The sequence below is a fragment of the Phascolarctos cinereus genome, unplaced genomic scaffold (genome assembly GCF_003287225.1).
Source record: "Phascolarctos cinereus isolate Bilbo 61053 unplaced genomic scaffold, phaCin_HiC Scaffold_5;HRSCAF=322, whole genome shotgun sequence".
Classification (NCBI taxonomy): domain Eukaryota; kingdom Metazoa; phylum Chordata; class Mammalia; order Diprotodontia; family Phascolarctidae; genus Phascolarctos; species Phascolarctos cinereus.
Genome location: NW_027555958.1, coordinates 384,803,137 through 384,875,225, shown reverse-complemented (window position 1 = coordinate 384,875,225; position 72,089 = coordinate 384,803,137). Strand labels below are relative to the sequence as shown.

The 72,089-nt window shown below is 35.8% G+C and overlaps 1 long non-coding RNA gene across 1 annotated transcript; it reads left to right on the top strand.

Annotated features, from left to right (window-relative positions):
• The first annotated feature begins 57,049 nt into the window (after window positions 1-57,049).
• LOC144457993 (uncharacterized) lies at window positions 57,050-60,182 on the top strand. The gene is made up of 2 exons (XR_013487558.1): window positions 57,050-57,158; window positions 58,387-60,182. It is a non-coding gene; the product is annotated as an uncharacterized LOC144457993 (long non-coding RNA).
• The last annotated feature ends 11,907 nt before the right edge of the window (window positions 60,183-72,089 follow it).

Here is a 72,089-nt window from a genome sequence, read left to right as displayed (position 1 = left end):
TATGATTGCTCAAAACATATTCTTACCTAGTTGAGACATCAAGGCTAACACGTGGATGGGGTGGTTTGGGCCCCATCTTTATACACATATGGATTATGCTAGTTTTCTTCTTCTAGTGAAAGAATGAGGAGTCAAATTATATTCCCTTTTGTAGGAGTGAAGAGATAGGAAGCACTGAGTAAAGGGGGAGAAGTTGTTCTTTTTAGGAGAAAGCATACAATGGTAGTACACTTAGAGTCAAGAAAACCTGGATTTGAAACCTGGCACTGTCATTTATTAGCTCTATGGAGCTGTAATGGGTCATGGGAGGAGTAGGAATGAAGGAGCCAACAGATGGGAATAGGGAAGGGGGGGGGTTCTTCTACAGCTTGAGGTTCAGTATCACTGAGATGGGAAAAGTAAGAGAGTTTATGCTAACTATTGGGAAATGATCCCAGTTAGAATCCCAGTAGATGGGAGGGAAGAGGTCCATTGATGAAGTTAGGTGTTCATAAGGTTCATTTTCTCCTTCAAGTTTTAAGTATGGCCTTCAACTGTAGGGCCTTATGACAAGCAATGTTGCTGTATCTTTAGGGGAAGGAGAAATGTCCAAAAGTCTATGAGAAGAAGTAATGGAGTTTCTGGGCTGCGTAGGGCAAATATAAACAGGGAATGATCATGTTATGGCTCTCGGCCTTCAGAAACCTGGCAAGGAGGCAAGAGAATAAATAAGGTCTGGCTGCCTAGGATTGGTTACAAAGTTTGTAATCATCAATATTACAGCAAGAATCTCTAATTCCATAAGTATCTCGCATTTGTAGAGCACTCCAAAGTTTATAAAGCATCTTTTTCAAAGCCACCCAAGGAATTAGGCAATATATGGCTAACAAGCCTCATTCTTCAGATGAGAGGTTAAAAGATATTCAGGGTTTCTCCTGCATAAAATGTTGAATTACGAAAGGAGCTGATAAACTCATTTGAGCAAGAGAAAGAAATTTTGTTCTTTTTTCAATGGAGGTGACAAGAGGAATATGAAATGTAGCACCTGATTCCTTTTGTGAAAAAAAGACACCTGTAAAAAATGTAGAGACAAATGTGGAGGGGGGAGGGAAAGGGGGAAGAGACAAAATAGTAACAGGAAGCAAAGGGCTGAGAATAGAAACCTGAAAAGCCAACTTCTGGGTATCAATGCATGTATATTTACATATCTTATGCAACATCATCTTAGTACTTTGAACAAATGTTCCCTATCACTAGATTTAAAGATGAAGCAGTGAGGCAGGGGCACGATCAGTGACAGAACCATAATTAGCACCTTGGCTCCCATTTTGCTCCTGAGCAATTGATCCATGCTGGTTCCCTGAGGGCATTCAGATATTTCTAGCATGAGAGCAGCCAGCATTTGACTACATTATTGATCATTAATCATACATTTAAATGGCAAAAAAAAATTGAGAAAGTAGACACTAATCACCTATTTCCAGGAATGACTAAAAGCCTTCAAGGTACATACAGAAGACATGGAATATCAGAACATCAAAGGGATGTTTTGGGAAGGGGATGTTGGGGAAAATTCTGTTAGAGAAGCTGCAGAAGAAGCCTCCTACACTGCAGCTTCCTCTTGTTTCTTGGTCATTCCTGTCTCCCTTCCTAGCCACTAAGATAGGATTTACTATAATTTCTCTTCATGAGCTGAACTCCTGCTTGGACTGTTTTCCAAACAGGAACTTGCTACAATGCCAGACAATTGATTTGTCATATATTATATGCAAAATACTGAACTAGGCTGGGGGGAAGGGGACACACAAAGGACCAGAATAAGACCCTGCCCACAAGGAACTTTTAAATAGTATTTTATTTGTTCCCAATTCTGTGTCAAGACAATTTTTAGCATTCATTTTTGCAAGATTTTGAGTTCCAAATTTTTCTCCCTCCCTTCCTCCCCTCCCCTCTTCAGAACGTGGTAGGCAATGTGCTATCGTGTAAAACATATTTCCATATTAGCCACAGTCGTGAAAGAAGAAACAGATCAAAAGAAAACATGAAAAAGAATAAAGTAAGTGAAAAAAATATGCTTCAATCTGCAATCAGAGTCCATCAAGTCTTTATCTGGATGTGGATAGCATTTTCCCTTCTGTGTCCTTTATACTTGTCTTGGATCACTGTGTTGCTAAGAAGAGCTGGGTCATTCATAGTTGATCATCATACAATGTTACTGACACTTTATGCAATGTTTTCCTGATTCTGCTCATTTCACTTTGCATCAGTTCATCCAAGTCTTTCCAGGTTTCTCTGAAATCTGCCTGCTCATCATTTCTTATTGCACAGCAGCATTCCATTGCATTCATATACCACAGCTTGTTCAGCCATTCCCCAACTGATGGGCATCCCCTCAATTTCCAGTATTTTGCCACCACAAAACGGCTCCTATAAATATTTTTGCACATGTAGGTCCTTTTCCTTTTTTCCTTTTTGGGATACAGACCTAGTAGTGGTATTGCTGAAACAAAGAGTATGCACAATTTGGTTGCTTTTTGGGCACTGTGCCAAATTGCTCTCCAGAATGGTTGGATCAGTTCACAACTCCACCAATAGTGCATTAGTGTCCCAATTTTTCCTACATCCTCTCTAGCATTTATCATTTTCCTTTTTTGTCACATTAGCCAATCTCATAGATGTGAAATGGTATCTCATAGTTGTTTTAATTTGCATTTCTCTAATCAAAAGTGATTTAGAGCATTTCTTCATATGCCTATAGATAGCTTTGGTTTCTTCATCTGAAAACTGCTTGTTCATGTCCTTCGACCACTTATCAATTGATGAATGGCTTGCCTTCTTATAAATTTGACTTAGTTCTCTATATAACTGAGAAATGAGGCCTTTACCAGAGATACTTGCTGTAAAGATTGTTTCTCAGCTTTCTGCTTTTCTTCTAATTTTGGTGGCATTGGTTTTGTTTGTACAAAAGCTTTTTATTTTAATATAATCAGAATGATCTATTATACATTTTGTGTGCTCTCTATCTCTTATTTAGTTATGAATTCTTCTCTTCCCTATATATGTGACAGGTAGACTATTCCTTGATCTTCTAATTTGCTTATGGTGTCACCCTTTATGTCTAAATCAAGCACCCATTTTGACCCTATCTTGGTATACAGTGTGAGATGTTGGTTTATACTTAGTTTGTGTCCTATTGTTTTCCAGTTTTCCCAGCAGTTTTTATCAAATAGTGAATTCTTACCCCAAAGGCTGGGGTCATTAATTCCTGCGTTTTGTGTACCTAATCTATTCCACTGATCTGCCACTCTATGTCGTAGCCAGTACAATACAATTTTGATGATTACTGCTTTATTTTTAGTTTGAGATCTGGTATTGCTAGGCCACCTTCTTTTGATTTTTTTTCATTAATTCCCTTGATGTTCTTGACCTTTTGTTCTTCCAGATGAATTTTGTTGTTATTTTTTTTCTAGTTCTATCAAATGATTTTTTGGTAATTTGATTGGCATGGCACTGAATAAGTAAATTAGTTTAGGCAGAATTGCCATTTTTATTATATTGGCTTGTCCTACCCATGAGCAATTAATGTTTTTGCAATTTTTTTAGATCTCACTTTATTTGTGTGAAAAATGTTTTGTAATTGTGTTCATAGAGTTCCTGGATTTGTCTTGGTAGGTAGAGTCCCAAATCTTTTATATTGCTTACAGTTATTTTAAATGGAATTTCTGGTTCTATCTCATGCTGCTGGGCTTTGTTGGTCATATAAAGAAATGCTGATAATTTATGTGGGTTAATTTAAATCCTGCAACTTTGCTAAAATTGTTAATTATTTCATGTAATTTTTTAGTTGATTCTCTAGGGTTCTCTAACTATATCAGCATATCATCTGCAAAAAGTGATAGTTTTGTTTCCTTATTGCATATTCTAATTCCTTTGATTCTTTTTCTTCTCTTAATGCCACAGCTAACATTTCTGATACTATATTGAATAATAGTGGTGATAATGGCATCTTTGCTTATCTATTTGGGCAGGTTTCTAGCTTATTCCCATTATAGATAATATTTGCTGATGGTTTTATATATACTGTTTATCATTTTAAGGAATGCTCTCTTTATTATTATATTTGTTATTTTGTTTTATTTATTTATTTTTTTTAGTAAGGCAATTGGGGTTAAGTGATTGCCCAGAATCACACAGCTAGAGCATTATGTGTCTGAGGCCAGATTTGAACTCAGGTCCTCTTGACTCCAGGGCCAGTGCTCTATCCACCTAGCTGCCCCCTATTGTTTTTAATAGGAATGGGTGCTATGTTTTTTCAAAAGCTTTTTCAGCATCTATTGAGATAATCATATAATTCCTGTTGGTTTTGTTATTGACATGGTCAATTTTGTTCATATTTTTCCTGATATTGAATCAACTCTGTATTCCTGGTATAAATCCCACTGGTCATAGTGTATAATCCTTGTGTTATATTGCTATAATCACCTTGCTAGTACTTCCTTCAAAATTTTTGCATTGATATTCATCAGGGAAATTGGTCTATAATTTTCTGTCTCTGTTTTAGCTCTTCCTGGCTTCAGTATCAGCACCACATTTGTATTACAAAAGGAGTTTGGTAGGACTATTTATTAGCCTCTTTTCCCAAATAGTTTTTATAGTATTGAGATTAATTGTTCTTTAAGTGCTTGGTAGAATTCACTTGTTCATTTTTTTTCCAAGATGGGGTTATTTAAGCATTTTATTTTCTGATCTGTTAATCTGGGTAGTTTATATTTTCATAAATATTCTTTGATTTTGCTCAGATCGTCAGATTTATTGGCATACAATTGGGCAAAGTTTTCCTAATGATTGCTTTAATTTCCTCTTCATTGGTGGTAATTTCACTCTTTTCATTTTTGATACTGGATATTTGGTTTTCTTTTTTTGTAAATCAAATTAAAACCAAAGACTCATCTATCTCATTTCTTTTTCCATAAAACCAGCTCCTAGATTTATTAACTCAATAGTTTTCTTTTTTTAACTTTCAGTCTTGTTAATCTCACCTTTGCTTTTCATGATTTCCAATTTTGTATTCAATTGGGGATTTTTAAGATAATTAATTAATAAATTTTTAGTTTTCAACATTCATTTCCATAAGATTTTGAGTTTTTAATTTTCTCCCCTTCTTACTTATCCCCCTCTGCAAGATGGTGTACAATGTAATATAGGCTCTACATGTACATTCATGTTAAGCATATTTTCCCATTAGTCTCATGACTACTGTAAAGAACAATTAGAACTAATGGGAGAAACTATGAGAATGAAGCAATAAAACAAAACAGCAAAGGAAAAGGATAGCAAATAGCATGCTTCCATCTGCATTCAGAGTCCATATTTCTTTCTCTGGATATGGATAAGCAATTTCCATCATGAGTCTTTTGGAGTTACCTTAGATTCTTGCATTGCTGTGAAGAGTCAAGTCTGTGAAAGTCAGTCATTCCATAATGTGGCTGTTACTATCTACAATGTTCTCCTGGTACTGCTCATTTCACTCTGCATCAGTTCATGTAAGTCTTTCCAGGTTTTTTTGTAATCTGCCTGCTTGTCATTTCTTATAGCACAATAGTATTCCATTACTTTCATATATCACATTCCTCAATTGATGGGCATCCCCTCAATTTTCAATTCTTTGCCACCACTAAAAAAAAATAACAACAACCCAGCTACCATAAATATTTTTGCGCAGGTGGGTCCTTTTTCTGTTTTTATGATCTCTTTGGGATATATGCCTAGAAGTGGCATTGCTGGGTCAAAGGGTATGCACAATTTTATAGCCCTTTGGGCATAGCTCCAAATGGCTCTCCAAAAGGGTTGGATCATTTCACAATTCCACCAACAATGTATGGGCATTCCTATTTTCCCACATCTTCTCCAATATTTATCATTGTCCTGTTTTGTCATGTTAGCCAGTCTGATAGGTGTGATGTGGTCCCTCAGAGTCATCTTGATTTGCATTTCTCTAATCAATAGAATATTTTTTCATATGACTATAGATAGCTTTACTTTCTTCCTCTAAAAACTGCCTGTTCATATCCTTTGACCATTTATCAATTGGGGAATGACTTGTATTCTTAAAAATTGACTCAGTCCTCTATGTATTTTAGAAATGAGGTCTTTATTGGAGATCAATTGGGGTTTTTTAATTTGTTCTTTTTCTAGTTTTTTTAGCTGCATGCTCAATTCATTGATCTCTTCTTTTTCTATTTTGTTGATGTAAGAATTTAGAGACAAAATTTCCCTTAAGCACTGCTTTGAGTGCATCCCATAAATTTTGGTGTGTTGTCTCATTGTCATTCTGTTTAATGAAATTATTGATTGTTTCTATGATTTGTTCTTTGACTCACTTACTTTTTAGGATTAGATTAGTTTCCAATTAATTTTTAATCTATCTTTCCATTGTCCTTCCTTGAATCTGAGGAGGGAGAGAATTCCATTCAAATTCGAATTTGGCAGTCCTGCACTACCTACATCTTCCCTCTCTTGAACTTTGCCCTCCCTTTCTGTCACATGACCTTACTGAATGAGTGTTCTCTAACTCTTGTATATGAAGTATTGGAATGGGGTGGGAGGCTGTGGGACACTGCTCTGAGAACATAGTGTTGAGGCTACCTCAACTAAAGCTTGAATAACAATCTATCAGATTATTCATGTTGGCTATGTCTGGCACACAGGGTGGCATGGGGGTGGTTAAAGTAAGTGGGATCTGTAGGCAGTTTGGTCTTTTGCTGTTCTTTCAGAAGGTTTTACATTAGGTGGGGAGGTTTCTATGTTTTTGTTTCAGCTTTACTTTAGATTTGTGCTTTTCTTTTGTGATTGTTGGGTTGGGGATATAATGGCCACAAGGAATGCAGCAGCAGATCACTTTGAGATCTCATTATGACATATAAAATGCCTAGAGAACAGCAAGTGGGCTATTGTTCAGAACTATTTCTTCTTGGTATCAAGACAGAAACAAAATAGCTCTACATAAGAAAGCCCAAATAGGCTGACGTCAAAATATTTAACATCCAAAGAGATTGCTTAGATTCCATAGAACATGACTTAGAGTGAAGTCTTGGAAATAGCAGTGCATTGCTCATGGTTTTTGAGCTCAAATAATATCTTATTTTTACCACCAGAAAAACGTTTTCAATCAGATAAAATTAAAGAGGGAACAATGAACATATCTTTGCATGAAAATTGTTTTTTTGCTACAAAACTTCTCTGGATTAAGCCCATCTAGGTAGAGTAGTGGGTAGAGTGGCCAAATTGGAGTTCAGAAGATTTGAGTTCAAATCCTTCTTCAGATGCTTGCTAGCTCTGTGATCCTGGGCAAGTCAGCCTCAATTTCTTCATCTAGAAAATGGGGATAATAGTACTACTTCCTATTTCACAGAGTTGTTGTAAGGATCAAATGAGAAGCCATATGTAAAACTCTTTGCAAATCTTAAAGATCTCTATAAATGCTAGTTATTCTTCTTATTATTATTTATTGTGTAAGCCTTGCTCAGGGTATGGTTATAGTTCCTGATCTGGCTTTCAAAATTAATACATTGCTAACTAAACCTCTTTGGTATTTTAATGGATCTGTGATCTCAGTAGTATGGATATTCTTTCCACTGGTGCAGCTTGCAACCTACCTTATCTGTATAATTCTTGTCCCTGTCCTTTCATAAATCGTGAATAAAGGATTTATCAATGAACTTCACACCTTGCTCTGGGTCTTTTAATACTTTGTGGATGCAACTGTAATGCTCTGACTATCGATCACTCATTTTAGCCACATAACTGGCCCACCTTGTTTTGTACTCCTATATGTTCTTGATGAAGTCTTTCGAAAAAAATCAGTTATTGTGGCAAGTCCTTCTTGATTTTGTACGTATATCTACCCAATGGCTTCTCCTTATAAGCAGCTTTTATTCTTTTGAGATTGTGGTGTTCCATGATTTACAGCTGTATAGTATCACATAGTAGGTGTTTAATAAATATTTCCCTCCTTCCTTCCTTCCCTCCTTCCTTCCTTCCTTCCTTCCTTCCTTCCTTCCTTCCTTCCTTCCTTCCTTCCTTCCTTCCTTCCTTCCTTCCTTCCTTTCTTCCTTCTTTCATTCCCTAACTTTTCCCTTGACCTCCAGCCTTTAATCTACAAGTGCCTATTTGGATATCTTGAACTGGATGTTACGTGGGTATATTAAACTGAACATGTCCAAAACTAAATTCCTTATTCTTGCCTTACTAAATCTTCCTCTCTTTCTAACTTTCCGGGTTACCACCATCATCTCAGTCACTCAGGCTCACAATCTACATTTTATCCTAAACTCCTCACTCTTTCTCATTCCCATATTCAATCAGTTGCCAAGTCCTAAAGTCCTCTCAAAAACATCTCATATAAAAAAATGAATGAGTGAATGAATATATATATATATATATATATATATATATATATATGTAATGTACATACGTATATGTGTATGTGTGTATGTACATCTCTATCTATCTATATCTCCCCCTTTTCTTCCCTGACCTGTCACCACAGGGTCTAGGTTATTGCAAGAATATTCTGGTTGGTCTCCCTGCTTTAGATCTCTCCTCACTGCAGTCCATCCTTCATCTAGCTGTCAAAGTGATCCTAAAGCACAGGTCTGACCATGACAGATTCCAAAACTCCAGTGGCTCCCTATTACCTCTAGTATCAAATGTAAATCCTGTACTTACCTTGTAAAGCCTTTTGTAACCTCTACCCTTCATACCTTTCTAGTCTCTTTATACTTTGCTCCTTTTCCTGTATTCTGCAATCCAGTAACACTGGCATCCTTGTGGTCTCTAACACAAGGTATTCCATCTCCCTACTCCGGGCATTTTCATTGGCTGTTCCTCATGAATGGAATTCTCTCCCTCCTCATCTCCACCCCCTAAGTTCCTTGGCTTCCTTCCAGTCTTGACTTAAACCCCACCTTCTGCAACAAGCTTTTCCTGATCCCCCTTAATGCTGGTGCCCTCCATCTGTTGATTATCTTTAATTATCTTGTCTATATTTTGTTTGTTCATAATGTCTGTGTTGTCTCCTCCATTAGACTATGAGCTCCTTGACAGCAGAGATGGGTTTTTTAAGCCTTTCTTTGTATCCCCAGTGCTTAGCACAATGTCCGGTACCTACTAAGTGTCTAATAAATGCTTGTTGGCTTCATTAGCTTTACTCTCTCTGACCTTTTTCCTTCTTTTTGTAATTTTCCCTTTTTTTGTGATATCTTGAAAATCAGGTCTCAAATGCTTTTGAAACTGTCCGTGGAGGTTTCCTCTGGACACATTTGGTCACATCAAGCTGTGCTTTTCTATCTTATATTTTGAGTGCCATTTCTAATTTCCCATTACTCATTAAGTACCGAGTCTGGGTGTGGAAATTTTGTTGCCATTGATGGTGAGAACAGATTACTATAAAAATGCTGATATACCTGTTATATCTTTTGTCTATTTGCTGTTCTCTTTCCAGTTTCATCTGTTAGAGCTCTCAGGATGATTTGACTTAATTGGTTCTCATAGCAAGCCTTCTGCAGCCTCATTTTCCCCACACTGGTTTCACTGTTGTTTTTGAGAAAATGTTGTTTGTAGTATTCTAGGTTCTTCCTTTGTAATATTTTGCAAATGGGCTTTTGTTCCAAATAAGGATTCCCCTCAGATGTTATGCCTTTATTTGATAAGTACATATTCTATGTTGTTTGTTTTGGTCTCTTTGGGTCTGCATTTTAAGGCAATTTTTAAAATATGTATCAGTTAAATCTCTCTTAAAACATTGTGAAAATCAGAAATGATGTCTTTCTCTTATTCATTTTCTATTTCCCAGGTGTGACTTCTTGTAATTTAATGCTGTGTGTTATTTTCCTCTTTACTCTTTCTGCTAATTTGGCACTAATTTTGATGTTTACCAGATAAAGCGTTGACTGCACTCAGCTGATTCAGAAAGGGACACTATATCTGTAACCAACCATTTCCTGTCCATTAAAATGTAGTCAATTTCATTTTTGTGATATTTTCTGGTGATTACCACGTCCCATACATTTATACTTTTTTTTCAGTAAAGTTTTCATTATGTGCCAGTATAAAGCTTCTGAGTAATCTATAAATTTTTGATATCCTTAATTTTGAATCATGTTTTCCAATATAATTATTACCATCATTTCCAATGGACACCTTCACTTTGAAGTCACTAAGCATTATGTACATGCTGATTTTGTTAGAAGGATTGTGTCTTAATAGAATTTCCCTTCTTCATCCTACATAATAGATGATGTTACATAAGCCACAACTATATAAATGGTTATTTTCTTGCTTACATTCATCACACAAGTGGCAATGACCAAATATTACATAAAATTGTGATTTTCCCTTTTGTTTTCTTGGATGCCTAGTTCAAATGATTCTTACAACTCCTGTGAGTCATCATTCCATTCAACAGAAACTTCCTTATGACATACACGGTTGTTTACAGCAAGATTGTTGATATTCATCTAGTTCATTTCATCTGATAGTTCATAAACAAATTGGTATTCGAGCAAAACCTACTCTGCAGAGTATAAATAATTGAATTAATAGTGGCAGTTTGCATAAAACCTGCATAATTATTACTACCCTCTGCCTCCTTTTAGGCAGTAACAAAAGCCTGAAGGACAATTTTAATTTGTATTTGTTTCAATCAATCAACAAGGATTTATTAAGCACCTACTATGTGGAAGTTACTTGTCAGAAAAGGGGATACAAATGTAAAGAATGGGTTGTAATAAAGATGTGAGGATTCTCTGATTCTGTCAGAATGAAATATACCTTATATATTAACTCCCTTCATGATAGCAGGTGAATGTAAATAAAGTTTCCCACTAGGTTTAAAAAAAAATAAGTAATCAGAATCACCAGCACTTATAAAGCTCTTTAAGGTTTTAAATCACTTTATATGTATCTCAGTTGAGCTTTACAACAGCCTTGTGAGGTAGGTGACGTTATCTTCATTTTTCAGATGAGAACTACTGAGGCTAAAAGAGATTAAGCGATTTGTTGTTAGTGTCTGAGGAAGGATCAAAAATCAGGTCTTCTTGACTCCAAGGCCAGCAATCTATGGACCACACCATCTAGCTTCCCCTTGAATAGGGAGGCATGGCTTGATAGTAGTTTGTGTGCAAAAAAAAAAAAAGATCTAGGGGTTTTAGTGGGTTGAAGCTCTGCAGGAGTCAGTAGTGTGATGGAACAGCTCCTCCAAAAGAAGTAAACAAACAACTAATATACTCTTGGGTTACATTAAGAAAGATATAACTTCCTGGAATAGGAAGGTGGTGGTACCACTGTACTCTGCCCTAGTCAGAACTCATCTCCGATACTGAGTTAATTTCTGAGTACTAAAGTTTTAGAAAAATACTAATCAGATGAAGAAAGTCTAGATACAAGGGTGGGGAACCTGTGGCCTTGAGGCCACATGTGGCCCTCTAAGTTCTCAAGTGTGGCCCTTTGAATGAATCCAAACTTCATAGAACAAATCCCCTTAATAAAAGTATTTCTTTGGTAAAACTTGGACTCAGTCAAAAGGCCACATTCAAGGACCTAGAAGGTTTCCAGGCCACAGGTTCCCCACCCCTGGATCTGCAACCAACATAGTGAAATATCCTGCATTGGTGTCATAGGAGGACTGGATGAAAAAAAAAATGAGGATGAGGCAGGCAGGTGGACCAGTGGATAAAGTGCTGCACCTAGAGTCAGGAAGACCTGAGTTCAAATCTAGTCTCATACACTTACTAGCTGTGTGATCCTGTGCAAGTCACTTACTCTCTATTTGCTTCATTTCCCACATCTATGAAATGGGGATAATAATAGCACCAACTGTCCAGGGTTGTTTTGAGGATCAAATGAGACAATAATTGTAAAGCAACATTCCTATCATCTTTTTACCTTTTTCTTTAGCCTGAAGCAAGATAACTACAATTCTACTCTTGCTGAGAATGTGCTCTGCACCAGTAGTGTCAAACTGACGTAGAAGTTGGGACCCTTAAACTGTACACAAGGCTCTCTATGTGCCTTATATTAACCTAGTTTTTAAATGTAAGGTTATCTATGTTTTATTGTATTTTTGTTTATTTTGCTAAATATTTCCCAGTTACATTTTCATCTTATTCAGACCACACTTTGGAGTGTAGCAGGTTTTATGAAAACCCTGGGTAGCATGTTTGATTCTTCTGTTCTCTATGCCAGGCATTGAGGGAAAGGAAAAGATGAATAAACATGCCTTCATAAAGTTTACAATCTAGGAGGGGACATATTAAGGGGACATATACAGATAATACAATGCAATAACATAATATAAAACAGAAGACATTAAATACATAAGGGAACAGCAAAGTGGCATTTGAGTTCTCAGGAAAGAAACATGATTTTTGACTAGGGAGGAAAATTAGTTTAAAAAATCACATTTCCCTTCTATTTTTATCTCCAACCACTAACTTCATTAAATATTGAGTTAAAAAAATAATTTTGCTATTCACAAATATGTCACAAATATAGATAATCTGTCCTGAATGACACTCAGGGGTTTCACTGATTCCAGTGCTTCCTTTCTTTTTTATTCTTTTACTGCTCTTAATTCTTCTGAGAAAAAAAAATAATAATCCTTTATTTGAGGACAAGTGGAATTGTGCTTGTAAAGAATGACATCAGAAAAATGGAATCTAATATTTTCATCATATATGATTATCATTTTTACTGTATGTCATTTGCTTTGTATTTTTACTTAGTACTGATTTTATCATACATGGATGAGGAATACAACTCAATCTAGTTTTTCATAAACCATGAATCCTACTTTTGAAATTAATTGAAAATATCATATGTAAGTTTCACTCTAACTGTATCCTCTCCAATTCATGCTAAGACATTTGTCCTCTTCCATACTTTATGTCCATAGGAAAGGTTCACAATGTGCTCATTACCACAATAACTGTACATTTTATTCACGTTTTCCTTCTAGACACCATTTCCAGATACTATATTGTAGAATAAGAAAGGTTAATGGTACAAGCCTTGTGATTCAAAAATAAATTTTCTAACACTAGGGTAGACATTTTTAATAGCAGGAAATTTTATAGGGTGACTAACACTGAACTGCAATATGTGCGTATGTATTTGTGTACACACATATATTGTATGTGTATATATATATATGTATATATATATATATATATATACATATGTGTGCAATAAATACATCTGTACATATCCACATATATTACATACAGGTAGCTATTGGAGTATATATAATATATACACTAATATTATATACACACGAATTTCTACATATGGAAGCAGTGGTTCCCTGCTCCTATCGAATGTGCTGGCACAATGCAGTGGGAAAGTTCTGGACCCTCACTTGTAGATTTCTGGGTGGCCTACACATTGCATTAGTTGCTTGATATTCCATCCTCCTGCTTCCCTGTCCCTCCCTGAATGTACCCTGCTCCCACTGCGCCTCCAGATTCAGTGCCAGTAGGAGCCCAGGGTCAGATTTCATGCTTGGAATAAAGGGGTGTGGGAGAGTGCATTTTTTAGATGGCTTTATGGGTCAGGAACAAATGTATGGGACATAACACAAAGTGAATGATGGTTGAAAAGTCCCTTAAGACTCTGCTTCTTTTCTTCCCAATTGGGATCAATAGTATGTGTCCATTTTCTAAGGGGTTTACAATGAAAGCAAGAGCTCAACTTTACTGAGCAATTCCTAATTTCAAGATTTATGAGCAGATCATTTTGGGGGAAAATAAATAACTCACAGCCATGATTAACAGTTTAAGCTATTATGCTTAAATGCCCTCATCCATTATACACAAATTTAAAGAATTCATTTCTAAAGGCACTTCATTAGGAGAAGAGAAGAAAAATGCTTAACTAAAGTCATAATAAAAGTGTCAGGGCTATTATGTTAGAGGAAACAAGCTACCTTCTTAAAGGCACAAAGACATCTCTTTTTTATGGCTTGAAATATTTGATATAATACTGATTTATGACATAGCAATTGAACAACAATGAAAAGTAAGTATATTCTTTTCAACCATCGTGATAAATAAGGAGAGTCTTCTCAGCTCACATCCTTTATGTGTTACTCCTAGTCTTCTAAAAGCTCTTAGGGAACAGGAACTTGTGGCTTTCACACATTTCAGTTTTGTCCTTCCTTCTCAAAGAATCAAATGAGGAACATAGTTTCAAACCTAAGAAGGGGTCTTTAAAGAACTGTGTTGGAGGCAGAGCCAAGAGAAATAAGGAATGAGCCCACTGAGGTTCCTTAAACAGTTTCTCTCATTGATTCGTGGGCATTGTGTCAAACAGAAAAAGCGGAAACCAGTAAATATTTAAACATTCTCATCTGTACTTCTATGGAACTTGGACAAGGCAACTTTTTGGGGGATTGGGTGACTTCTCAACATAACGCTATTGGGTTTTATCTATAGTTCTTCCAGCAGTTCTTTGGGGAAAACAAAAGTACTCTAACAATGTCTTGACATTAAAATCCATCTTATTGGAACCTCTTCTCATGTTTTTGAGTCCATATCATTTAATTAGATTGACCTCTTTTTTTTATTTTTTGGAGTATTTCCCACACCTGACAAGCACTGTAGCTTCAGACAGACCCTGGGTTCTCACATTTAATGGGTGAAAATGTCAATGGATGGCAACTGAGAAGAAAGCTTAGTGTAAAGATGAAAATTAGGGTGAGAGAGAATAGTTTAGTTAAATTGCAATGTAGTTTTGAAATCTCTCTCTGCAGGAAAAAAAAATCGTCCTGAAATGCAATGAAAACTTTTTTAAATCAATGTATAAACCTCATGCTTGTAAGGAAGGGCTGTTCTGTACTCATTGGCTCCACAAGTTCACCATAAGATTAAATCTGGCTCTCAAACGAAGGCAGGAAAGGTTCAACTTGATTTCACATTAGACAGAGAGAACACATAAGGTCAATCCAAGAGACAAACTTCTATGGATGTTCAGAATCAGAGTCAAAGGATTTCATTATTGTCAAACTTCAGGGCATAGGAAATTCAGTTGGAGGAGAAACCAATTTGCTCATGTTTGTTTTCTAACTGTTTTGCTTAAAAATTAGTAGCATAAAGAATTCGTTTCTGCTAAGCCCTATCCATTATTGCACCTGAAGTGCAACAGAATGTTTCTGCCTCTTTCCTTGCATAACATGTGCACTAATTTCTTCCCTTTTTTTTCTCTTTAAAAGTTTGCTTATGTTGTAACCACGTGTCACGCGGGAAATACAGAAAGCAGAAATGAAAAGACTTTGGGGCCCATGGGGCTAAGTGGGTTTTGAAATGAACTAATAAAAGGCAATGAGGAAATACTTGATATGCATATTCTTGATGCATAAGAAATCCTCAAGAAGGGGAAATGTTATTTGCTTCTTCAATCCAAGGTGTTTTTCCCTTATTCAATAATTTAATTGGCAAATATCTTGTACTGTTATACAGGCATAATCTGCCTGTAATGGTCCTGTGTAAAGACTATATTTTAAGTGTAGTTAGATATTTTGTCCACATGGCCATGGAATTTAATAAAATCCAGAGGGTGCAGGCCTGAGCTCCCCACTTTGACAGAGAAACCAAGCAAGCAGAAGTCATCAGGAGCAGAAGTACGACCAGGAGGGCCAAGTCACTGCATGCAAAAATGCAGTGTTCTGGAAAATTGAAATCTATCTCTTACAAGTGTCAAAACAAACAGATGAGGAAAAAGTGATAGAAGTGGGACTCCTGGGGATAGAAAGACACAGGGATAGACACAGGAAGACAGATAGAGAAGGAGGAAGAGAGGAAGAGAAGAGGCAGAGAAAGACAGATAGAGACAGAGGCAACAGGCAGTGAGAAACATAGCCTAAGGGAGAAAATAATAACAGCTGAAGTGATGGGAACAAGAAGTCCCCAAAGAAGCAACTTCTCCAAACTCCAACCCTCAGGACAAACCCTCTGACCTCTGGTGACCTCAAGGAGATGTTAATTACTAGGGGATTAACACTCTTTTCAAGTGACACTGAGCACAACCAATCAATAGAAAATAATGTGCGTGCAATTAGGGAACTTTATGGCCCAACAAAAGACGACCAGGAATATTCAGAGCATTATGAGAAAGGGACTTTTGGGGATGTGGAATTTAGATATACACTCTTACCTTTAATTTTCAGCCTTACACGAGACTTACACATCTGCAGCTCAGGACAGGATGTTTCATTGATACGCTAATATTTTCTTATTTATAAATAAAGGGCTTACGCTGTCATTAATTTTAAAATCAGTTTCTTCCTCCTGTGTGTGTAAAATACTTCATGGGGGAAAGTCAGCCTGGGAAGGACAGGTGGGCGAAATTATGACTAAGAGCATCTAAAGAACAAATTAAAAAATCAATAGAAAGTTTTAAAACAGAGTAACTGTTTAGTTTACATTTTACATGGATTCCTATTCCAAAAGTATCTGTCTCTCGACTTACAATCAGGCATATTTATGACAAAACTAAGAATGAAAGATTTCTTTTAAGTTAGTTACAAACCAGAATTTGTGTTCATCTATATGTGCATGCCAATATATTACTAAATATTTGTAATTATAATCACAACTGCCATATGTATTAAGTCTAGAAATTTTAAGGTTCCATGTACACACACACACACACACACACACACACACACACACACACACACGGGCAGCCATTTCCATAATTACTAAAGCCTTGAAAAATGTATTTTAATTTGTTTTTAAGGAAGAAAAACTTGATTGGGGAATCTAATTTCAAACATTTCATTCTCACTTTAAATAATCTTTTTTAGGACTTAAATCTGAAATGTTTAAAGAGTGGAATTTCTGTGTTAATAATTATAATGTGAGTACCGAAAAATAATCAAAAGATTATGAGAAAAAAAATATTGAGCCTTTTGTGCTGAGGGGGAGACCCGACATCATTTCACACAGGTGCAGAATTGGTACACATGTGTTGCAGCTGTAGCATTAACTGCAGCAAAAACTAGGGTCCTTGAAAATCCTGACTTTTAGTCCTTTTTTTTGCCTTCAGAAAAGAATCAATTGTGTGAGGAAGAGATCATCTGGAAATAAATAGATGATGTGCATATTAACCATTCTCTTCCTTTCTGGTAGCTTGTATCTCATAGTTCTCTATTATCTACATAGTTCTTCTGCTATCTACCAGATATTCCTTCCAAAATAGTTAGAAAATAAAATAGAATACTTTTGAGTTCTACTTCATTTTGAAGTAGAATTCAATTAGAATTTTGAATTCTAATTTTACAAGAAGAGCTACTGCCCTTCTTGTGAGAGCCCTGACATCAGTAATGTCAAACTTAATAGAACCATAGGTAAGGATCCCTCTGGGCTGCATGTTAACTTAGTTTTAAAATATAATATTACCTATGTTTTATTCTTTTTAAATTTATTTTGCTAAATTACATTTTAATCTGGTTCTGGATGCCCTCTGGAGTGTTTTATGGGCCTCATATGGCAGCTGGCTACACCTTAGACACCTCTGCCTTAATATAGTTTTTGCTGTTGTTGTTGTGTTTTGCAATAGGCACTGTGATATAGTAGAAAGATTCTTGGATTCTGCCTGGGTTCAAAGTCCTGGATTTGACCCAATGTATGTAGTCTTGGGCAAATCATCTTCCTGGGCCTTTGTTTCTCCAACTAAAATGTGGAGATGAGAATGAACAGGGCAGCTAGGTGGCACAGTAGATAGAATGCTAGGCCTGGAGTCAGGAAGACTCATCTTCCTGAGCTCAGATTTGGCCACAGATGCTTAGTAGCTGTGTAACCCTGGGCAAATCATTTACCCCTGTTTGCCTCAGTTTCCTAATCTGCAAATGAGCTCCAGTATCTGCCAACAAAACTCCAAATAGGGCTATAAGGAGTCAGACACAACTGAAAAAATGCCCAAACAACAAGAAAGCACCTTTTGGTATGAAAATACTATGATCCCATGACTTAACTATAAACTTCATTCTAAGTTTTGGGACCTGACAATGATAAAAGTACGTACAGACACATAGGCTAGGGCAGGGGTGGGGAAACTGCAGTCTTGAGACCACATGTCTCTTCTAGGTCCTCAAGTGTGGCCCCTTGACTGAATCCAAACTTCATAGAACAAAGGTGTTCTGTGGACCCAGAGGGCCACATGTGGCCTCCAGGCCACAGGTCCCCACCCCTGGTCTAGGGTGTACTGAAGCTACTTTGAAATAATTCTCAAGAACTGGCTGTTAAACTTTCAATGTGAGGCCTCAAAAAATCTGTGTAATCCTGAGCAAGTCGCTCAGCTCCCAAAGGCCTCAGCTTCTTCATCTATATAAATGCTATGTGGTCTTAAAGATCCTTTTCTGGGTTTTAAATAGCCAGCTCTGATTTTTATGCTCTTTTCAAATGAATGTATCTATGTGTAACAAAACTGGACACAACCACTTTTGAGAGAAAGGCTTAGTAATCAATCAGTTGATAGGCATCTATTAAGTGCTCAATATCTGCTAGAAACCATGAAAGGTGTGGAAACATTCTTTTAGAATAGTAATAAAAAAAAAAGACTTCTTATTTTGGCTACTATTGAGCTATCCTTAGAAAGATTCAGCAGTAAACTATGGCTGCCCCATTCCCTGTCTCTGCGCTCCAAGAATACTATACTCTTGGAAAAGTTTGAGTGACTGGCTGACTGACCCACTGACCTTCCTCCCAGCCCCTAACTATTCGTTTAACTGGAAAGAAAGTAATTGACTCATTCTGAAGTTGGTGTTTTGAAGACTACAGGGAAACACCTATATAAATGAACTTTTCTACTTCATTTCTCAAAGGGGAAGGACAATTAATACGGTATTTTATATGCTGCAAGTTGATTTTTTTTTAGAAAGCATTAGCTCTCTGGTTATTTGTTTGAAAGTGTACAATATACATCCCATAAGATTCAGATGCTCTGTCCCCACAGGGACACCAGTGAGTCCATGGGCTCACTCTAATTTCTATTTAAATAAGAAAATATAAACTAGGAGAAGTTTTTTATTTCCCTCCTGACCCTCAATCCTTCCAGCATTAGCATCAAGATTAACATTTAATCAAAGTCCACACAATATTCTCAAGTCACAATAAAAAGAGACTGTTATTTGTGGTCTTGTGTCTGAATAGCTGCTTAACATGAAAACATTTTTATCTGTGATGGAACTTTGGAATAAGTCCCGGGCATATTTGAAGCAATGTATGGAATTGGTCAAGTTGGAAACCATACAATAGCTAGCACTTGTTCAGCACCTTAAAGCTTCCAAAGCACTTTGTTCAGGTTATCTTGTTTGATCTTCACAGCCCAGTGATGGAGGTGCTATTGTTGTCTCCATTGTACAGAAGAGGAATTCGAGACTGAGAGGGGTTAAGGGAATTGCCCCTGGTCATGCATGCAGCTAGAAAAAGTCTAAACAGGATTCACACCCAAATCTTAATGGCAATATATTTTAAGTACTCATAAAAATAAGCTTTCTCCACTAATGCTAATAGTCCAGTAGAATTTGGATAGTGGGCAAATCATTTAATCTCTGGCTCAGTTTCCTCAACTGTAAAATGGGGATAAAAATACCACCTAACCTTGCAGGATTGTTATGGGGATCAAATGAGATATTTGTAAAAATGCTTAGTTCAGTGCCTGGCAACATAGTCAGGGCCATATAAATGCTTATCCTCTTTGGTTTCCTAGTTGCCAACGTGTGTTTTCTTCTTTACAGTGAACCTAATGCCCATCCATCTTCTCTGTTTTCACAACCAAATCTCTTTTCCTGGATCTTGCTATTAGCTAAATAAACTTTCACAATTATCTGCTTATTAGCCTCTCTAACAGCAGGCACGCAATCCTGTAAGGTGGCCTCTTAACTAGGTGCAATCATTTTTTTCTGGCTTATCACTTCACAAAAGTCTTCCATTCTCTTAAAATCTTTCTCTCAGACCTCATTGTCTGCTTCAGAATTACACTACTTAACCAAGATCTTTCAATCATTACCAGTCTACCTTATCTCATTCTTCTCTGCCATTCTTCCAAGTCCACTTGTTCTCAGGAATAATTGTTTATCCTCTTTCCCCATAGGTCCACCTAGGACTTTCTCTTTGTTTCTCCCACTTGAATGCCCTGAAATTTTGCCCCTGGCATGGTCTCCTAAAATGCATATACCTTCCAAAGTCTGAATCTGAATCTTCTCTTCCTCAGTTTCCCAGTTAAAATTAATGAAATATCACCCTTTTCCCTTCTTGGCCTTTACTTTGGACTTAGGGAATGAGGTGGCCCTTCTCTACTTCTTTTTCTTTTTCCATCTTTCTCCCTTGTTTTCTGATTCCTGCCTCAGGGCCATGTGCTCCTCATTGGTGAGAGTTCAGCTTATGTAACCAACTCTAGACCTGACTATACTGCATCCTTAACCATCTTTCTGGCATGCTAATGAAAGTAGACCATTCTCCTCCCTTAATTTTCACATCTTGCTATGCAGAGAGTAATCAAATCAAAATGATAATTTCTGGAAAGAGCAACACTACACTGCATGCATGAACATTTATTAAGCAATCACTGTGTGCCAAGCACTGTGCTAAGTGCTGGAAATACAATTAGAAAAGAAAGAAAGACCACCTCTGTTCTCAAGAAATTCACACACACACACACAGACACATATATACATACTTACATATATGTACCTATATGTATATGTGTACCTCCCCTTCACACCCTCCCATTCTTCTCTTTCTAAACACTCTTCACAATCTCCTCTATTCACACAGATTAAACTATCATGTTTATATCAATAATTCCCAAATCAATGTGTTGTTGTTGTTGTTCAGTCATTTCAGTCATGTCTGACTTTTTGTGACCCCTATTTGAGATTTTCTTGGCAAAGATACTGGAGTGGTTTGCCATTTCCTTCTCCAGCTCATTTTACAAATGAGGAAACTGAGGCAAAGAAGGTTAAGTGACTTGTTCAGGGTCACAAAGTAAATGTCTGAGGCCAGATTTGAACTCACAAAGATAACTCTTCCTGACTCCAGGCTCAACACTCTATCCACTGTGCCACCTAGCTGCTCTGCCAAATCAATGCACCCAATCCTTATCTCTCCCTTGAGCTCTAGTCCACATCTCCAACTGGCTGCTGGATATTTCTACCTGGATCTACTTGGATTGACATCAAAAACTCAAAATATTCAAAACTGAACTCATTACTATTTCCCCCCAACCCATGCCCCCTTCAGATTCCTTTATTTCTGTTGAGGGCACTAGCATTCTTCCATTTATCCAGATTCTGTAATTTAGCAGTCATCTTTAGCTCTTTACTCTCTCTCTATGCCCCCTTTATATACTCAGTTACCAAGTTTTTTTCAATTTTCCCTCCTCAAAATCTTTCACAGCTTCTTTTTCTCTGATTTCATGACCATCACCCTTGATCAGGTCCTAACTAGTATCCTTGTCTTCTGGTGTTTCTGGTCTGATCTGGTCCTTCTCCCATTCAATCTCCAAACAGCTGTCAAAGTGATATTCCTAGCTAAGTCACAGACCTGATCAAGTCACATCCCTGTTCTAGAAGACGCAGTGGCTTCCTGTTGCTTTTAGGACAAAATATAAACTCCTCTGCTTGGTGTTCACTGATTGTCACAATCTGACTCCAGACAATCTTGGCAGGCTGTTTTTACAATAATCCTGCCTTGTGTACTTTATCCTGGCTTACTTGCTGCTCCCTGAACATGACATTGTATCTGTCTACCTGTGTCTTTGCAGAGGAGTACACCACACTTACAACACGTTCTTGCCTAACCTCCATGTCTTGGAAATCGCGCCAGCGTTTAAGGTTCAGATCAAGTTCATCTCCTTCAAGAGGTCTTTCCTGATTTCCAGATATTAGACAGTCCACTTCAAGGAAAAAAATATCACTCATCCTATATCTATTTATCAGGGAAAATATTCTGTCCCCTAAATAGAAATGTCAGTTCTTTGAGGGCAGGGACCTTAAATGTATTCCTTGTACTTAGCAGTGTCCAGTACGTAATAATTGTTGTTCATCTTTTGTTTTTGAAGAAGACCAATGACATCACAAGGTGATTCTTGACTTGCACAAGAATTGGATTTAAACGGGACAGCTAGGTAGCGCAGTGGTTAGAGCAGCGGCCCTGAAGTCAGGAGCACCTGAGTTCAAATCCAACTTCAGACCAAACACTTGACACTTGCTAGCTGTGTGACCCTGGGCGAGTCACTTAACCCCAATTGCCTAAAAAAAAACCCAAAAGCCCCAAAACAAAAAAAAAACAAAAGAATTGGATTTAAAGGAGGCAGAGTTGCACAAAGTCATGAGCTTCACTCTATCTTCCTGAGTCAATGAAATAGATGACTTTGGCATCTTCAAATGTCTGACCAAGCTCTAAGTGCCACACAGAGCATGCTTCGGCTGCCTTCATCACCCACCCATTCCCCCAGGGAAAGTCTTCTCATGCTTAGGATATACATCCCCCTAACTCACCAGACCTGTCAGTTACTCAACCTGATTTAGCCCAAGATCTACCAAGGCAGTTTACTGAGTGGGGCCACTGTGCACGCTACAGCTTCTTAGGGCCACAAGGGAGAGTTGGGTGAATCAGGTGGATCAGGAGCAACCCAGAAAAGGGCTTGGCAAGCCTTCATACCAGAGGTGCTAGTCCTCTGTGATCACTAGAAAACAGGGGACACTTAATAAATCCTTGTTCATAAGATCACAAATTTAGGGCTGGAAGGGACTCGGTCATACAGATAGTATATGATAGAAAAAGGATTTGAAAATAGATAACACTGACTTCAGAGTCAGTACATTTTTTATTACACAATATTGGTTAGTTGTTTCTCTGGCCATCACCTTCTATTATTATTTTCTGAGCATCCCCATTAGAATCAATCTAAATTTACCAAAACTTTAGATGATGTCCTCCTGTTCCCATAAAAATGCCCACATCCCCCTCTTTTGTTTAGTCTTAGTTTCTTAAGAAGTTTCTAGAATCACAAACAACACTTGCGGTGAGCTAATTGAGGACATGTAGGAAAGTCCCAATCCCATCATAACTCCATGATAATGAGCCTCCTGAAAAGAGTGTCACAAAACCCTAAGGATTTTGATGTGTTGAGTTCCACATTTGAGATCACTAATACCACTTGCTGAATATAGCCACAAAATTTGAGTATTTCCAAATGCCTCATTTTGAAGAATATAATTAACAAATAGAGGGGGATTTAATTTCTTAAACAAATATTTCATAAACTGATCACACAAGTCTGTCTTGCCTGCTGAGGGCTGGTCAAACATGTCGAATATTCAGCAATAATGGAATCATTGATGCAAAACGGTGATTTTGCCTGAAGCCATGTTTTCTTATGGGGCCTTCACTATGTAAACAAGTGAACTTCTTTCCATCCTAGCCTTGCCTCATTTAAAAAAAAATAATAACAGTCATTTGACAAGAATCTTAGAAGCTAAATCATGAGGTTTGTACTATGTAGTGAGCCTTTTTGGTGGTACTGAGTATTGCTGAACAGGCACTATCTACTGAGTTTGTGAGGGATTTTCTTTCAGACTAGAAAAGAAAACATGAACCTAATTTGGGTCTTGGCTCAACATCTGACAGAAAATGTGGGAAAACCAGAAGTATGCAGTTCAAACTAGAACCTGAACTCTAGCTGGGAAAGGTTTAAGGTTTCTGAAAAGGAAATCTCAAACCTGCTAGCAACCAGATGTAATTGAAATAGAGCAATTCTGCTTAAACAGATGGACATTTGGGGATGGTGGTAGGGAGCCATTTGGGGAGGGTGAGAGGTAAAAGAGAGGGAGAGCTATAAATAGATAAAACAGATTTTTGAGTACATCATAAAGTAGGGAGACTATGTTTTGTACACTTAGTCGTGTTTACATATGTGTTTTGCATCACAGTGTTTATTCCATGATTCAATCCCTTTAGAAAAATATCGTTTGATGCCCATGACATTGAGTTGTCTGGGTGAACTGGAACATGAAATGCAGTCAACTGTATTAATTTATTCCACTAAAATATTAAAATCCTTAGTTCTCTACCACAAACCTCTGGTTATTTGTGAATAAGGACAAGCAAGAGCATAACTTCTTAGAGAAACTGAGAGTCTGTCCTGTTATGATTTGTTTCACTGGTGCCTGAAATAATTTTGGTAATATCAAACTTCTGGTGTATGAACGTAACTCAGAGAAGGTAAATGCCCATTTAGAACTGACCTTTCAAGAATATTTTGGAACTAGAAGACTTTATGTAAATGTGAATAGATAAGCTCCTTTGAGGTTCATCTTTTTAAAATGTAAATAGAATAATACACTGGATAGATTTTCCTTTGATTTTCAAGTGACAAGCAACATAGAACACCCCAAAACAGCTTTTAAACAGATTCAGCATTTCTTGAGCAAAAGGACTGTTTGAAAGAAGTGATGTTTAGGGTGTCTCAAAATAAAGGTTCCTCAAAGTCTTGAGTTCTTAGAGTCCTAGTGTAATAGGTGAGGGGTTTGGCTATACCCATTATAGCACATTATATTTCTCACATACATATGTGGAGATCTACTTTCTTCCTGGGCTTACTTATTCTATCCAATATGCCCTCTCCTTGACAGGTCTTGGTTTCCAGATAATGCAGTTACACTCAAATTCTCTCAGGTTTAAGTTTGTTGGTGGCAATGACTGTGCTGTGGAGCAATATATTGCCAGTAATCACCAGTGTAGCTCTTGAGTACCCACCAATGTTTCCATTTACATAAATCAGCCAGTTGCAATTAGAACACTTTTAGATCTTAGACATAAGCATTTACTTAGTAACAAAGGAAAAGAAATAATATTGACAACAACAATAATAATCTCACAGGTATTCGGATATTTAAGTATAAATGCATGAGTAATAAAATGCATCACAATGTATGCACCAACCTAAATCACATTATCCCACCAACTCACTCAGTAACTGTGGGGAAGAGTAGGCATACACTTAGAAAAACCTGACAGAGAAACACAAGAAGGAGGAAAAATCTTTGTGCTCAGGGTAACTTAGAACTCTCGATCACAAGCTTTGATGTCATTGGTGCATTCAGGAACATCTATACTGCATGAAGCTGCTTCTCTGATAACTGTCCATTGGTTCTCTGGCTCTCAAATTGGGATAATTCTTTTCTATTCTCAAATCAAGATAGCATTTACAAGCTCTTTCCACTTGCAAACACCCTAAAGGAACATTGGAAACTTGTCACACTACGAATTTGGATAACAGTTCCTTTAAAGTAGAGAAATGAAAAGTGCATTGGACTTGCTATCTCTGTGTGCTACAGACCAGCCCAGGCAATGATTTCCTTAGAAACAGTCTGTGTGTCCAACCAAATTGTAGCAAACAGACTTCACAACAAACAGTTCAGGTTGACTCTCTGAGCCCTATACTCAGCAGAATTCTGTCCTCCAGTTAAATCTCAGCATCTTTTCCCACAGAGCAAAGCAGATTAATGTCTTCCACCTTTCTGCTTTTCTCTCTCATATAAGAGGGGACATCTAAGGGCAAGTTGTATAAGAAGTAGGACTTTAACCTATCTTCTCCTGACTCCAAGGCTCATTCTCTATTTCATATGACATAATGGTCCTCACTGCTTTCTAGTTACACCTGCTACCCACATAAATTCTTCTTTTTATTACATTGTACATACTCTGTATTTATTTAATTGTAGACATGTCCTATGTCCCCAGTAAAATATAAACTCCTTAAGGAACATAATTTTTTTTAAATTTTCTTGCCTTTGTATCCCTAGAGCCTACTATAATGCCTCACACTTCACAGGTAAATCAAAGACATTTGTTGCATTGAATTAACTTTGAAAGATTTTTAATACCAATTATTCTTATTGACTTACCTTTATCTCATCAAAATAGAGCTTTTTTTGACATATGGTTATCTATTCAAGCAAAAAAAAAATTTACTAAGAAAAACTAGGAATTTTATTGCCAAAAAAAAAAGTGCTAAGTTTGGCTTGGTTTGAGATAGCGCCCCACCCAATGATAGAAAACGGTAATATCAAAATAGACTGAAGCCTTATAAGATTTGTATTTTTTTAAATCTTGCTGTTGGTGCTTGTTGAATAAGTGAAAGTTTGATTTAGCACAGTGGAAAACCAGGAAAAAGACGTCAGATGACTAGTCAACTGAAACTGCTTCAACATATTGGATCCACTAAAAAGCATGTCCAATGAGATTTTTTATCTTTGCTTTTTAAAAATTAGTGACAGGGCAAGTGGGCAATTAGTAATGATTCTATTCTACTGGGTAGAGGTTTCCAAGAATCAATAAATCCACAAACATTTATGAAGAACCCACTATTTGTCGAGCTTTGTGTTAGGTGCTAGGCATGCAAACAAAAGCAAAGCAGTATTGGTTTGCATCTTGGATTCAAGAAACTTATTTTAGTCTAAGATATACATCAGAAATCCACCTACATGTAACTGTCAGCTCAGCTTCTTCTCTTCTCCGTCAGATTGCTCTCACTATCACTATCCCACTAGTCTTCATGTTCCATACATACTGGTTTCTTCCCTTAAACAGACAAGCACTTGCAAGCTCCATCTTCTGTTTCTGTGCCCTTGTACTTCCTGTCACACATGCTTGGAATGCTTTCCTTCCTCACCTTTGCTTCTCAGAATCTCTAGTTTCTTTCAATATCTACCTCAAGTACAACCTTCTGTAATAGATCTTTCCTAGTCATCCACACAGCTACTAACTAGTACCTTCCCCTCTAAGGTTATTTTGAATCTACTTTGCAAATATAGGTTTATGTACCTGTTGTTTTCCTCATTAGAATGTAAGCTCTTTGAGGGCAGAGACAATTTTCACTTTTTTTTTTTAATTGGTATTCTGGGACTTAGCTCTGTGTCTGGTATATATTGTTGTTCACTCCTTTCAGTCATATCTAACTCTTTGCGACCCCTTTTTGGAGTTTTCTTGGCAAAGACAGTGTAGTGGTTTGCCATTTCCTTCTCCAGTTGATTTTATAGATGAGGAAACTAAGACAAACAAGGTTAAGTAACTGGACCAGGGTCACACAGCTACAGTGTCTGAATCCAGATTTGAACTCAGGTCTTCCTGACTTCAGGCCCAGAACTCTATCCACTGTGCAATCTAGGGATATCCAAAGGAGATACATTTGAAAAGTCTTTCTTTCACTTCATCGCAGCTTGTTTTGTGCCATTTGCCTTCAGCCCTGATTCACATTTTATGCCTATTTGCCTCTGATGCAAAACTTACTAGTTATGGTTCCTGAGTTAGGAAATCCAAAGGTTATGGGAAGAAGAAGAAGAAGAAGAAGAAGAAGAAGAAGAAGAAGAAGAAGAAGAAGAAGAAGAAGAAGAAGAAGAAGAAGAAGAAGAAGAAGAAGAAGAAGAAGAAGAAGAAGAAGAAAGAAGAAGAAGAAGAAGAAGAGAAGAAGAAGAAGAAGGAAAACAATGTTCCTGAGAAATGAAGAGGTGGTAATAAGGCAGAGGGGAGGGAGGATTTACTTGGCAGCCTCTGCTTTATGAGAAGCCCTCTAAGGGGATGTCAGTTAAACTCTCACCACTTTGCTGGAAGAAATGAGGATTTTTTTATGATTTTCATATTAGTTGGTTTTTAAATTTCCTCAGAATTACATTTAGCAAAAAATATTGAATTAATATTATGCTTTACACTATCAGGGCTCCTCTAATTATTTTGATGTGAAATTTCACTTTTTTTTTTTGTTTTGAATTCTTGATCTTATTCTTTTATTTCTGAGAGCTGGTATATTTGAAAGAACTCTACTCCTTCCCTTGTCAATATCAGAGATAGAACCTTAGCATTTATGCCATCATTCTTTTCTCTTGCCTGCATTTCTCTAATTTCGGAGTGTTATTATTGCCATCAGGAAAGAAGTAAAAGTCTTTGAAAGGCAGAAAAAAAAATTCTGTTCACTGAGTGGATAATCATTCAAGGTCATCCATTCATTGTCTTTGTCTTGATTGTTTGAATTAGTAGCTAATAATGGGGCTGAACTGTGAATGAATTATTAGCAATGGGGCATATTTTGGGGAGTGTCAGGAAATATTACAGGGCAATTAGGGTTATCCAATAGCAAAGCTGTGTTCGCAGCAGATGTCCTGTAATTACTGTGTTTAAAAAGTGTGGGGCTTAAACTAAGATTATAGCTTTTATATTGTCTGCCTTTAGAAGTCATATTTGGAATTTATTCAGTTTATTCTCCTGCCTTTTTTCCTTTTTTCTAATTGTGTCACTTAAATTCTGACTTAAACATACGTCTTTTCTGAAGAATTAAAATAAACACCAGCAGATGCTACGTAGTATATGTGTTTATAAAATAACAGTGTGATTGCTAGAGTCTCTATAGATGCCTATATTGATATATAACTCTGGTTATTCTTTATTTGCCAATCATTCTTGATTCTAGGGAATCAAATCCCTCTAATCCCCCAAATAGTTCCAAGATGGCTCTTGTCAATGTGCTTCATCAATTTGATCATATTTAACAGGGTAGATAGAAATCATTTGTGGGAAAACTTGAGCTAAAGTAGTTTGGTGCTGACCTAACCTCCCCGCTTAAAAACAATAACAGACTTTCTAAACTGAACTTTTACTTTTAACTCAGACTCATTAAAGATTGTTTTGTTATCTTAGATTACTGGGAAGAGGAGGTAGCAGTGGTTCAGTGAGTTTCATTATTCCATTAATCAGTGTATTTGCCTTTAGCAGATGGAGCTGTAAGGAAAAAATGTAACAGCCATGTGTTAGTGACATCTGGAACAAGTACATTTGACTGGCAGAGGTAGCTGCTGGGAAAAAAAAGTATTGTCAATGATTACTAGAAAGGTAAAAGATGACTGGACGCTTAGAGCAGTAATAGTAGTACTGGTAGTAATAATAATAATAACTAGCAGTTATGTGGTGTTTTATGGTTTGCAAAGCATTTTACATATGTAATCACATTCAATCTTCATAACAACCCTGGGAGGTACCCCCTAATATTGAGTCATTGAGTTAGGACCAATTGCCTCAAGAGTTAAACAGACTATCAAAATGTTGCTGGATAGACCTACTTTAAACCATTGTGAAAGTCAGCTTAACAGGGATGAGATTGGGAAGGAAGGAAGGAAATAAGCAGTTATTAAGCACCTACTATGTGTCTAATACTGTAATAAGTGCTTAACAAATATTGTCTCATTTTATCTTCACAACACCCCTGAGGGGGAGATGCTTCAATTTTCTCAGCAATTCCCTCCCTAGCAGATGTATCCTTCTCCTTGCCCTGATGCCAAATCCCCTGTTTACAATTCTAGAACCATAATGGAACCCTCTCTCATCTAGGACACTGCCACTAACCTGGTTCAGGACCTCATCATTTCACCCCTGGAATATTACAGAAATCTACTGGTTCGTCTCTCTACACCAGGCATCTCCCCATTCTAGTCAATCTTTCATTCAGCTATCAAATCGATCTTCCTGAAATACATGTCTGGCCATGTCACCTCCCTACTAAAAAAAGGAAACCCCAAAACCCCCAAAACTCCAGTAGGTCCCTGTTACTTCCAGAATCAAATATAAAATCATGTGTTTGGCTTTTAAAAGATGTCTTTATGCCTTTCCAGCCTTCTTACATTTTACCCCCTTCCACATAAGACATGGGCACTAACCTCTTTGCTGGTCCTCTCCCACAGGACACTCCATCTCAGGGCTTTTTTACTGATGGTCTGCCATTCCTGGAGTGTTCTCCCTCTTCATCTCTGTCTTGTGGGCTTTCTAGACTTCCTTCAAGCCTCAGCTAAAATCCCAGCTTCTACATAAAGCCTCCTCTTGTTGCCCTCAATGTTAGTGCCTTGCTTTTGCGACGATTTTTTCATTCATTCTGTATATATCTGGATTGTACATAGTTGTTTGCATGTTGTCTCTCTCATTTGATTGTGAACATTTTGAGGACAGTTTTTTTTAATTTCCTTTTTATCACCAGCATGGTGCCTGGCACATAGTAGGTATTTGATAAATACTTGTTGACTGAACCATAATCAAATCAATTCTATCCTGATTCTTAGAAAATATCATATCATATCAATCCCCTACCCCTTCACTCACCAACCGCTAACTTTCCAAACCAAAATACCCCTCCTTGGCCACCAGGCTTGTATATGTATATATAGATATATATCTATACACACACACACATATATATGCATACATACATGCATACATAGATGTGTATATACACATATATTATTATATATGGTGTCTCTATTATAATGTAAGTTACTTGAGGGCAAGGACTGTCTTTAATATTTGTTTTTGTAGCCCTGTGTTCAGGGCACTGCTAGACACCTAACAAGTATTCAATATAGACGTTTTCATTCATATAGATCAGGGGTTGGCAAATTACAGTATCATTTTAAATAATCATAGTTTTAGAATTATATAGCTAATTCACAGCTTGTGTCACCCAAAAAACTATAGATATAAAGAAGTAATATACTGAAGTGCAAAAAAAAAAGAGATATTCCAGAAGACCCAGGGGTGCAGAAAGCGATTAAGTATCAATTTGATAATCATCAAATAAGCTACCTCAAAGTACCATAACATCTATTCCCTCTTTATTAATTATTATATTAAGATGCCTTCGACACAGTTACATGGTCATGTCATTTTTTTGGTACTGCAAATGTATAAAATAGACACAAATACTCTGACAATGCTAGCATACTTGATGCTAACATGGAACACTGTTCTCTAAGAGGTGCCACCAACACAAAAGGGTCAAGAACAATTGTATAAAATGTTTTATTTTTAGGAAAACAGACATTTTAAGCCTCTTAGGACTTTTCCTAACCTTAAACTCATTATTGCTCCTAATTAGAACTGAATATGCCTTCCAATCTTCAAAAGAAGAAATAATAACAGAACATCTTATTAATCATTCACTGTATGTAGATGATAGCAATTTATATGGCTTACCCCCCCCTAAAAAAAACATACATGTGCACACATACACATACAATTTCTCCACCTTCCCCTCCAATGATATCAAAATGCCATTTGGATTCAATAAATGTAAAATTCTTCAAATATGCCAAGGAAAGATACAAACAGAAGTCCTTGTTCTTGAATTTAGAAGTAAAAACAGAATCAGTAGATGAAGGTGATAACAAAATATTTTAGTATGCTCTGGAAAAGACACTATCAAGGAGAAAGTTGTGGTTGTATTTGTCAAGAGATTGATTGTACTAACCATTTTAACCAATGATGAGTACAAAAGATTGACTCAGGAGGGATTCTACTGCTCTAGATGTATCCATTCATGTCCATAACTGCTTCAGTCCTAGAGGAGGCTGGTCTCTAAAGGAGAAGAGTTTGGCTTCTTTTCTCACATTGTTTGACTCCAAAGCTGTAGGGACAATTATTTAAAACAGCTTTTTATTCATATCTAGGGTGTCATCAAAGCAAAGATTAATAGGCATTCAATATACAATATGAATCGGGTATAGTGTAGTAATTTATTTCTTCCACACAAAAGAGATGCTAAACATAAATGCTCTCTCACACACAGGAAGATAGACATCAACTAGGTTACTCTAACATTAACTTCTGCTCTATTTTCCCACAGCATTGAGACTTAGACATCATAAGATATAAAATTTTGCTGAACTGCTAAAGGCATTTCATCTTTCACCACAGTTTTTATACCATCTAAAAAGCTCCTTCCTTCTGGTCCTCCAGGCCAGGTACTGAGCCCTTCCTCTTGTCAGCTATCATCCTTTCCAATGCAGAAAATCCCCTTGCCATCATTCAGGGACTCAGTATCTCTTGCCTCTCAAATTTATGCTTGCATCGAGGACTGGATGCATCTATCTCCAAATCATTGTTTGGTCATCTGTATTCAGGAAAAATTTAAAACAAAAGAGCTGACCAGCATCAGCTTGACTAAGCCCACATGTGGTTTGGTGGACACGTATATTAGTTTGTCATTTCTCCCTGGGAGGAAAGAAGTACATCAGATCACTTCCCCGCTACTTCTCCAGGAACAGACTTGGATAGTTTTAGAATTATCTGTAGAAGAGGGTGGTTCACTCCCTTTTTTTGGTGTGTTTTTGCTTTTTTTCTGGTGCGACAATCAGGGTTAAGTGACTTGCCCAGGGTCACACAGCTAGTAAGTATCAGCTATCTGAGGCCAGATTTGAACTCAACTCCTCCTGACTCCAAGGCCAGAGCTCTATTGACTGCACCACCTAGATGCTCCTGGTTCACTCCCTTTTAAAACTCTGCTGTGTCTTTTCCCATGATTTGGCCAACAAGTACATTGCTTTATCTTTCTACAGCATCCAAGCCCTTCCATGCTAAGCTGTTTTCTTGGCAATGTGTTCCAATCCAGTCCTTGCTGTATTGCCTTCCCTAAATCAAAGTTCAATATGAAGAACACTTTTAAAACAATGAATACCCAAACAATACTGGTCTTAACATGTACTTAACACGTACAGAACTGTTAACTAGGCCATAGAATATCAAGAAAGAATTAGATAGGCATTGCAGCACCAACCCAATGCCACTTCCCCAACACCTGGTACTTAATATTAATAAATGCTCATTGACCTGACTTTTACATAACAGTGTTGTGAGGAAGACAAAATATTATTTCCATTTTAGAGATGAGAAGACTAAGGCTCAGTATTAGGCTTCTTGTCTATTGTCATAGAGAAAAATGCTGAGGCATGCAACTTGTGGTCAAAAAAATTCTGTTGTCAATCAGCAAACTCTGTGATCAGGTGAGATTTGGCATCTAATTAGGTTAGTGGGAGCTGCCAAAGGAGAGCAAAGAAGAATGAGTTGGCCTCAGCAGTCTTCCTTGACCTTGAAATTTTCCACATATGTATATTTCCAAATAAATATTTGTCAGTGTTTGGGGGGTGTTTGTTTATTGTATTTTTTAAGTTAAAAGAATATTGACAAGAAGATGCAGGAGATGGGAAACAGAAATTACCAACATATGACTCGATAGGCATTAAATAGAAAGACTTAGGCCTATTGAATAAATGTTTTATCAATGAAGTATTGTAAAGTTATGTAAAGTGTAAGTAAAGTTCTAAGTTTTCAGTCTTAATCCCATTAATAAAACAAAACAAAAACTAATTAAGAATTTTGTTACTGTTTTCAAATCAATTCACTCAAAGGTGTATTTTCTTAGGTATCATAATTTTTTTAATAGATATTTTCTTGAATCATTTAACAATAATGATAGCTAGTGGTGTTTTATGGCTTATAAAATACTTAATATATATTATCTCATCCTTACAACAACTTTGTGAGGTAGGTGCTATTATTATCCCCATTTTATAAATGAGGAAACTTGGGCTGAAAGAAGTAATTTGACCAGGATCACTTCTGAAGCAGGATTTGAACTCAGGTCTTCCTGACTCCAAGTCCAATACTAACTACTGTATCATCTAATCCTTCACCTTTGACTAGAAGGACTCCCATTTTTATTATGAATTTTGTGACAAATGAACTATTTCATTCTGCTGACATTATGATTTATTTATTTTTACTTTTTTTCTCTTTCCCACCTTAGTGAACCAGGATGGAGATGAGTGAGTATGTTATTTAATGAAAAATGCCACTAAAAATTTGCAAACATTTAGGACTAGGAAATAATGAAACATGTCAGTGATGGTTTCTTTATGAATATTAATATTGGAGAGCTAGTGGGGGTTTCTAAAACACTGAAAATCTCCATTGGAAAGTATAAACACTTTTAATAAATAATAAATAAATACATTTCCTGATCTTGTGCCCTTGGAGGCAATTTGATGTCCTGGGAAGGATGCTGAACTTAAAATCAAAAGGCTCAGGTCCAAGTCTGGACTTTGCCATTTCTAGTCATATGACTAAGTCTTGAACCCCTCTGAGCCTTGGTTTATCTGTAAGGTAAGAATCATGCTACTTACACTATCTAACTCAGAGCAAAGAAAATGGTTGCTGCAGTCTAAATCAGTAAGTAACTGTGACCTATTATGAAACTTATTATTGTTATCAGGCCTGGCCCCATCATTTAACATACATCTTTTAAGTACTGAAAACATGGATGATTGAATGAAAAAATAAGCATGTGCAGAATACTGAGTTAAGTATTGAAGACAAAATATAAAACTGAGACATTCCTTGCCCTCATATAGCTTACATTCTAAAAGAGGTAGACACTTCAGTGATGTGGTAGTCTGTTGTCATGCTGGAAAGTCTTTGGGATGGTGAGTGGAGCAACAAGAGAGTTAATTGACACACTCTTTCCTGGAGCAATGACAGTATTGATTTTATTTAGTTTCCTGGGAAGTAGCAGAGGAAGGGTTTGTCTAGTAGTGAGGATTGTAAGAAGGCTGAGGTAGGTAGGCATGACTGGAGAAGACACAGTGGGTCATTTAGGCAAGCTTACACGTTGACTAATCAGAACAGTCTAGGGCCCCCAGAATGGAAGTTCAAGTCTGTCAGAGCAAGAACTCTGGAGGCTAAGTAGTTTAGATGTGAGCTACTCTTCCTGGGTACAAAGCATTGTGCTAGAGGAAACACCAAATTCAGATAAATTATAGTTTGTACTCATAACGTTTAAGTAGTCACAATAGGTTACATTATTTGGAGGATACCAATTGTAAACCTGATTTTAAAAAGACAGACTTCTCCCCACTTATAGCCAAGAATTCACAGGAGCAATAATTTGGATTAAGGTAGAGTCTCTAGTAGAGCCAGTTAAAATGCAAATATGTTACTCGAGGGATAGTAAAACATTAAGCCACATTAACATAGCCTGAATTAGTTGATTAGTTGATCTGATTAAGCAGCTGCTACAGATCACAGATCAAGGCCCCGGGGGGATTGGGTTACAGGTTGGGTAAGTTTTGATGGAGGAAAGAGAAGGCCCCGGAGCATGGGACATGATTGCTTGAGAAGGGTAGGCTCTGGTCAAACACCATATTGTGGAGCCCTGGTCCAACATAAGGCTACCAGGCGCCTTTGTGGGGGGCCCAGAAGAAGGGAGACAGAACTAGAAATGGAAGTAGGCAGACTTTGTCTACTTGTCAATTTTGCCTTAGGCCAACCCTAATGAGTAGATATACTTAATTCTTTAGTTAGTCAATGGACATAGTAGATAATTTCATTAGGCTTGCTAGGAAAACAGATCATATGGCATTTAAAAAAAATGATACGCCAAACATATGTTGCATGAGTTTAAAGATTATCTGATTACAAAACATTTACTACCCACAGGCCATGAAGAATGAACGGTAAGGTAACTTATATTCGTCTTACCTAGTTGGCATTTGGTACCTATTTAGTTCAAATGCCATGTGAGAAAACATGTACTCAAACCAATTACCAGAAAAACACAGAGACTTCTATTTGGTAAATTCTCATTATTGAATTTCCTCTCTCAATTCATGCATTGATTGATTAACAGATACATTCTGAGATCACATTTTCTTCCCAGTGGAAAGGAGAAAGTATGACTCCTTTAGATTTTCCAAAGCTGCAACTTCCTTGATTTTTACTTCTAAAGTTTGGGCAGCTAAACAGTGTAGTGGAAGAAGTGTCAGGTCTTCAGTCAGGAAGACCTGAATTCAAATGTAGCCTCAGATACTTAGTAACTATATGACCTTGGGCAGGTCATTTAACCCTGTTTGCCTCAGTGTCCTCATTGGTAAAATGAGCTGGAGAAGGAAATGGCAAACCTTTGCCAAGAAAACCCCAAATGGAGTCATGGAGCATCAGACAGGACTGAAAAACAACTGAACGACTGAACTATTACTTCAAGATTCTGGTTATACTCAAATAGATGAGGGCACAAATATACTTGCACAAGTGAGCCTTATGTAAATAATTGAAACTCCTTTAACCCTTATAATGACATATAGTGTAACTAATTCCTGTTGTTCTAAATGTTAGTTCGTAATATAGATTGGATCTCTCATATAAGGAAATGGGCAACTTTCATTTCTCTTAGAAAAAAACATTATTTTCCCATTTGACTTCACTATAAATCAACTTGCTATTGCAGCTCTTTCATTACTGAATACTTGTATTTCTATAATTTTTATAGCCCAATCTTTTCAATGTTGGAAAAAAAACTTAATGGATGAACTACATATCACTCTAATGCCATCTCACATATTTCCTTTATAATAAACCCCCCAAATTGCATTTTTGCACTTATATTGCTTTAAGATTTAATAAGAATATGTTGTCTTGTAATCATTCCTGAGTGTGTCACTAGTACCTTTATAGTTAATCTGACTTTCTTTGTTTAATCTTGAATTACCACAGTGGAAAAGGAACTTAGTACTTTACCTTTAGTGAATTTGATACATATACATTTAGCAGATCCTCTGATAAAAAAGGTCTCTGTTTCAAACAAACAATCAAATGACACTGTGTGGTGAGAATGAAAGTTCTTTGGCAGCATCAAAAAGATATCTGAATAAGGCAAATAATTATATCAATTTTGGTAACATATTACTGTGCGTAATTTGTCTATGAAACTGGAGCCACTAATGGGGACCTGATACTGTGAGCCAGATGGACATTTCACTGTATATGCTGAGCCATGCCAAACAATATTGAAGTTGAGATTAGAAACATCTCCATAGAATCTAAACTTGGCCAGGAATAGTCTTTAATTCTCTCTGACAATAATCAGTCTTGACCCTGATTAGAATCTTTTCTGCCTGATAATTTCATAGATATGGGTATCATCTGGGCTGATTGGCTCTTCTGGAGACTCCAAATATTGGGTCACTTTTTTATCTTTCATTTCTAGCTATAAGAGTGATTCATTTCCCTGTGAGTAAGGTAAGCGTGTTTCATCCTCAGTCTTGTCATGGCAGCTAAGATCAATTTGGATACACTTTCTGTTAGCTTCTGGTTTGCTTCGTCAAATTTAGAACCCACTTGAGCATTGTGGTTTCCAAATTTAGTCCAACCCTTTGAGCTTTTGAGTTCTGTTTGGCTCTGGCTAAACATGAACTACTTTCTTTTTCTTTCCTTTTTCTTTTCTTTCTTTTTTTTTCAATTCTCTTGGCAATTTCAGAATTTTGACATGAAGTTGTTTTTTTTTCTCCAACCAAGGACCTTGCTTGTGTGCATAGAACAAACTTTTACTTATTTTGTGAAGAATGTATTAGATTTTCTTTAAAATCTTGATGCTGCTGAGACTAGGGATGGGGGTGGGTGTGGGTGGGAAAGAAGTAATAAAATTCTAAACTTAAAAAAATATCTCAGTTGTATTTTTAAGCTGTCCCCAAGCAAACTCAGGTCTCTGGGTTTAGGACACAATATTTGTGAAAGAAATACAAACACCAGTTGGTTTTACTTATTTTTAAATGTCACTCTTTGAAGCTATCTCATCAGCACATATACATTAGGTCACCACTTGCTTTATTGACATAGAGAGTGTTTAGAGGCCTGTTTTTTTCCAAGGACAAACTCTTTTCCATTGTATAAGACAGAGCTAAGGTAGCTATTCTTCAATGTCAGGGAAGTTTATTTTTTCTTCTCAATTTACATGCTTTCTAAATATAATGGTTTTTCTCCATAGCCCCTTCATCAAGTGAGAATTAATAATAATATTAATATAATAATAATAATAATAATAATGATGATGATGATGATGATGATGATGATGGTGATGATGTAGTATTGCCTGTAGCTGACCTGCGTTTATATGCAGAGATCTGTCTTATCCTCCCCCCTATCTCTCTCCTGCCATGCATATATGCACACGCAAACCAATCAATCAGTCAACAAGCATTTATTAAGAGCTTTCTATGTGCCAGGCACTGTGCTAAGTGGATCAGGTGTCACCTGTCTATGAAAACTCCAGCATTCAAAGCCCACCTTTTGGTGTAATTAGAGTGGAGACAGGAATGACTTGCGCTGCTCCCGAATTATTCTCCTAGACACATAAATGTAAACAAAGAAAGGGGCATTCTGGAGCCTGCTGCACAGATTTAGGTGTATAGCTAACTCCTACAAGGAGTTTTTTCATTCCTCCCTAAACATGGGCATAATCATGCAATGAAATACAAGTTCTGCACCCAAGAAAGGCATGTTCTCAAGAGTGCATTTAATGTCATTGGTCAAGCCAAATGTGATTGGAATCCTTTTTTCTAAAAATATCCTCATGTGGCATGGAGAATCTCCCTATGAGGCTTAAATTAAACAGAGAAGCTAGAAATGTTTGTCTAGTTTGAGTTGATGTTTTCCTTAAAGATAAAGTCTCTGAATGACATTTTCTTATGCTAATTTAGAAATTTTTTTAGTGCCCTCATTTCTCCTTTGTAAAACCAAATGGACCCCTGGGGGTATGAGGACTCACTTTGAATACTTATGGACCTACCTCTCTCTATTTTGGGTCATAAATCTCACAAGAACAGATCGGTAGGTTTTGGTGGTTCTTTTGTTTGTTTGTTTGTTTTTTAAGTTTTTATCCAGAGCTATTTCTGAGAAACAGAATTAGCCTGGAGAATATAAGACAAGACTTGGGGCAGGGTATGTAGCTGTCTTTCTGTATCAAAAATGTTGTCATGTAGAAGAAGGGCCAGTCTTATTATATTTGGCTCCAAAAGGCAGAACTGGGATTAGTGTGTGGCAGTTATAAGGAAGCCACTTTGGGCTCAGTTGAAGAAGGAACTTATTAATCAGGAGAGATGTTCAAAAAAGGATAGGTAGTGAAGTTCCTCACTGCAGGTGTTTAACTCATCAAGTATTATGCTACTACTATGTGCAAAATACGGCACTAGGTTCTGAAGATCCCAAAACAAAAGGATAAATTGTCCCAGTCCTTCAGGAGGTTACAATCCCCTGGGTGGATGTAGCATTTCCACAGATAAATAGATTCAATATAATTTGAGGAGGAAATGAGTACTGCTGCAACACAGAAAGATCAGGAAAGACCTTTTATAAGAGAAGCTTCTTGAAATGAGCCTTGATTTAACAACAACAACAAAAAACAAAAACAAAAAAGCTAAAGTTTTGATAGGTAGAACTCATTCTAGACATGATGGGTGGCCTGTGCAAAGGATGAGCTAAAGTTGGGAAACAACAAATAGGCCAGCCTGGCTGCAAAGTTCATCTAGGATGAACAAGAAAATGAGCTTTCCAAAGTGGAAGTGAAATGATTATTGGTATTGTTGTAGAGAGTACTCATGGTTCAAGTGTTAGCTTGGAGTATGACTTTTTTTTTTAAAGTATATTTTCCATCTCTAAGCATTCATGACTCAGAACTTGCTTGTCTATTTAATTACGATATATTTCAAAGTCTTGGTTCAACCCTTCATTCCTTTTTTCATCCGTGTATTTATCAAACATTTATTAGGAGCTTGCTATCTGGAATATGTAAGAAGAATGTAGCCAGGTAAGAGGATGAATGTGATTAGAATTCCAGAAGCTTCATTCAGCTTGTAAAAACTATTTAATCCTGAATGCATGGAATTAGTTGTTTTTGATTGTTTTTGATTACATACCAGTGAAGGAGTAGAAGGCCATTTTTCCCACCGTATAGGTATGCTTACCTCCTTCAAACAGATGTCTTTCCTACATTGGAAGGGAAGAATCAAGCAAACTAATTTTAACTGAAGTTAAAAAATCACACATTAATTAACATGTACCTGCTGCCAATGAGAAAGCACTTGGTCTATCCACCCCTGCAACTGGCAGTCTTCCCTCTCTGCCTGTTCTCAATATTTGTTCATATCCTTTTCTCTATTTTGAAGCATAAAGCTGTAATGCATATGATCTTCTGAGGTTTAAAAAATATATATTTTATCATTCAAATCTTTCTTCCATCTCTAACATGTTCCAATGACTCTCCCCTACTTCACCTAACAAAACCTTTCCTAGTAACAAAGAATGTCAGTAGACAAAACAAACCGACACACTGTCCTTGTCTGAAAAGGTAAGCCTCATTTCACAGCTATGGTACACCCTCCTCTTTGCAAGGAAATAGAGTAGAGAATGGCCATTGAACTGATGAGTTTTGATTTTGTCAGTGTCTTCTTTATATAACAGTGTTCATTCTACAGATCACCATTTTTTTGATCTATAGATCACCATTTTTGTTGCTTTGAATTTGTTCACAAAAACTTTCTTGAGTTCCTCTGGATTCCTCATTTTTCCCATTTTTTTTACAATATTTCATTACATGCATATACCCCACAATTTGATCAGCTATTTCCCAATGAATATGCACTTATTTTGCTTCTGGATTTTTTTTTCACAAAAAGTGCCACCATAAATTTATTTATTTGTATAAATGACCTTTCCCTTTATCTTCATTATCCTTGCAAAATTTATCCAGTAATGGTGTTGTCAGGTCTAAAATTATCTACTGGTTAGTGTCTTTTCTAGAACACTTGCTAGTTTATTTTCCATAAAGGTTACACTAATTTGTAGCTCTAATAACAGCGTTTGCTTTTCCGTAACCCCTCTAGAATTTTTTTCATCCTTTGTCACCTCTGTCATTATGATGAGTTTGAGATGACAAATGTTTTAATTTGCATTTCTTATGACATTTTTTTTCACAAAGAAAGGATATGTCTTTCCTCAACTAAATGTGCTCTGTTCTCCCCTAAGTCTTTCATAACACCATCTTATTCAACGATCATAAGTTTGTGCATTGGAATTATTTTATGTATTGGATGTAATACCTGTATACTGGCCTCCTTGCTATTCCTCAAAAAAAGATAGTCCATCTCTCAGCTCTGGATATTTTCACTGGCTGTCTTTCATGACTGGCATACTTCCCTCCTTTCCCAATCCCTCTTCCTTCAGTCGGTTATTCCTTAGTTAGCCTTTGTATATAGGTATTTGCAAGTTGTCTTCCACCTTAAATCATGTGCTCTTTGAAGGCAGGGACTGTCTTTTGCCTTTCTTTGTATACAGTTTGGCCTAGTGCTTGGCACATAATAAATACTTAATAAATGCTTGTTGGCTTACTATTTGAAGTCCAGCTCTGTATAACTATGGACAAGGTGCTTAATTTCTCTGGACCTCAGTTTCCTCAAATATAAAATAATGGGATTGAATGAAATTATTTCCAAGGTCTCTTCTTGTCCTATTATGTGTTTCTTGATTTCATCTGTGTATTCCTAGTGACTACCTTTGCCTAGAATGTGGATTGGGTCCATATTTATTTGTCGAATGAATGGATATTAATTTTTGGTTTTGAATATATACTTCTATCATGTTAAATAGATTATGGATTAGAATATTTGCAGATGAGTGGCAATAGAGTATATGAATAAGATGCTGAATATTTGAAAAGTTGAGATACTAGGGTGCTGCAGTGCACATTTGGATATTTTGCATTCATGACAATGAAAATGGTTGATATGGAACTGACTGGAATATGCACTATATGCAATAAAGATAGATTTAAAGTTTAAATCTATTCATCTGAACAGAGTCCACCTAGAATTCATCTCTGCTAAAACATATTTCTTTAATACTCTGATGAATATTAGATCTGTGAACTCATCAATGCAGATACTCTTTCCACTGATATAAATAGCAACTCATGCACGCCTGCCTATCTTGGACAATCCTTTTGTGCGTTCTCCTGTAATTCTGCCATAAGTGGTTTACCCAATATGCTAGGGACCTCCCTCTATATCTCTTGATGAGAAATATTACTCAGAACAGTGCCTGGCACATGGTAAGGGCTTAATAAATCTGAGTGACTTCACATAGTGAATTAAAAATAGAAAAATATGTGATTGGGAAAACCTCAAAAATGATTATGAATGAATTTTCTGAAGTGTGTTATGATGAAGGGAGAGATATTTTCTGGGCCTACCTATCATATTTGCAAATATTAAGGCATTTATGTACAAGGTAACCATTTTAAAGTAACAGTCTATCATCTGTTGGTCTATCAAAATGCTTCCCATCATAGTGAATATTCTGTCTGTTAAATAAAAACAACATCATTTGTTTCTGGTACAAGCAATCTGAATTTCATTTAATATGCATTGTGCATTAGTGATTTCACCTCTTGGTGTCTGCAAAATGGAGTCAGGATGTATTTTTGGTTAAGGAAAAGGAGTGGAATTATCTTAAAATATTAGCCAAGGTCTTTCCCAACCTTCATATTGACATCTATGGAAACATTGAGATTAATCACTCAGTGGGAAAAAAATCACTGCTTTGAGAATCATCTTTTCTGATGATGTGACATCAGTTAACTACTTGTGCTTTGAGAAGGAAGCCTAAATAGTAATGGAAATGACATCATTCATCTCATAGTGAAACACCTGATGAATAGGACGTTGGAATAGGGTTTTTTTTAAGAAGTCATTTGTTTTCATTGTAATTCACTCTTAATTCTAAGTTGAGAATTAGCTCTGTTTAGAACTAGACAAAATAGAATAATTTAAATAAATTTGGTGAACACAAGAAAAAAATAAAAACTTATAAATCAGTCATTGGCAGACTCTGAAATATAATTTAAATTGAAAACAAAGGAACAGCAACAGATCTTTATTTCATTTTCCTTTAAAGTTAATTTTAACTTATGTTTTCAAGGGCAAATATTTCATAAAGTATACATAAAGGAAACATTCACAACATTACCTGATTTTTCTAATGGTAGCTATTATCCCCTCCAGAATCCCCCAAAGGCAGAAAATTCTAGCTTTCCAGTGGATATTTAAGTGATCTAAAAATGTTCAATCATGAAAAATATTTATCCCATTTTATAATATGTGATGGATTGACAAAATTTGGCTGAACTTTAAAAACTTCTGTTAGCTTTTATTTCTTGTGATTGCAATACTACCAAAACGATATTTCTAATTTTTTTTGCAATATAGAATTACTGATCCTACACTTAGATAAAAAGTTGATGAATGAGATTGGTGTATTGGAATGAGCATTTCTCTAGAGATCAAAAGACCTGGCTTTTAAAGTGTCTAGTCTATTCCTAATTTGCTGAGTAATCTTGGACAAGTTTTTTAAGTTCTCTGGCTAATCGTTTTTTTTTCTTTTGTAAAATAAGGGAAATGGCTTTGGATGATCTCTAAGACCTCTTCTTTAAAATTATGTGACTTTTATTTGTTACATGACTAGTACCATCAAAAATGAGAAAGTTGCTTTATTTTCACACAACTCCAAAGTGTTAATGACATAGGACATTTGATCAAGAAGATAAGTGATTTAACATTGACTAGATCTCTGGATTTAAAAGATCAGGATAAAAAAAAAACACCCCAGTAAGTGGATATCTTTCTATATGATTCCTTCCAGCACTAAAGCTACCAATGGAATTTGGCAAATGCTAATGAATCAGGATGTAGCCGAACCAATTTCATAGCTAACCATTACCTCAAAGCATGAGTCATATATTGTGCTTACTGCTATTGTGAAAAAAGTCAACCAAATGTTATTTTGTAGAGAATAACTGGAAATTTATGTTGTACTGAACATGCTTCTCAAAAACCAAGTCTCTAAAATAGTTTTAAAATCATGACTTCTCTTTCACTTTCTGACTGCTAAGGCTTTCGCATTTAAGTGAATCTTTTGAACTCTAAATCTAATTTTGTGCTTTATGCAACAGATTTTTCAAATTGTTTTGCTTTAAGGAATATTGAATTTTTAATTATTTGTTCTTTTTATATTTTTCCTCTTTTTTTGGTTCTTTAAACTTTATTTGATTTTGTTTAGTACCTACTTCTGTTTGTTAACAGTAACATAAGTTTTCCCAGATGTATGTAATCCAAATTTATTTTTACAAAAAATGAAAATATCTGTTCAAGTTCTCTAAGTTTTGACTCAATTTAATTAGTAGAAATTTTAAATTTAGAAAGTCTTACTCATTTTCACTTAAAGGAGAAGAGTATTAAAAAAAAACTGATTAATTTGGTCAAGGCAGTTAAATAGGAAGGCAATGGCTAAATTTGTCAACTATGTTTCTTTCTTAGTCCCAAAGTCCTGTTCTCTGTATTCCACAGGAAGTATCTAATTTTGTTACTTTAACTGAGTATCCTCTTGATTGATTGAATAATAATTTAGAATTTTCTCATCAAGTATTGATTATACACACACACATTTGTATCTATTTTTTAAAATGATTTTATTTCTCAAACAGATTTAAGCTACTTTTTAACAGCAATCAATACCTGAGGGTTTTTATCTCAATAATATCAATGTCTTATAGTTCTAAATATAAATTCTCTATATAAGTTCTTACATGGAACATAATTTTCTCAACAGAAAGTCTAACTGATAAAAACTTGTGCAAAAGATTTTAAAGCCTTCTTTTTACAGAATCTTTTTGGAAACAAGGAAAATATAATTACTGGGTCATTCTTTTAATTTTCTTAATTTTCCTTAATACGGGCCATAATGTGTATTTTGCTTGCAAAATCTGAGTGAATGGTTTAGGGGAAAAAAGATTTGTGGAATTGTCAAGGGAAAGAAAGTCATTTACAAGAATGATTTAATTCACAATATCCTGTGACAGGAAATGACAGACAAGGTACAAGCTGTGCTGACCGGGTTGGATCAGTGTGCAAATGTTGACTTAGAAGGAAGATACTTACACCCGAAAAAGCAACAATTTTATATAGTAATAAGCCACGAGACAGTCTGAGCACTTGGGAGGAGGCAGGCAGGAATGGGTTTGGGAATTCGTGAAAAAAGGCCAGAGTCATCAAACTTTCAAAATAGCATGTGTGGCTTTGTTTAGTGAAAATATAGAGTAATGTGACTATAAAAAGCAAGTCAAACTACCAATTGACTGGCTCTTTTGTAGCTCTCATGCAAACCTCCTTAGTTAAATTTGTTATTTTAGAAAAGTATATGTTAGGCTGAAGAGAAAACCCACACCATTTTGGCATTCGTTCCTTCCCTCCTCCCCCAACTGAGACATGAAAGGTTTTATTGAAATCAAGGAGATTAAAAACCCTATATAGATTCGATCTGGTGCAATTTTGTTAATTCCCCAAATTTTAGCATGCTTTCAAGGGGTCTTTCAGGCCAAAGCTAATTCAGGTCCTACTATTTGTTCTACAGAAAAGGGCTCTGTAAAATTAGGTTCAGAGAATAGGGCATGATATAGGTTTCATAATGTACATATTTCCACTGGAGACTGAAATCCTTTACTGATACATTCATTTTTTTTTCTATTGATTTTGGTGGAAGATATCAGTTTCTTTGCACTGTGCCAAAATGAACAATTATTCTATCAACCTCTTCATATAAATTCCAGGGTGTTTGCACTGAGTTTTGTGGACTAGCCATATTTATAGCTCACCAATAAACATGTCTATTTCACTCAGTTGAATGGAAGTGAACACTGTTAATTTCTTCGTGTTAACATGGGTGCAATAAGTTAGCTTCAAACAACAACACTTCCATTGAGGGAAAATTGGATTCTGGTGGAATACCTGTAGGAGTAGAACTAAAAAAAATAAAGGCAAGTTTGTTGAGATTTTTCCTTTTGGAAAATTAGAAAAAAATTGAACAGAATGGAAAAATTGTGCTACTTTAATTTACAGTACCAATGGAAAGGGGCAAATCTCTGTAAATTTCTACCTTTCAACCCATTGTTTTTCCACAAGCTTTACCATGAGGTAACTTTAAGCTATTAGAAATTTTATTCATCTTGATATTGAATTGTTCTATGATCATTTTGCTCCATACTGAAGCCCATATACTTATTGATACTTTTCTTTTGAGGAAAGATAAAGATATCAGAAACCCCATTTTGCTCAGTCCACACTGCCTTGAGAACCCTGGGATGGGAGGAGGTACAAAAAATGAATATTTAGTGGAAGGTGACATTTTATCTCCAGTTGATTTCACCTCCTTGTTCCTGAGTCCAGACTGGCTGGCTGTCTTCAGAGCTAAAGCAATAGACTTTTTCTTTCTTAGCTACCTAACTTTACTGTGATGATTACTCTTGCTTGAAAGAGCGCTGATTCGTCTCTCTAGGGACCTAGGTTCAAGCTTCTACTGGTATGACCTTGGACAAATCATTTAACCCTTCTGCTTCTTAGTTTCCTCACCTGCAAAATTCAGGCATCAGACTAAATTCTTCTGAGGTCCTTTCTAGCTCTAGATTTTCATTTGTATAGCATCTAAAAAGCACTGGTTTTAGAATTAGAACCTGGATTTGAATTTCAGCTCTGTTATTTCCTGACTGTGTGGCCCTGGGAAAGTCTGTAACTTCTCTAGGCTTCAGTTTTCTCATCTTTAAAATGATAGGATGTAACTAGATGATTTGTTAGGCCTTTCCTACCTCTCTTACATTATGATCTGTATTTGGAGTTAGTTTTTTGATCCCTGCCAGAGAGAAAGCTGTGAAGCAGACAAAAGCATTTTTAAAGTTTTTTTTTTCTGTTATTGTTCTTGGTATTTTAACAAATTAAAAAAGTAGGGTTATTTTTTTTTGAAAATTGTTTCCATTATTTAAATGAGCAGAGGGCAAGAAAAATGATTTCTGCATGTTAGTCTAAACAATGCCAATTATTAAAGGCTAAAATGAGTGATTGCTTTTTGTTTGTTTGTTTGACACTTCTACAAGCATCATAGAATTTTAGAGCTGGAAAAGATTTTCAGATTGTTTTGTACATCCTACCTTTGTCATTTATTATCTATGAGACTCTACTTATCCTCTTTGGGTCTGAGTTACCTCATCTGTCAAATGTGTGGAGGAGGAGATGGGCACTAGAGGCCAGACTTGGAATCAAGACTTGAGTTCAAATCATTTAGTGTCTCATTTCCTCATGCTACTCCTTATAAAAGTTGAAGGAAAGCTACTGATTTACATTGGTAGAAGGAGTTTCCTCTCTGGAGGCTCCCATAGGTGCAGCCAAATACACAAACACACATAGACACATACACATGCACACATGCATGTGTATACATATATGCATGCATGTATGTACATATTTAAAATGTATTTTAACTAAATAATGATTAACAAAGATCATTCCATATGAGGATGAACTAGAGAAGTAGGATCTTATTGAGTCTGGAGCAGAGAAGACTAAGGGAGAAAGATGCTAATTGTCTTTAAGAATTTGAAGGACTATTTCACAGGAGACGGATTAGCCTTATTCTTCTTGGCTCTCAAAAACAGAATTAGATAGAACTTTCTTGGAAACAGATTTAGAACTTCATATGGGAGGAGGAGAGCAAAAACAAAGACAAAAACCCCCCCAAATGTTATTATAATTAGCCAGAATTGGATCAGAGTTCTTCTAGAGGTAAGGTGTAATCATAGACTAATAAAATTTTTAGTTGCAACAGATCTCAGGCACCATCTAATCCAATTCATTCTTGAAAGGCATATGTGTTGTATCACCCTCTGCTTAAAGACACCCAATGAAGGTGAATCCATAGCTTCCCAAGACAATCCATTTCACTTTTGGACAGCTCTAAGTGTTAGGCCTGACACAAAATCCAAGTCGCTTCCATATTACTTCTTCCCATTGCTGCTGGCTCTATTTACTGGGGACAAATAGATCAAGCTTAATCCCAATTCTACATAATAGCTCTTCAAATACTTGAAGAAGGCTATAATCTGTTGTCTTCTAATCTCCTACACTAGTAGTATTTTCTTTTCCTTCTCAAGGCTAAGCATCTCTAGTTCCTTCAGTTAATTTTCATATGAAATAGATTCAAGGCCCTTCATCATCCTGATTTCCTTCTTCTTAAGAATCTCCAAGTTATCGTTGTCCTTAAAGCTCTCTATCACTGGAAGTCTTCAGGTAGAGGCTGAGCAATCTGGAGAAATGGTAGAGGGGCTTCTTGGATTTTATGGATTGAGTTAGATTTTTTTTTGTTTTTTAATTATAAATATATTCATAAAAGTATGCCACTTCATATTTTATTTAGAGTGTGGTATTTTATTTTAGAGTGTGTAGATATACACCTTAATATACACGCCTACACTTATTTGTGCAGGTTTTGTGTGAATCATTTTTGGCATTTTGTTCCTTTTTTTAACCTTCGTAGTTTTCTTCCACAGGAACAAAAATTTTAAATGAGGTCACAAACCATACATAGATTAACTATTTGAATGAGTGGGACTTTTTTTTTTTAGCCTGGGTAAGCATAAGACAGAAAAAGTGAGACCACATTATTCTTATATAGGTGGAAAAGATATATGCCTTTGTGGTATAACCTGAAGGTCAAGGTCCTAGACCTAACTTTGGTACCCTTCTGATTCTTGTTTGTGCCTTGCTTTCCCCACAATTGATTCTCTGCCTCCTAAGTTATCTAATATCCCTGTGTATCTCATTAGTTGCCTGGAGTATTCTACCATTACATCCTATCTATATCTGTCTTTTTTTTGGGGGGGTGGGTTTGCAGTATCTCATGTTCCAATATTATTCTTCCCTTTTATCTTTAATAAGCTCCCATTTTCTCAACTTTTAGGTAGCTGACACAGTAAAAGGACTTTTTTTTTTTACTTTAAAGTTAAAGTATTAATCACAGGTAATAATTTAATGGATTATCTTTCATTGCACATTTATGGAGTATGCCTAGAAAGAGTAATGTTTTAACTTGAAGAAATGACGTTCTTATAGTGCAATTCCAGGTATTGGAGTAAAAGGTAGAAGTCAGGGAGAATAAAATGTACACACATAAGGCTAACTCCTTCTTGGAGGGTTGGAAATAAATTTTATCTGTTTTTGTTTTTCCTCTTTTTTCCTTTCCTTCTCTTCCTCCTCCTCCTCCTTCTTTCTCCTTCTCCTCTCTGTAATAAAATTCCATTATTTTTTTCTTTCTAAACCTTCCTGTTGAAGTATCTGTGCATATGTGCTACTCTTGCAGTAGAATATAAACTGTTTGAAGATAGGAACTATTCCTTACTCTATCTTTGTGTTCCTATTTTCTGACACCATGTCTTGAACATTTTAAGCACTTGATAAATCTTTGTTGAATTTAATAAATCTTATTATTTTGTTCAGATTTGGTGTGGGACATGAGTATGTGGCCTTGCTTGTATTTTGAACACAACCTCTTACTGTCATCACCTAGGCATGCTTAAAGAGTATAGATCATTCTAGTAAGTTATTATTGTTGTTATATCTATAAGCAGCCACTGAATTGACTGGTAAAAGGTTTCTTTGGTCACATTAATAACCATATCTATTGATCAGTTTGATTACCTATCATCTGCTCAACTCCATAGTAGTTACCATCAGATCATCTGGCTGATTGATTTGATTTTGGTTGCTGAAGTATCTAATTCCATTCAGTAATGACCTGTTGAATACTTCACATTAATATAGCCCTTCACAGATTTCCAAGATGTATACGGAACTGATTAAAATATATAAGAATAAGAACCATACTTCAGTACTTTAACAGTATATGAATAAGTAGTTCTCAAAGAAAGATATCTCAAAGGAAGTGTCAATAGCCATATTAAAAAACTCTATATTTTTAATAATTCTAGAAATGTAAATTAAAACAATGCAAGGTTCTACCTTACATACATCAGGCTGGCAAAAATGATAAGAAAAGAAAATAATGATTATTGTAGAGGCTGCGTGAAAGGAGTACCACTGATGCCCTACTGGTAGAACTGTGATTTGGGTCAGCTAATCTAAAAATTAATTTGGAGCTATATAGAAAAAGTTCCTAAACTGTTTATACTTTTGATGCAGTGGTACCAATTCTAGGCATATATCCCAGAGATATTAAACAAAGAAGGAAGGAAATAATCCTACAAAAATATTTATGGCAACTCTGTGTTATAGCAAAGAACTCCAAACAGAGAGGGTATTCAGTAAATTATGGCTTATAAATCTAGTGGAATATTATTGCACTATATGAAATGACAAAAGGGATGGTTTCAGAGAAACCTAGGAGGTCTGATGCAGAGTAAATTGAGGAGAACCTGAAGAACAACTTCTACAATAATAACAATAGTGGGAAGAAAAATAACTTGGAAAAATTTCAGAATTCTGATCAGTGCAATGAAAAATCACAATTCCAGAGGCCCAAAGAGAAAGAGAGTGAGTCACCTTCTGAGACAGAGAGATGATGGACTCAAGGTGCAGAATGAGACATAACATTTTCTGAAGCCAGCAATATAGGGGTCTGTATTGCTTGATGAAGGATATTTCTTACAAGAGGTTTGTTTTTCTTTCTTTAATGGGAAGTGTGTATGGAGGTAGAAGAGGGCTATCAATTGGGTAGTCAATAAAAAGAAAAAGAAAATAAAGAAAAGAAGGCCATTTTCTTAATGCACAGAAGATGAGCAGAAAGGTCAGAAGGAAACATGAATGAGAAAGGCAACTTCATGTTGAATTCATGACATACTCAAAAGGAAAAGCAAGATGTACATAATATTCATGGTTATCATGTACTATCCACTTTAATGTGTTATTTAAATGTGGAAATGGTCATTTTCTTTGGTATTTGTTAAATTCAGAATAAAAATGAATAAAACATAGCAACTTACATTTTTCAAAGCACTTTTGTATAGAGTGTTCTATCTAATAATATTAGCTGATTTTTATAGAGAACTTCGTGGTTTACAAAGCATTTTCCAATTAATCACTCACTTCCCCTTGGTAATTTCCTTAAGTTAATTTCAAGAAATTCCCCTGTATTGGCCTCCCATAGAGATAGTAGACACCTGGGTCTGAGACTGCTGAGGGTAGGCATTGAGCTAGGTGCTAGGAATACAAATCCAAAGAATGAGATGACACTTGTTTCAAGAAGCTTACATTCTGATTCTCTCTGATAACAATCCTGTGAGATAAGAAATGTAAGTATTGTAAGTTCTTTGAATATAAGTTTTGATACAATTGGGTATAAAACATACCTGACATGGTAGAATTTGTGCATAAAAATAGATTAAGAGAATTACCTGAGGAAACAGGGATTGAAGAGGATAACTTCTGAAGCTAGAAAAGTGATCATTCTATCCTGTTCATTCTTTCATATTTAGTAGCAAATCCTCCCTAAATGCATGGGCTTAATGAATGTTGATTGAGTAATTGATTGACTGATTGATGGTAAGTGTCATGGCCTAAAATAAAGCAGAGACCGGTGCATAATTTACATATTCAAATAGGGACATAGTATGGCTAGCCAGTTCCAAAGATGATGGAGAAGGATACTAGAAAGCAGTTCCTTTGACGTTCCTCCCTTCCTATCCCCTGTGATATTTCTTCACATCTGATCAAATACTAAATCTTTGGAAGGTATGCAACAACAATGCTCTGGGTCCATCAGTAGAAGTCCCTGAGGAAAGTACTTTCCCTCCATCTGTTTAGCAGTATTTCCTTCTCCTTTCACCCTCCTAGAGAGAAGCTGAGCCCCTATCTCTGAGAGAGAGACAGACAGACAGAGATAGAGAAACAGAGACAGACAGAGATAAAAGCCACAGTCTCCACTCTACTACAATCCCTGGTCTACTTCCCCCTTCCCAGTGGCGTTTAACAGGGCCCCTCCAGTCTCACCTTCACTTTTTCTTGTTAGGGGAAAATAGCCATTCAGGATACTTGGATGAGTAGGGGAATCATCAATTATAATCCTTCTAGTAAGATGGAGAACCACTACTCCTTACTATTTTCCCTTCCATTACATCCTCCAAATGCCCAGGCAGTGTCCTCTGACCTAATGTACCCTAATAACCTCTGGTACTTACCATCTACCATGTAGCTGAACCCTTTAGACCACTAGGCCCTTCTGCTAACCTTATCATAGAACTGTTCTCGATACCTTATCTCTGCCAATTAGAATGTGAGTTTCTTGAATATAGGTCTATCTTGCTTTTCTATTTCTATCCACAACTCTTAGAACAGTGCTTGGCACATAGTAAGTGCTTAAGACGATGAATGGTTTTGAATACATTCATTTGAATTCATTTGAATACATTCATTCATTCAGTGAATCTTGAGCAAAGAGTGTCTCAGCAGAATACAATTTGAGTTTGGAATATTTTTGCTTTTATATAAAAAACAAAAACAAAAACAAAAAGCAAAAAAACAAAAAAACCTTGCTTCTAGACTAAATCCACCCCCACCCCATCCCAATCTATCTGGCCTTGCAAGTGTGAGGAGTGCTAATTGGTCCAGTTGAACATGGCTGAGCTCCTGGACAGTCTTTCTGTGCTCACAACTGGTCTTTTTGGCAGCTTGGTCTTGGCGCCTCTTTAACACCCTCAGTAACTTCAGACCCAGGTGCTGCTCTCTCTAATGGGAGGGCTATCCTGGCCATTTTCTCCTAATTAGACTAAAGCAATTACAAAGAGGAAATATTGTTGCACTTTTAATAAGAAAGCCAAGGGGTTACAAGTAGTTACAATTAACTTTAAAGAAAATTATTAACTCAAAATTCCGTTGGAAAGGGTTTCCACCACTGCGCCAAATACAATTTTTTCTTCTATTCAAGGGAATTTTCTAAAATGTGGGTACACTGGAAGTTGCAAGATACAAGTAAAAAATGGCTCTAATCCTATTTGGAGATTTGGACCAGCATGTACCCCTACTTGTACAAGTAGAAATTCATGGATTGGTTGCACTTTGAATTGCTAGGTACTGGGCTACATTATCCACATAAAGTACTGACCAATAAAAAATGAAAAACACATTTAAAAGCTAGTAAATGATGGTGCCAGGACAAGAATGCAAATTTTTAAAATTCTTATTACAGTGTTCCTTTAAGTACACTATGTTGCTTCAACTGGCATAAAAAGGGAAACAATCAAAATTTTTTAAAAATTATCTCTGAGAAGGGTGATATATATATATATATACACACACATATATATGTACATATATGCATATATGTACATATATATATATACCCACACATATTTATGTATGTATATATACACAATGCACATTTTCTATATAAACATACACACATACACACACACACATACACACACACACACACATATATATAGAGGGATACACACACACACACACACACACACACATATATATATATATATATATATATATATACATATATACCCATATCAGAGATATTTGATTTTATATCTTATGTTTGGTTTTATATTATATGTATATATGTATGAATGCACATATATTTGTGTGTGTATGTGTGCGCGCGCGTGTGTGTGTGTGTGTGTGTGTGTGTAACCAAAGAGAAATTTAAATTAAAAAAATAAGGTTTTACTCTATAACCTATAAATTGGCCAAAATAACAAAATCAATGGAAGTAGTTAATGTTGGAGGAGCCGAAGGGCAGTTGAAGGAAGGCCACACTAGTGCATTGTTGGTGGAGATGTGAATTGGTTCAACATTCTGGAAAACAATTTGGAACTACAAGTGACTAAAATGCCTATATGTTTTTACCCAGAGATTATACTGTTAGGCATATATGTCAGAGATAACAATGACAAAAAGAAATGTTCCATATACACATTTTACAGTACCAAATGGCTAAACAAATTGTTATGCAAAATTGTAATGGAATATTACTGCAATATAAAAAACAATTATAAGAAAGCATAGAAATATCTATATGAAGTGATTTAAAGGAAAGTAGGCAGAATCAGGAAAATAATATACATAATGAATGTAACAATGTAATTGGAAAGAAAATCAACAATAAAAAAGCAATTGAAGTTGAATGCTGTGAAATTATGATGACTAGACTTGGCTCCAAATAGGAGATATGAGTACATATTTTTCCCCACTTCTTTGAAGAGGTGGGGGACCATTGCTATAGAATATTACATATTTTGTCAGACTTCTAAAATATGTTGTCTAGTTTTGCTGACCTTTTTTCTTTTTCCTTTTAAGAAATTATTTTTTATTATAAGGTATGCCTCTTTGGGAGGTTTGGGTAGAGGGATACACAAGGAAACGAAGGTTATAAAATAAATAAGACATCACTAAAACATTTTAATGTAAGAAATGTTAAAATTAACAAGCTCTCATGGCATCATCACAGACAAAATGGAGAAAAGTGAGCACTTTTAAGTGAATTTGAATTTAAATTGACCACTCATACCCAAACAAGGTGTTATCAACCCAGGTTTTTTGCTTGCCAAAGGGTTTTATCCTTGACCCCATCTTACTCAAGACTTTTAATCAATGAATAAATGAAGTGGGTGAAGATTGAAGATTTTTGCTGTTGTTCAGTCATTTTTCAGTTGTCTGAGTCTTCATGACCCCATTTAGGGCTTACTAGGGTTTATAGAATTTTTATGTGACTCAAAACTGTAAAGAATTAGCATTCAAGAGGACCAAATCACAATTCAAAGATAGGTTGGAAGTATCCAAATTAAGCAAAATAATCATCCTATTGTATTCAAACCATATTTGGATTATTGTGTTCACTTTGGATATATGTTCTTTAGGAGGATCTTCAGAATACTGAAAAGGAAAACTAGTATAGTAATGCTTCTGGAAACTGTCATGAAAAAGAGGGACATTGAAGTTAGAAAAGATTGTTACTGTTATCATTATTGTTATCACGTAACAGGAAATTGAAAAATAGTTATGAAGATATTCTGAAACAATTAGAAACATTTTGGGCAGTTCTCTTCCAGCAGTGGCCCACATAACAAAAGGGCCTTGGGAATGCTGAAATTTCATACTGATGAGCAGCCCTTTGGGCTTAATTAATCTGAAATGATCTACTGCTTTGCCGTTTGTAAAAGCTGTGAAGACATTCATGTCTTGACTTTGTAACTGGTTCACTTGCCCATTGAAGCAGAGCTTATGAAATCTAGCAGCACTTATATAGGTGTGTGTGTGTATAGCTATGTGAGCAATCTGAAGCCGAGATTGTGATTTATCCATGCTTAACTAATTCAGTCTCACTTAGAAGGAAATCAAATCAATCCATCAATAATCATTGATTAAATGTGCCAGGCTCCATGCTAGGTGCTAAGGGTACAAAGAAAAACCTAAACAGCTATTGCCCTCAGGGAACTTATGATCTAAATTAATAATTGTTTCTTGGTGGTTCAAAGCCTCTGTTTTAAAATTTGGAAAGTAATTTATTTTCAGATATAATGGCTTCTTTTCCGAAGCAGCAAATTGTTGCCATGTGATGCTAGTAGGTAACTCAAACGTGCCTTTAAAATGTAAAGGAAATTTTTCTTTTGCCAATGTAGACTCTCTTCAAATGAAGGCAAAAATACAAAGTCATTTTTTCCTGCATTTTATCTATTTTTACACTTTCATAATGAGGATACTTAAAGGTTGGTCAAAGAAATGTTGAGGTGAAAACAATTCCTCAGCAAAGGCATTTGGAGAAAAGCTTTGCTGCATATTTCTCAAGGGATTTTAATTTCCTTTGGGTCCGGTGAAAGATGTGGTTTTGAAGCACTTTGAATACAAACACCTATCATCGTGGCTAATCACCTAGATGACAACATGGTCCTCTTAAGAGTGAAACAAGAGAAAAACAAGAAATGAAATGGTTGAAATGGAATTTTGCCAGACAAATAATGGAAAACATTGAATCAAGCACTTTATTTTGAATATGACCCTGAAAGTTTCAAGATGAGAATATACTTTGACAGTATTTCTTTTAAGAAATTTTTTTTCTTTTTGGTCTAGATCAGTGATGTTATTGGTATCAAGAACCTGATGTATGAAAACTTCCAATGATGCATATCAGCAACACCTCTGAAGTTATTATTTTAGAGTGTTGCTGACTGGACCAAGAAGTTAAATGATTTATCTGTGGTCACAAAGCTGACACTAATATGTGTCAGAAGCAAAGACTGAACTTAGGTCTTCTGGAATTCAATGCTAGACTTCTATCTACTGCTTAATCCTTATACACATGGATTCACACACATATACATATATGCATACACATGTACACATATAGTATATATAGTGTATATATACTGCATATAGTACATATGTATACATATTTATAGTAAATTTACAAAAACACACATAAATACTATAATTTTACCTCTAATAGGACCAATAAAAAAATCCTACCCATGTTTTGACATAGAAACCCAACATGTTAGTATTACAAATAATTTGTATAGCACTGATTCAAGTGAATCAAATATTTTTTATTGTTATAGTTGAAAAGCTCTTTACTTTTTCAGTTTATTACATACCAAAGGAGAACTAATACCCATTTATAGAAAAAGAACATTTTGTACATTTAGAAACTGAAATCCTGTTTGTACTTCTTTAGTGAAGGACACTTTTTTAAAAAGCAAAACTAAAATCCAATGACCTGATTACATCTGTTATTCTTGGGAAATATTAAATGAATTTATATGTTTGTTGAGAAATCAGAGCTCTGCAAGTTTCACACATTATTTATGAAATTCCAGCAAATTATCTCTTACTGACAGGCACTAAAGATATAATGAAGTAACAGATGTAAATTCTGTTTCCTTTTTCTCTCCCTCCCCCACACCCAACTCCAACAGAAGATTATAGGCTGTTCATTCAGCTAACATTTACGGAAGACCTTGTGCTAGAGGTTTGGGGGCTGGAAGGGTCACAAAACATGAAAAAAATGCATTCTGTATCTTCAGGTAGATTGCAATTCCATAGAGCAAGGAGACATATGCAATAACAATAGTAACATAATGAAAAAAGATATGAGGGGTTAAAGAGGATTATAAAAGCATGAGTGAAGGAGAGATTGTTCCTTTTGGAGGGATCAATAAGACTTCCTGGAGGAGGGTATGTTTGTTTCGGACTTTGAAAGAAGAATAAGATTGTGACAGATGGACATGAAAAGGAAAAATATTATAGGTAGATGGAGCAATCCTAGAAAAGGTACAGAGGTCTAACAACTTGGGGTACGCAAGGAGGATTTTAAGTAATTCAGTGTGGTTGTAACATAGTTCTCATAAAGGACAGTAATTATAGAATCTCAGATTTGGCAGGGACATCAGATCTTTCTGTTCTGAAACAGCTTATAGGAATAATATGACATACTGTTAGAATAGTTGTTTGTGGTCAGACTGTGGGGAGCTGCAAATACCAAGCTAAGGTGTATAGACTTTATTTGGTAGACAGCGGGGAATCACTGATGATTTTTGAGTTGGGAGAGACATGATGAAAGCTGTGTTTTAGGAAGATTTATCTGGTGGTAAGTAGCATACAGGACAAGACTAGAAGTGGGGAGACCAGTGATAGAGACCTCTCAGAAAGCTACTGTAGCAGTCCAGGCATTGTGTAATTGAACTAAGAGGTGAAAGGAAAATGAAGTCAGGAGCATTTTGTATAAAATACTTAACGTATAAATATGCCCCAAATTAACATACTTGCTAGTTATCTGCCCTGTTTCTGAACAATAATCTGACTTCAGTAGAGGCGTCTAAATTTGGTTTTAGTTTTTATCCTTACATAATATCAAATTTAATTTAATTCAAATTAAATTAAATTAATTTTAATTTAATTTAATGTTCAATTCAATTTGTTTCTTCAGGTTTTTTTTGGTCAGATTTTTGGCATAACCAAAGCCCTAAACTGAATAATTCTAACAATTATATTTTTTGACATTCAAAAAATTTCTAGGAAAACACAAAATTTTTAAACATGCAACTTGAAAGTATATGACAAATAAAATATAGGAAAATAACAATAATATGACTAGTAAACAAATATATTTTGAATGATGGCAAAATACTAATTATTGGGATAGCCTTGGGGAAGGATCTATTTCTTCATCTCTCACACAAATAGATGAAGATCTTAGACAATTTCTAAGAACTCCTCTAACTCCAATTTTCTATGATTACTATAAATTTAATTATATTTAGATATTTTAAATTAAATCAATCAAATACAAATGAAGTTAGGGAATTAGAAATGGGCAGTATAATAAATGACTACTAAAATGATCACATTTCCACATATTATATATTTAACCTTATTGAAATGTATAATTGTATAAATTTGTTACTTTTACCATATACCAATAATTTTATATAAAATCTTAAATATTTCATTACTTGTGAACAATTAAATTTCTTTGAAATATCTAAGAAAATGAAACTAAAATGCTAAGCCTAAATTGATTTTAATGCCTTCTGTGGATCTCTGCTTGCTAAAAAGTTTTTCTTTTTCTTTTTTGCCAAAGTAAATCATTTGAAATGAAAATATTTAAAATATTTATAAACATTACATAGAAAATATTTACTTGGTATTAAAATCTTATGATTTTAATACTGTTTCTTGGAAAGAGTAGAAAAATTTTAGAGGCAACAAATAAAAAATGACCTACTTTCTTATAATTTTATGCAAAATGCATTTTTTTCAGTTCTGGGGTCAGATATGACAGTTACATGTGCTTGTTATTTTTTTTTTCTTTGCAGATGTGAATTGTATACGAAAAGTCAAAGTCCCTTGAGATGTTATCAGCATGAACAGCTTGGCAAACAAATATTTGTGAGCCTTCTTCCAAATGAAATGTTCTACAGAAAGGTGGAAGTGGTTTCAAACCGTTGAATCAGTGGTTAAGAAGGCAGGTCTTTGTGGGTATTGATGGGAAATAGTCGTTAGGGGTAAGCTGCATCACCACTCAGGAAATAGCAAAAAAAAAGAAAAGATTTTTTTTGAAACCATCTTCTCCAGCTGTGACAGAAGAATAATTGACAGAGAAGAATTTTAAAGCCAGAGATTTCATACTTGTCTTCTTGCTTTCTCATTGAGAGGTGAATAGTATTTAAGCAGATGGAGAGAAAAGGTGGGTTTTGACTCCTGATAGAGCTATACAATACATAGTTACAGGAAAATGGGGTATCCGGAATGGTATGCTGCCAACATAAGGTATTCTGGTAGACTATAAAGATTGCAATGTCATAAAATCCTATTAAGAAGTATTGTAAAGTAGTAACTAGAGACCCAGACTTGAAGCAATGAAAACCCAAGTTTAAGACCTGCCTCTGAAACATGCTATTTGTGCAACAACAGGAAAATAATTTTTACTTCTCAGTTCTCCAAGTAACTGTTTAAAACTAAATGACAGATGAGTGGCTGATTTGTCTATGGAGGAAGAGTGTACATGGGAATTCCCCACGCTGATGAAAACAGAAGTCTGTATCTACCCAAAATTGCTCATAGAAATACAAATGGGCAACAAAATAAGGATTCCATTTTTTAAATTACTGCTTCATTTCCCGGAATTATTCTAGGAAGGGATTCAAACTCCTCCTGCCTTTTTGACTCCAGATCTAGCAATCTCTCCATTATGCCTTAGTGGATTTGTGAATCAATTCATGATAATTAATTATGAAGTGTGAAATGAAACTTTCTTAATGCTTTCCCATAATCTTCTATTCATCTAGTGAATCTTCAAAATTTTAGCTATACAGGTAAATCATTCATGCTTTATTCAATGTGCTGATCACTCCATCACTGTTCATCCAAGTTGGCTCTGCGTGCTGATTATTGTCTCAATGAAATGACATTTGGTGGGTGTAAGTAGGCTTCAGCATATCATCATAAATGATTTGGAAGAAGTAACATAACTGACATTACTGAGAGCATGAGTGACTGCCTTAAAAAAGAGGAGACTTTTTCGTGTATCAAGAGCAAAAGGTGATAGATGGATAGTGAGAGTGTTGCATTCGTATCTACAAAATATTTAATGACTCAGAGAGAGGCTTCAAGCATGCTAGATAGTTTTTCTGCAAAGGATTTATGGAATGACATAGACAAGAGCTACATGGAATCAGAAGGCATGGATGGCTTGTGATATGTACATCTGGAAGGAGTGTGATGATCTGTTGAAGGATTCACTTGAATACACCCCAGCTGTTGCCTGATTTGTCAGGATGAGAAGAAGAGGAAGGAATGAGTTGACTTTGACATTGCATGCCCTTGAAAAGAGATGTCTCTTGTGGTTCCTCCCTTTGGTTCTAATACTTCTTTATACCATGACTAATGTGAAAATAGGTTTAACATGAATGTATGTGTAGAGCCTACGTCACATCACACATTGTCTTGGGGAAGGAGGAGGAGAAGGAGGGGAAGAAAATTTAAAACAAAATTTTATGGAAGTGAATGTTGAAAACTAAAAATAAATAATTAAAAAAAAGAATTCTTGCAATCCCAACCTCCATGGCTATCTAAATATGAACAATTATTAATAAATCATCTAAACCCATTTCGTGAAAAAAAAAAAAGAGAGCTCACAGTGCCTGTGGTTCCCCATGAATTCTAACACTTCTGGCTCCTTCTAGGGATAGTAAGATTTGCTATTAGAGGTCAGGTTCTACACTATAGCATAAGAAAATATTATCTAGAATGGTATGATGGGAAAGAATCATAAATATTTTGTAGTTCAGCATCACAATTTTACAGATGAGGAAACAGACTTGGCAAGATAAAGTGATTAGCCCAATTTTACAAAATGAGAAACTGGTGGAGCTGGGACTGGAATTCCCCTTTGATGTTCAAGTTTATGCTTTTTCCATTATGCTACATTTATTAATATCTATATAAGAAGAACTTACTTAGAAATGAATGATGACATCTTACACAGGAATAAGAAATGTATATGTCATAATTATTTAATTAATTTAAAAATTGTAGCATGGTTTCTATGTTCAATGTAGAGTGCCATCTAGAAGGCATTAAGGGTGATGAGAAGATGAATAAGATATGGTTCTTTCCCTCAAAGAATTGACAGTGTAGTATTCTGGAGGACAACTTTGTTAACATGTTGACTCAAGGACCAAGAACCATTACCTGTAAATCCTTATGGGTTTCCCTATGTTCAGCATGTCAAGCCGCTTATCTGTTGGCTTCAGGTAGCTCCAAAGGAGGAAAAGATGTAGTTGGAATCTTTATAGCTATGGACAGCAACTGCTTCTTTCCTACCTTCACAGCTCATTTGACTGAATTTCTTTATTATGCATACATTCATTCTAGAACCAAAAATTTCATCTTTTATAAATGCATATTGTTGGTCTCAAAAAGTGAAAGAATGTAGATAAATCAGAGTTTATCACTACTATTGTCTAAATAAGAAAACACACACAGAGGCAGGTATATAAAGGCATACCAATATAGGTGCTTTCTGGGTTACAAATATCTGTCTAACACACATCTTTGTACATACTTCTTCTTCTAAACTGTCTTTACCTGTCCCCTTATTCCCCTACTCAACAATCACTCTACCTCCTGGCTTGTGGTCAGTTTAATTAAATTCAAAACGATTTAATTAATTTCAAACATCCAAAATATCCTATATCAATAGTACCAGCCATTGGCAACTCTATGGAACTAACTGACCCAATTCCCATCATTCCCTTTCTTCTCCTTCATCACTTTCATTTAGGTCAAGGTCATAACACATTTGTTTTCCCTTCTTACTCTGTGTTCCATCATATAAAACTCAGTTAATTCCACCTCAGATGAATTTCTTTCTCTCACACATGATGTCTTTTTTTCAACTAACTTTCTATGTACCTCTCTTTCAATCTTCCCCATTTACTTAAAGAAAACCTCACTGTCTGTTTGAAAGTACCCAGAAGCCTTCTTTGGAATCTCCATGAAAGTTTTCATTTACCTGTTCTTCCTTAATTAAATCTACTTCTCCTCAAGCTCCAAAGCATAGTAGGACAAGAAACTATTTCTTTTGAATTTCATGGTTTCTGTGTTCTTTATTACTAACTCAGTAGTGTTTTTGTTTACCATTTTTCTTGTAAATGTACAATGTTTTAGTTATATTTAGTTATATATATATATATATATATATATATACACATATATATAGTACAAATTTAGTTATATTAGTTATATATTAGTTAATTATGTTTTTGTAGATTATCCTAGAAACAAAATCCTTCTTTGTATTTTTTTCAAGAGAAAACCATCTAATGAAATGAAAGTACAATGAAATAGTGAGTTGAAAACTGAATTTTGGAATACAACCTTTTTTTTAAGATGGAAATTGCTTATTTGTTTAACTACTGAAGCATACATTTTATTTAAGCAATATAGACTTAAATTGTTAATGTAAGGATTTTATTTCCATTGACATCAATTCCATATAAAATTGATAAACTTTGAAGAATATTAAATAATCATAGAATTATTGGATTTTAGAGCCAAAAGAGACCTTAGAGGTAGCCTGAAACAGATCTTTCATGTTATATCATGACAACCTGAGACCAGAAAATTTAAGTGACTTTCCTTAGGTCATATGACGTATGTCACAGTTAGGCATAACTGAGATTAAAAGCAGAGTCACTTGTCTGTTTGAGGCACTATCTCCCTACTGCACCCAGGATAAAAATAAAAACCCCATAGTCAGATATTTAAATTCTTCCATTCCTCTACTGTTCCAATCTGCCCTGAAGTCACTGAGATGAGGAAAGATGAATGGGGAAGCAAAAAGAATAGGGGAAAAAGCAATACTCTGGAGAAAAAGAGGATATGAAGGGAAATAATATAAAATAAAAAGGAAAGGTAGGTAGATACCATATTGTGGAGTGCTATAAGTGCCAAGCTCAATTGTTTCTTCCCTGTGAGCATGAGGGGAAAGAGAAGGGCCAACTGGAATGTTCCCCAGGGTGTGTGGGCACACCTGGCACTTAGGTACTTTCAAATCTAACTTTATGAAAGAAGACTGATTATTGAATCCTTCAATCAATGCCCCCATTAAAAAAAAAAACCAAAAAAACTCCCCAAGCTTTTGAATATTAATCTTTGAATCACCTCCAAAGAGCAGAATGGAGGGATAATTTCAAAAGACCAGACTGATCAGTGCCTAGTTGTAAAGGAAAGATCATCTCATAATTAATGTATACTATATTCTTTTATATACTATATTCATTTTGATATGAGTAATTATTTTTAACAACATTATATTGCTGAGTCTTCCTTATCTTCTGTTTTATTCTGAGATATGTATACCACAGATACTCCCCTGTTGAATATTTCCTTGTGGAACAAAAACCAATTAGAATATATATATATATAAATATATATATATATATATATAAATATATATATATATATATAATATATAAATATATATATATATATATATATATATATATATATTCAGTTGTTGTTGTTCAGTCATTTTTCAGTAACGTCTAACTCTTCATCACCCCTTTTTGGTGTTTTTTTTTTTTGGCAAAAATTCTGGAGAGGTTTGCCAATTCCTTCTCCAGCTCATTTTACAGATGAGGAAAACGAGGCAAAGAGGGTTTAGTGACTTGCCCATGGTTACATAGCTAGTAAGCATCTGAGGCCGGATTTGAACTCAAGAAGATGAATCTTTCTGATTTCAGGCCTGGCATTCTATCTATTGTGCCACCTAGCTGATAGATAGGTAGATAGATAGATGTAGATACAGATATACATATACATATATAGATGTAGATATATATATATATATATACACACATATACATATACACACACACATATATAATTGAATCACCTCATAGCAATAGATTTCACTGTGCCTATAGATAGACCAAAATTCAATCATAATTTTTATATTATTCATTTTCAAATGTATCTATCTATTTAGGCATTCAATTCAGTTCCAAAAATCTCTACTAAATGCCTGTTGGGTACAGAATACTCCATCTAGATTTGGGGAGGAGTAACATTCAATTAAGTTTAAAATTTATTAAGCCTTTCCTATGTGCAAGATTCTGTGCCAGGCATTAGGTATGTAAAAACAAAAATGTCACATTTCCTGCCTCCAAGGAGCTTAAATTTAACTTGAAATCCAAGTACATGCTTGTTTATTTTTCGTAAGAAGCAGCACAGAGTAGAGGACAAAGAATTGGAGTTGAGAAGATTTGGGTTCCAATTCTATACCTGACATAGACTGGTTAATTGACCATGGACAAGGCACTTAACCCCTAGTAAGTCTTTAAGACTTTAAGTTACAGAGGTATAACCCTGTTGCAGATCTGCATAAATAGCAAGAATCTCCAAACCAGAAATTCCCTATGCCAGTGATGACAATGGTCTATACACCTATCCCTTAACCATTCCCTACAAAACCCCAAAGCAAACAAAGCATGAAGGACAGTGCCATAGGGGAATATCCACATTCCACCACTCCTGTGAGGAATAACATCCTTGTTATCCTTAATAATCTTCACCATACGGTAGAAAATTTAAGAGGACCCTAGGACACTTGAAGAAGGATATGAGGTAGGGCTGCTGAGATACATTAAAAAAAAATAAGTAGTTATAAAGCTATTATAACAGAGGAGGCAGACTGTCACAAAGTTAAGAAGAAGAAATCATTCTGGGGGAAAATGGGGAGGTAATAACGATAAAAGGGCATTAAGATAGAGAATGGAAAAGAAGCCATACTGGAGGAGGGGAGAGAATTAAAAGAGAGACATGTCATTGGAGGGACAGTGAGTATTAAGCCTATTTTGAAGGTATTTGACTAGAGTGCTGGCCTGTGTGTTAAGCCATGGTATGGGATAATCAGACAACCAAGATAAGATTTTGAGAATCTGGCATAGAAAAGCAATGAAAAAGCTGTGTTGTAACTTGCAAGGGTAATGAAGATGCCAAATTATCAACAGTGAAATCCTAGAGAAGCAGGAAATGGAAAAAGTCATTTGTGGATGCTGCTCCCGTTGCCTGTAGCTTGGTACAAAAAGTAATACGCCATAACTCTACCCTAGCAATCAACACCCTCCATGATGAATTCCAGGTAATGGCTTGCTATCCCTTTCCTTCCCTTGTACTGGCTTTCAGCAAAAGCTCCATGGGTCTCATTATTCACTCCCTTTCATGGCTTCACAATGTAGATTACTTCCAGTCACATCCACATTTTGGACACCTGTTATCTATTGAAAAGTATAGGTCTTTTTAGGGCACTAGAATTAAACAGTAGTTACCTGCATTAAGAACCTCAAGCAGCAATAAAAAATAGGGCCCACTGAGTTTTCAGTTAATTTTAATTGTGCACCAACTAACTAGCTGCTTCTATATGAAAGGAATCCCATTGGTGGAGTCATTGCTATAATATGCAAAAGAGCTTCTATGATTTGAATATTGAATGTTTTAAACACAACATGTGATTTCTCTGGAAACTTCTGTCGACAAACCACATCAATACCTTCTCTGCTACCAATACAAAGATGCCTATGGCAATGAAAGGATAAGTGACTTGTCACAAACCATACAGCTAGAATCAGGAAAACTTCAACTCAGGTTTCCTGATTCTGAAACCAGCAATCTGTTTAGCATGAGAGATGAGCTCTCATACTCAAATTAGATTAGAATTATTGAAAATGGATTTTGAGATCTCCGTACCTTTCTATAACTGTTATTTTATTTTGAAACTATTCATTTTTTTACGGACCAGTTTCATACATTGCCTGGTTTACAAAAGATGTCCATTTGCAAAATAACCAGCCAAGGCCTTTCCCAGGTAAAGAGGAAATCTTGGTTTGGGGTTGCAAAGATTATCATAAAAAGTAACAAAGTGTATCCATTTCTTTAATGTAAATCTGTAGAATACCAGCAGAGAGCATAATTCAAACTCCATGAAGACCTCTTTCACTCACCTCCCTTAAACTCATGAGCTGCACGCATTTCTTTGAGAAACCCCCCTGTCTTGTGACAGAATTTCTTGAATTGAAATATGATTTCTTCATTGATTTCACCTCGCAAAGCCAGTTCTCCACCCCCCCACCTCTATCTGCCCCAATGTCTAATGCTAGAAGGGGGAAAAATGACCCACCTGGGGCATTTTTTCAAGATCTTTAACAACTGTAATATTCTTCTTTGCACTCTGTCCAAGTATTTGGACATATTAAGATGGCACCTTATTTTTTTTTAATCACAGAGTTATGCCACATTTGGGGTGAACATTTTCTTCATATGTATGATATTTGACCATTCCAAAGAGAATGCATCATGACTGCTTAAATTTGAAGAAAACAATTTGGGGGCTTACAGTTCAAATGCATATATACTTGATCCCAAGTGTGAAGTCTGTACAAGAATATACTAAGTGATGAGAAATTTTTTTCCTTACAGCCATTAGTCAAAAGACCCTGAAATAGGGTAAATGCAATTTTTTGCTAGCTAGTTGGTAAATTTGCTCAGGATAGTACAATTCTGAATATTTCCAAGGGAGTAATTTTAAAGCCACGTGAGAGTTTGCCTGTAATTCCAGTGCCCTCATGCCAAATGCCTTCAGACATGAAGAAACAAAAGTAAAGAAGCAATGTGCTTGACCAACACCTCATCCTGGATTAAATGCCCATTGCCAAAGGACATTGTCAAAGTTAAGTTTGGAGAAGCTCCCACCAACTTGGTTACAAGATCATGGATTATTTTTAACCACTGTAACTCTAAAATCCCGTCACCAAATTTTAGAAGAATTGTCTCTGATGTTGATGGAAGAAGAGACAAAACTAATTAAATCATGCATGCTGAAAATAAAATTAGTTCAAAACAGCAAGTTCTCAAACAATGTAATTGAACAAAGACAAGTTTTGAATGAACAGACTGTGATATTGATAAAAATCACTTGCTTTGTATACATATGAGAGTTCATATAATGAGTTCATGTGCAATGAGTTTTTATGAATAGCAAGATTACTTAGCTCACACTATTTGAAGATATTGAAATGTTTCAAAAATTAATTATTGTTTTTAAAGTACTGAGTGACTTTTCTCTCAACACGTGCAGGGCAGGTTCTATATGTTAACTTATTAATAGACTGGCTTTTAAAGATGGGCACATTTGCATGTAGATATTAACATACCAATTGGGGACAATTGTCTTGATATTTGTAGTTTCCTTTTGTTCTTCATAAGAAGAGAAAGTGGGTTTTTTTTGTTAGATTTTTTTAAATAGGACCTCTGATTTCATCAGTCTTGGTGCAGGACTTCCTCTCTTCATCTCCTTTTCTGAAGATTTTAGTCCTAGAAAGTGCTTGAGGGCATTTGAGGGCACATGCCTAGGGTCACACATCCATTGTACTTCATAGAAGGGACCTTAACTCAGGCCTTCCTGACTCCAAGGACAGATCTCTGTCCATTGTACTTCATTCACTGTCTCTCCAGTAAATCGAATGTCTTCTGCAGTCACTAGTTTGTTCTACACAATCTTCTACGTTTCAAAAATAGAAAGTTAAAGGTTCAACAAGAGGCATGCAATTTTAACTGTTCAAGTCTGTAACTACTATATGTGTGAGTAAACCTTTCCACTGATCTTGAATTTGGTTTTCATTTGATTATGAATGGGTCTTCCTCTGGTACTAGAGATAGCAAATATGAATATGCCTTTCAGAGGAAACATATTACTTAGTGTTAGATTGTAGTGGTTGATTGCATATCTATTAGCACCCCAGAAGATCTAAATTGGAGTACTGGTAAGTAGATACACATCAGGACATTTCAGAGGTTATTCTAACTGACACCAGAAGTAGTGTGAAACCTAACTGAATTAAAAAAAAAATCTTAGTGTTCTTTCTTTAAGTTTGTGGATTATTATGTTGTGCAAGAAACATGAGAAAAATTAAAATCATGAGAAATTCCATTCTATTCCATTGAAGTCGACAAGCATTTATTGAGTGCCTGTTTTTGCCTGGCATTATACTAGATTCTGGGATACAAAGAAAAAGGCAAAGTAGTTCCTGTCTTCAAGGAGCTTACAGTCTACTGCAGAAGAGTTAGTCAATAAGCATTTATTAAATACCTATTATATGCCAAATACTGTGCTAAATTCAGAGGGGGAAAAAAAGGAGTAAGAGATAGTCCCTGCCCTTAAAAAGCTTGCAATTTAATGGAAGAGACATCAAGCAAACACATATATACAAACAAGCTATGTAGAGCATAAATAGGAAATGATTAATAGAGAGAAGACGCTGGAAATAAGAGGGGTTGGAAAAGATTTCTTGTAGAAGATGGGATTTTACCTGAGACTTAGAGGAAGCCATGGAAGTCCACAGGTGGAGATAAGGAGGGAGAACATTTCAGTTATGAGGAATAGCCAGAGAAAATGCCCAGAGCTAAGAGATAGAGAGTCTCAGTCATGGAACAGTGTGGAGCCAATGTTACTGAACAGAAGAGTATGTGGCACAGAGAGAGGCAAGAAAATAAAGTGTAATAAAACTAGAATGGTAGTTGGAGGGTTGGTTATGAAGAGCTTTGAACGTCAAACAGAGGATTTTAAATCTGATCCTGAATGCATGTCCTTGGAAAGGGTGGTCATGTTTAAAACAATTTTCATTTGTCTGTAAAGGCAGAAAAATGAATTCCACAGATTGACCAGTGATTGATTGTATCCCTGAATAAGATAGAGTTACTGAATTAGACGGAAGTCTGCACATGAAAGACACTGGCTAACTCAAGGAAGTCACTGAATACTATATCATTAAAAAAAAAAAGAAATGAAGTTGATGGATAATCTTCATGATTGAAATGGACACTAATGGAAAGCCTTGTAAATGTGCTGAGATCATTTGAATAAAGCCATCAGAGGAAGATGGGATGGAATAACATATTTGAGCCAAGTCATGGCAGCAATCTTTATTTTTGGAAAGACTGATGGATGGTTGCTGGCAAAAAAGAAGGTACCCAAAAAAAGACATTGGTTATGCTGCCAAAATACTTGAAGATGAAATAGACAAAAGTTTGGATTCTGATTTTCACACCACCAATTCATTAGCACATGGAGCCTTTGTTGAGATGAGTGAATCCAATTCAAGGATTGATAATGACAGTAGGAAAGTTGACAGTAATTCAGGCCGAAGATAGGGTACTAGCCAAAGAAGCATCTGAATGACAGCAAAAATGGATTTAGTCCTCCGGCTTGCTGCTGCTTCTACAACTGGCACTCGAGTCAGTTCACATGGAGAATGATGAATATACCTAGAGGTATCAAAACAAGAGCAGCAAGAACATACAACCTGCAGCTGCATCCTCTATTGAACCTAACATAAATCATTTGGTCCTGGTAGATATCAGAGATAAAAGCAACCTGGCTCAGCCTCACAAATTTAGCAATTAATTATCTTCAAAGCGGTGCAAAGGGAAGGAAGAGTAGAAAAGAAACTCAGCTCATTGCACTTACATGATTTTGCCCAATGTCTGGTGAACAACTTGTCTTTTTCCTTCAATCTATATACTGGGCTGGCCCCTGAAAAATCTATTCATGCCTAACCAGTTCTCTCTCACAGGTTAATTTTCATTTCTACAGTTAAGGAAACTGCTTTTGACATTCAATGACTTCCTGCAGAGAAAGACCTGGCTTGCATATATAGACATACTTCAGGACAGTAGTATCAATTGCTTCATTTTAAGGAATGACTGCTATCTGCATAGAGATTTTGAGGTGCAAAGTAGTTTTGAATGTTCTGTGTGACATTATCATTTCATTGTTTCTCATGATCTCGATAATCTACACATTGATTTAAATCATGTGTGGTATTTCTAGCTGTCAAATTTTCTTCTGTCATGATCAGTTCTTGGAATGTATACATTCCAACAAAGACTCCCTGTACCAATGAATTTGTAGTGTGAATAGTAGAATCCAAATTTTTGTCTATTCCATCTTCAGGTATTTGGGGAGCAGAACATCTTTCTAGGTACCTTCTTTTTCTCCTAGATATCTAGTAGGATTAAGTTTTACTCTAACATTTCATTATGAGATTCAGGGGATAAGGGTTTCTTAAATGCTATGCCAATGGAGAATAAGATCAGACAGTTCCCATAACTCTAGCAATTACAGGCCCAGTATCAGAGAAAAGACCTGCCATCCAAGGACCAGCCTAGTTAAATTCAGAGAAGTTTGTCACCAGGTTCATATCAAGGTAACAGATTTTTCCACCACAAATTAAAAAAAAAAGTCTTCTCAAATCAGGGTTGGGATTTGCTGTAAATAGAGAGAAAGGAAATCACAAACACTTGAAACACTCAAGTTTTGAAGTATTAAATGTATTTATATTGAGGCATTCTACATACGAAATGACCATTGTAAATTTTCTCTGCCTTCAGGAGATGAAGAGGCTTCCTATCCTCAACAATGAATGTGTAATCTATGCATTCAAAAGAAGAACCTCAGAATCTGATGAACCAGGACTAGAAGAGACCTTGGACATCATTCATTCATCCATCCATCCATCCATTCATTCATTCAAAAGGCAATAATTAAGTATCTACTGTCTGCAAGGGAGGGCACCTAGGTGGCTCAGGGGATAGAGTGCCAGATGTGGAGTCAGAAAGACTTACCAGCTGTGTGAGCCTAGACAAGTCATTTAACCTTGTTTGCCTCAGTTTCCTCATGTGTAAAATGAGCTGCAGGAGGAAATGTCTAACCATTCCTGTATCTTTGCCAAGAAAACCCCAAATGGGTTCATAAAGTGTTGGACATGACGGAAATGATTGAACAACAACATCTTTAAGTGACTGAGCTAGGTGCTAGGGATAAAAAGAAAGAAGAAGAAGAAGCAGCAGCAGTAATTAACCCATTCCCTCCTGGGGGAACAATGTATTGGAGGTGCAGGTCTAATGCCAATACTCTCAGTTTAGATTAAATTTGGGATTAATGAGGCACCTGTAAATCATTTAACATTCAAAGAGAGGTTTCTTTCACTCTAGAACAGCAGAGAAGTGCAATAAAGGTACTGGGGGCACTAAGCTTCTCTGAGGCTCCCCTTATTTTCATATAAAAATACATATGGTCAGTAGGTGATCTGATTATAATGTGGTTTTAGTATGAGAGCGCGAGAGGTATAGACTCCTCATGGCTTGAATTTTTTTTTATTGGCCCTCAATCACTAGGAAGCTATAACAGGGAAAGCACGGCCAATCAGGTCCCATAGATAACTTGGTCTTCTTTTAGGTAAAACTCCTCCATGTTCTGGGTTCGAGGAAAGAAGCTGCAGCAGACATGGGTCCTATCACAATGTGTATACAGATAATTCAGGATTATATAAACATAAATTCCACAGATTGACGTATGATTAATTGTAACCAGGACTAGAACACAGGTCTTTAGGCTTCTACTATGATCTTTGCAATCCACCATTGCCCTTCCTCTAATCTGGTCACACACACCCACACCCACACCCACACCCACACACACACACACAAACACATTGGAAAATTAAGCCAAATGATATTCCTACAGCTTTTTTGGAGGCCTGCATTGTCGTTTATTCCTTAAGTCAAAGTATATTTCATTTCAATGATACGAAAAGGGGCAGGATAACATCTTAGGGTTGGTTTCCCGGCTCTGTAATAATAGGAAGCCAAAAGCTTTACATAAGATCCTTTGTGAAAACTCTAGTATCCTCTGAATACATGTACCTAATGAGTGATCAGAGTGGGTGAAGGCAAGAATAATCAATTCTACACAAGGTTGACAATTTGCTCCTAAAATTGGTCTCCTTGGACTGCCTTATTTTAATCTGTATTCTAGGCAAGTTTCTGGAAGATGAAATATGAAATCAGGGAAAGTCATTAGTATAGATTCTGTACTGTATTATTGGTGGATTCTCGAGTCTGGGGGAATCTTCAGATCTACTGAGAGATTCTCCCTATAATAATTTATATAATTATATATATACATATATACTTATATATATAATTATATATAACACATATAATCACATATAAAATATATAAATGTATAACAGAATATGAATATATGGTTATTAATTTATATAATAATAATTTATAAAATTATTAATATCTCCCTATAATTTAGTAAGGACATATGCCTGAATAATTTAAGAAAGGGAGACAGTCAATTGCCCAGCCAAAGGGCTTTTCAACAACATTATTAGAAGATGCACAACTGCATTCATTTTGGATTCCAAGCATGAGAGACAAGAATCTGGGAAGCAATTCTTGAGTCCCAGAATTTTTTTCTTTTTCTTTTTTTTTGGCTAGGCAGTGGGGTTAAGTGACTTGCCAAGGGTCACACAGCTAGTAAGTGTCAGGTGTCTGAGGTCGGATTTGAACTCAGGTCCTCCTGACTCCAAGGCCAGAGCTCTATCCACTGTGCCACCTAGCTGTCCCTCCCCCCGCCATAATTTTTTTCTAAGAAACCAACCTGGTA